General features: G+C 43.6%; 1 protein-coding gene across 1 annotated transcript; it reads left to right on the top strand.

The window, feature by feature from the left end:
* Positions 1-26,731: 26,731 nt before the first annotated feature.
* LOC121866331 lies at positions 26,732-53,748 on the top strand. The gene is made up of 4 exons (XM_042365952.1): positions 26,732-27,901; positions 43,001-43,077; positions 50,501-50,530; positions 53,528-53,748. Exons 1-4 carry the CDS (start codon positions 27,756-27,758, stop codon positions 53,746-53,748), a joined length of 474 nt encoding a protein of 157 aa, XP_042221886.1. The 5' UTR covers positions 26,732-27,755.
* Positions 53,749-72,089: the final 18,341 nt, after the last annotated feature.

Raw genomic sequence — 72,089 nt, 5'->3', positions numbered from 1 at the left:
TGGATTCTATTAATTTCCAACATCCATCTAAGTTATTGGTTATACTGTGTCATAACCAGTCATTACCTTGAGTAATAATAATATAGGATCACAGATACGGGCAGATAATTGCACTGACATTTACTTGTCAAGCCTATACAATGATTTACAATTTGCATGGATATATGAGTCACTCACGTTCACGCTGTAATAAAATTAATCTTCTAAAAGAGGGAATTTTCAACTTGGGAACACATGTGGTTACTCTACTGTGGGTATGACTTAACAGAGCCTTAATTGTTCAAGTGATACATTTACTGCCAGCCTGGATTGCTTTTGTTGCCTAAGGCTTCATCACAAGAACTTCTTTCCACGGGGAATAACAACAAAAAGATACTCTTGGGTTACCACACATAGTCTCGCGTCACTGACAGTCAATTTAGACGGTTGTCGCAGCCAGGAGAACTTGTAAGCGTGACTTGTTTAACCACATAGGTGCAATAGACCAGCCTGGATTGCTTTTGTTGCAACCAGGCTTCCACATGTGATATTTCCACGGGGATAACAAACCTAGGTTAACACACTTAGTCTCGTGTCGATCACGGTCACTGTAGATGGGTGTCGTGCGAAACTCTAAGCGTGAATTGATAAACCATTTACTGTAGGTTTGATAGGCCAGCCTGGATTGCTCTTGTTGCAACCAGGCATCCACACGTGATATTTCCACGGGGATAACAAACCTATGTCCCACTGCCTCAGGAGGGAGAAGGTGGACGTCTTAACTAACCCCTGGCCTAGGGGATACTACCTAAAATGAGGTTTTGGGACGTGAGGCGATGAACAGTACAACACTGTCTCACTGGCCTCCCCCTATCGGCTGGCTAACATACCACTAATGGAAAATATGTGTAGCAGTTATGGCTCGCCGGGTGCCTTATCTCTATTAAAACAAACTTTGGAGTTGGTTGACTAGCTCACATATCCACTAATGAAATAGTGATGACAGAATCACGGCTCGCCTGGTCCGTTAGCTACCGTAAACAAACATTTGGGATGGGTTGCTCAGGGTAGACCCAACGCAACCCATGACAATAACAATAACAAAAATAATAACAATAATAACTAATAAAGATAGTAATAATAATAATAATTATAACAATAGTAATAATAATAGTAACTAATAATAACAATAATAACAATAATAATAACAATAATAATAACAATAATAACAACAATAATAATAACAAAAGTAATAATAATAACAATAATAATAATAACAATAATAATAATAATAATAACAATAATAACTAATAAAGATGGTAATAATAATAATAATTATAACAATAGTAATAATAATAGTAACTAATAATAATAATAATAACTAACAATAATAATAACATTAGTAATAATAATAATAATAATAAAAGTAATAACAATAATAATATCAGTAATAATAATATCCCCTGGCCGGAAGAGTTCAGTTTTGGTTTGAACCTGATCCACCTTGTAGGTCATCAGTGTGTCGGGCCCCACCACCACCTTGTTACGTCACTGCTCACCTGGACCCCACGCCTGGTAATTTACCTTAACCAAGAGGATTGAGGCCCTATATGAGGTTTTGGACCCATTAGGGTTGTGGCCTCATTAAAATTTAGGGGATTTTAAGATTTGGGCCCATTAGAAATACGTCTCTCAATCTAGTGGTCGAGAAGATTTGGTTAGACTGAGATCTATTAGGTTAGTTTAAGCTAGGCTAGGTGAGGCTAGGCCAGGTTGGGTTAGGTTTGGTTAGATGATATTAATACTAAGGCCCAGTGTTTAATGGTTAGGTTAAAGTAACTTGGGACCCCACTCGCACCGGGGCCATGTGGCCAGCCAACTCTTGCTGTACGGTAGAAGAAGGTCTCGCCTTAAGGCCTTAGCTCCACCTTATTGATTTTGTTGCACTGTTGGATGAGGGAGTGTGCTCTTATTATGTGGTTTGCTGGTTCGTACCCTTGTGGTGGCTGAAGGTGTTTTGGTTTTATCTGAAGGTGAGGTTGCTGGTTCGAATCCCAGAGTAGTTATGATAGTAAAGTGTGTGTGTGTGTGTGTGTGGTTGCTCGGGTAGTGGGACATAAGTCGGCGTGTGATTAATAGTGTCGAGTGGCTATACATCACACCCACCACACTCCATCCACAACACAACACACAGTTCAAACGCTGCACTGCACAATATAACACACTCACAGTTCAAGCAGAAGCACAGCACAACACAACACACTGTTAAACACAGTGCTTACCATAACACACGAGGTTAAACACAGTACAACACACAGTTAAACATAGTACAACACAACACTAACACAATACACAGTTAAATACAGTGCAACACAACACAGTTAAGCATAATTTTAACACAACTTACTAACACAATACATTTAAATACAGTACTGTGCAACACTAACACAACACACAGTTAAACAATCCAGCACAACACACCACAACACACAGTTTAAACACACGAGTACCAACACACAGTTAAATACAGTACAACACAACACTAACACAATGCAGTTAAACACAGTACTGTACAACACTAACACCAACACACGGTTAAACACAGTACAACAACACAACTTACAGGATTAAACACAGTACAACTAACACAACACACAGTTAAACACAGTACAACACAACTTACAGTTAAACACAGTGCAACACAACACAACACACAGTTAAACAGTACAACACAACAGTGTGCTTACAGTGCAACACAACACAACACACAGTTAAACCACAGTACAACAACACAACATACAGTTAAACACAATTTTACAACACAACACACAGTTAAACACAGTGCAACACAACACACAGTTAAACACAGTGCAACACAACACACAGTTAAACACAGTGCAACAGCACCACAGTTAACAGTACAACCCAACACACAGTTAAACACAATTACAGCAAACTTTTAACACACAGTTAAACACAGTATAGCACAACACACAGTTAAACACAGTGCAACACAACACACAGATTAAACACAGTGCAACACAACACACAGTAAACACAGTGCAACACAACACAACACACAGTTAAGCAGTACAACAACACAACACACACAGTTAAACACAGTACAACACAACACACAGTTAAACACAGTACAAGCACAACTTCACACAGTTGAACACAGTGCAACACAAAGAACCAGCACAAGTTAAACACAGTACAACAACACAACACACAGTTAAACAACACAACACACACAGTTAAACACAGTACAGCACAACACACAGTTAAGCCAACACAACACACAGTTCAAACGCTGCACTGCACAATATAACACACTCACAGTTCAACGAAGCACAGCACAACACAACACACTGTTAAACACAGTACAACACACCATAACACACGGTTAAACACAGTACAACACACAGTTAAACCAAGTACAACACAACACTAACACAATACACAGTTAAATACAGTGCAACACAACACAGTTAAACATAGTACAACACAACACACACTAAACACAGTACAACAACACAACATACAGTACAGCACAACAACACAACACACAGTTAAACACAGTACAGCACAACACACAAGTTAAACAGTACAACAACACAACACAGTAAACACAGTACAGCACAAACACACAGTTAAAACACAGTACAAATCAACACAACATACAGTTAAACACAGTACAACAACACAACACACAGTTAAACACAGTACAACACAACACAGCAAACACAGTACAACAACACACACAGTTTAACACGGTACAGCACAACACACAGTTAAACAACACAACTACAGTTAAACACAGTACAACACAACATATAGTTAAACATAGTACTCAACACAACACACAGTTAAACGTAGTACAACACCACAACACACAGTTAAACACAGTACAACAACACAACACACAGTTAAACACAGTACAGCACAACACACAGTTAAACACAGTACAGCACAACACACAGTTAAACACAGTACAACAACACAACACACAGTTAAAACAGTACAACACAACACACAGTTAAACAATAGCAAAGAAAACACAACACACAGTTAAACACAGTACAGCAACACAACATGCAATTAAACAACACAGTTAAACACAGTACAGCAACACAACATACAGTTAAACAACACAACTTACAGTTAAAACACAGTACAGCAACACAACACACAGTTAAACACAGTACAACAACACAACACACAGTTAAACACAGTACAACAACACAACACACAGTTAAACACAGTACAACAAACACAACACACAGTTAAAAACACAACACACAAACACAGTACAACAACACAACACACAGTTAAACACAGTACAAACACAACACACAGTTAAACACAGTACAACAACACAACACACAGTTAAACACAGTACAACAACACAACACACAGTTAAACACAGTACAACACAACACACAGTTAAACACAGTACAGCACAACACACAGTTAAACACAGTATACTACAACACAACACAGTTTAACACGTACAGCACAACACACAGTTAAACAACACAACTACAGTTAAAACAGTACAACACAACACATAGTTAAACATAGTACTACAACACAACACCCAGTTAAACGTAGTACAACACCACAACACACAGTTAAACACAGTACAACAACACAACACAGTTAAACACGGTACAGCACAGCACACAGTTAAACAACACAACTTACAGTTAAACACAGTACAACACAACACATAGTTAAACATAGTACTACAACACAACACCCAGTTAAACGTAGTACAACACCACAACACACAGTTAAACACAGTACAACAACACAACACAGTTAAACACGGTACAGCACAAAACACAGTTAAAACAACACAACCTACAGTTAAACACAGTACAACACAACACATAGTAAAACAAGTACTACAACACAACACCCAGTTAAACGTAGTACAACACCACAACACACAGTTAAACACAGTACAACAACACAACACAGTTAAACACAGTACAACAACACAACACAGTTAAACACGGTACAGCACAGCACACAGTTAAACAACACAACTTACAGTTAAACACAGTACAACACAACACATAGTTAAACATAGTACTACAACACAACACCCAGTTAAACGTAGTACAACACCACAACACACAGTTAAACACAGTACAACAACACAACACACAGTTAAACACAGTACAGCACAACACACAGTTAAACACAGTACAGCACAACACACAGTTAAACACAGTACAACAACACAACACACAGTTAAACAGTACAACACAACACACAGTTAAACACAGTACAGCAACACAACACCCAGTTAAACACAGTACAGCAACACAACATACAGTTAAACAACACAACTTACAGTTAAACACAGTACAGCAACACAACATACAGTTAAACAACACAACTTACAGTTAAACACAGTACAACAACACAACACACAGTTAAACACAGTACAACAGCACAACACACAGTTAAACACAGTACAACAACACAAAACACAGTTAAACACAGTACAACAACACAACACACAGTTAAACACACTACAACAACACAACACACAGTTAAACACAGTACAACAACACAACACACAGTTAAACACAGTACAACAACACAACACAGTTAAACACAGTACAACAACACAACACACAGTTAAGCACAGTACAACAACACAACACACAGTTAAACACAGTACAACAACACAACACACAGTTAAACACAGTACAACAACACAAACACACAGTTAAACAACACCACACACAACACCCAGTTAAACACAGTACACAACACAACACCCAGTTAAACACAGTACAACACAACATACAGTTAAACAACACAACTTACAGTTAAACACAGTACAACAACACAAACACAGTTAAACACAGTACAACAACACAACACACAGTTAAACAACACAACACAACACACAGTTAAACACAGTACAGCAACACAACACCCAGTTAAACACAGTACAGCAACACAACACACAGTTAAACACAGTACAACAACACAACACACGGTTAAACACAGTACAACAACACAACACACAGTTAAACACAGTACAACACAACACAACACACAGTTTTACACAGTACAACAACACAACACACAGTTAAACACAGTACAACAACACAACACACAGTTAAACACAGTACAACAACACAACACACAGTTAAACACAGTACAACAACACAACACACAGTTAAACACAGTACAACAACACAACACACAGCAACAGTACAACAAACAACACACAGTTAAACACAGTACAGCAACACAACACACAGTTAAACACAGTACAGCAACACACAACAACACACAACACACACAGTTAAACACAGCAACAACACACCCAGTTAAACACAGTATGCAAATACAACATACAGTTAAAACACAGCACAACAACACAACACACAGTTAAACACAGTACAACAACACAACACCTAGTTAAAACATACAGTACAACAACACAACAACGTTAAACATACAGCAACAACACAAATACAGTTAAACACAGTACAACAACACACACACAAGTTAAACACAGTACAACAACACAAATACACAGTTAAACACAGTACAACACAACACATGTTAAACACAGTACAGCATAAATACACAGTTAAACACAGTGTACAACACAACACACAGTTAAACACAGTACAACAACATAACACACAGTTAAACACAGCACAACACACAGTTAAATACAGTACAGCATAAACACACAGTGCTAAACACAGTGCAACACAAATACACAAGTAAACATGTACAGCATACACACAGTTAAACACAGTACAGCACACACACAGCACAGTACAGACAACACAGTTAAATACAGCAACACAACACAAATACACACAGTTAAACACAGTACAAATAACACAAATATAAAGTAACACAGTACAACAACACAAATACACAGTAAATACAGTACAGCAACATAACACGAAGTTAAAACACAGTGCAAATACAACACAACACACAGTTAAACATGCATAGTAACACAACACACAGTTAAACACACAGTGCAACACAACACAACACACATCTAAACACAGTACAACAACACAACACACAGTTAAACACAGTACAACAACACAACACACAGTTAAACACAGTACAACAACACAACACACAGTTAAACACAGTACTGGCAACACAACACAGTTAAACACGGTACAGCACACACACAGTACAACAACACAACACACAGTTAAACACAGTACAACAACACAACACAGTTAAAACACAGTACTACAACACAAATACAGTTAAACACAGTACAAATACAACACACAGTTAAACACGGTACAGCACAACACATAAAGCAACACAGTACAACAAATACAACACACAGTTAAACACAGTACAACACAACACCTAAAGTTAAACGTAGTACAACAACACAACACACAGTTAAACACAGTACAACAACACAACACAGTTAAATAGTACAACACAACATACAGTTAACAGCATAACAACACAACACACAGTTAAACACAGTACAACAAATACAAATACAGTTAAACAGTACAACACAACACACAGTTAAACACAGTACAGCAACACAACACACAGTTTAAAGATGTGTATAACAACACAAATACAGTTAAACACAGTGCCAAATAACACAAATACACAGTTAAAATTGCACAACAACACAAATACAGTTAAAAACACAGTACAACACAACACACAGTTAAACACAGCATAACAAATACAACAATACAAAGTTAAACACAGTACAACAACAAATACACAGTTAAACACAGTACAACAACAGCATAACACACAGTTAAACAGTACAACACAACACACAGTTAAATGGCACAGTACATACAAATACATAGCACAGTACAACAAATACAAATACACAGTTAAACATAGTAATAAATAAATACAACACACAGTTAAACATGTACAACAACACAAATACACAGTTAAAATATAGTACAACAACACACACACAGTTAAACACAGTACAACAACACAACACACAGTTAAAACATGCAGTACAACAACACACACACAGTTAACACAGTACAACAAATACAACACATAGCAACACAGTACAACAACACAACACACAAAGTTAAACACAGTACAGCAACACAACACACAGTTAAACATTGTGCATAAACAACACAACACCCAGTTAAACACAGTACTACAACACAACACACTCTCTAAACACGTATACAGCATAAATACACAGTTAAACACAGTACAGCAAATACAACACACAGTTAAACACAGTATAAACACAAACACACACAGTTAAACACACAGTACAACAAATACAACACAGTTAAACACAGTACAGCAACACAACACACAGTTAAAACACAGTACAACAACACAACACCCAGTTAAACACAGTACTACAACACAACACAGTTAAAACACGGTACAGCACAACACACAGTTAGTTAAACACACAGTACAACAACACAACACCCAGTTAAAACATACAGTACAACAACACACACAGTTAAACAACAGTACAACACAACACACAGTTAAAACACAGTACAAATACAACACACAGTTAAAACACAGTACAACAACACAACACACAGTTAAACACAGTACAACAACACAACACACAGTTAAAACACAGTACAACAACACAACACACAGTTAAAACACAGTACAACAACACAACACACAGTTAAACACAGTACAACAACACAACACACAGTTAAACACAGTACAGCACAAATACATACAGTTAAAACATAGTGCAACATAACACAACACAGTTAAACACAGTACAACAACACAACACACAGCAAACACAGTACAACAACATAAATACACAGTTAAAACATACAGTACAGCAACACAACACGCAGTTAAACACAGTGCAACACAACACAAATACACAGTTAAACACAGTACAGCAACACAACACACAGTTAAACACAGTACAACAACACAACACACAGTTAAAACACAGTACAACAACACAACACACAGTTAAAATACAGTACAGCACAACACACAGTTAAGCATACAGTACAACAACACAACATAGCTAAACACGGTACAGCATATCACACAAAGTTAAACACAGTACAAACAACAACACAACACCCAGTTAAACACAGTACAACAACACAACATACAGTTAAACACAGCAGCATAAATACACAGTTAAACACAGTACAACAACACAACACAGTTAAACACGGTACAGCACAACGCACAGTTAAACACATAGTACAACAACAACACACAGTTAAACACAGTACAAGCCAACACAATACACAGTTAAACACAGTACAGTACAACACATACAGTTAAACAGTACAACAACACAACACAGTTAAAACACGGTACAGCATAAATACACAGTTAAACACAGTACAACAACACAACACACAGTTAAAACACACATAGTACAACAACACAACACACAGCAACACAGTATGCATAACACACAGTTAACACAGTACAACAATACAACATGTTCAACATGGGTACAGCATACAACACACAGTTAAATAAATAATAAACTTACAGTTAAACATAGCAACATAACATATATTAAACATAGTACTACAACACAACACCCAGTTAAACGTAGTACAACACTACAAATACAGTTAAAACACAGTACAACAACACAACACTACAGCAACACAGTACAGCACAACACACAGTTAAACACAGTACAGCACAACACACAGTTAAACACAGTACAACAACACAACACACAGTTAAACAGTACAAATACAAATACACAGTTAAACACAGTACAGCAACACAACACCCAGTTAAACACAGTACAGCAACACAACATACAGTTAAACAACACAACTTACAGTTAAACACAGTACAGCAAACACAAATATAGTTAAAACAACACAACTTACAGTTAAACACAGTACAGCAAATACAACACACAGTTAAACATCACAGTATAACAACACAACACACAGTTAAACACATAGTACAACAAATACAAATAATACAGTTAAACAGCAGTACAAATAAACATGTCACACAGCAACACAACACACAGTTAAACACAGTACAACAACACAACACACAGTTAAACAGGTACACAACACAACACACAGTTAAACACAGTACAACAACACAAATACACAGTTAAAACACAGTACAACACAACACACAAAGTTAAACACAGTACAGCACAACACACAGTTAAACACAGTACACTCAACACAACACACAGCTTAACAATGTGTACAGCATACAACACAGAAGTTAAACACATTAAACTTTACAGTTAAACACAGTACAACACAGCACATAGTTAAACATAGTACTACAACACAACAACGTGCTAAAATGTGTAGTACAACACTACAACACACAGTTAAACACAGTACAACAACAACACAACACAGTTAAACACGGTACAGCACAGCACACAAAGTTAACAACACAACTTGGCAGTTAAAATTACAGTACAACACAACACATAGTTAAACATAGTACTACAACACAACACTCCAGTTAAACGTAGTATGCCACACAACACACACAGTTAAACACAGCATAACAACACAACAGAAAGAAACACGGTACAGCATAAAAACACAGTTAAACAACACAACTACAGTTAAATTACAGTACAAATACAAACATATAGTTAAACATAGTACTACAACACAACACCGAAGTTAAACGTAGTACAACACTACAACACACAAAGTTAAACATAGTACAACAACACAAATACAGTTAAAACACAGCATAACAACACAACACAGTTAAACACGGTACAGCACAGCATACACAGTTAAACAACACAACTTACAGTTAAACACAGTACAACACAACACATAGTTAAACATAGTACTACAACACAACACCCAGTTAAACGTAGTACAACACTACAACACACAGTTAAACACAGTACAACAACACAAATACATAAAGTTAAACACAGTACAGCATAACACACAGTTAAACATGTGTGCCAGCACAAATACACAGTTAAACACAGTACAACAACACAACATACAGTTAAACAGTACAACACAACACATGTTAAACACAGTACAACAACACAACACCTGTGTTAAACACAGTACAGCAAACACAACATACAGTTAAACAACACAATCCATAGTTAAACACAGTACAGCAACACAACATACAGTTAAACAACACAACTTACAGTTAAACACAGCATAACAACACAACATTACAGTTAAACACAGTATAACAGCACAACATACAGTTAAACACAGTACAACAACACAACACACAATTAAACACAGTACAACAACACAACACACAGTTAAACACCCTACAACAACACAAATACACAGTTAAACATAAGTACAACAACAACACACACAGTTAAACACAGTACAACAACACAACACACAGTTAAAACACAGTACAACAACACAAATACACAAAGTTAAGCACAGTACAACAACACAACACACAGTTAAACACAGTACAACAAATACAATTACAAAGTTAAACACAGTACAACAACACAACACACAGTTAAACAACACGACACAACACCCAGTTAAACACAGTACAGCAACACAACACCAGTTAAATACAGTATACAACACAACATACAGTTAAAACAACACAACTTACAGTTAAACACAGTACAACAACACAACACACAGTTAAAACACAGATGCAACAACACAACACACAGTGCTGTCAAATACAAACACAACACAGCAAAGCAAACACAGTACAGCAACACAAATACCCAGTTAAACACAGTACAGCAACACAAATAAACACAGTACAACAACACAAATACACGGTTAAAACACAGTACAACAACACAAATACACAAAGCAAAACACAGTATAACATAAATACAAATACACAGTTAAACACAGTACAACAACACAACACACAGTTAAACACATAGTACAACAACATAAACACACAGTTAAATACAGTACAACAACATAACACATAAAGTTAAAATTACAGTACAACAACACAACACACAGTTAAATACAGTACAACACAACACATAAAGTTAAAACACAGTACAACAACACAACACACAGTTAAAACACAGTACAGCAAATACAACACACAGTTAAACACAGTACAGCAACACAACACACAGTTTAAACAACACAACTTATGGAAGTTAAAACACAGTACAACAACACAAATACACAGTTAAAGATATTACAACAACACAAATACACAGTTAAACACAGTACAGCAACACAACACACAGTTAAACAACACAACTTTAAACACAGTGCCAACATAACACAGTGCTTAAAATACACAGTACAACAACACAACATACAGTTAAACATACAGTATAAATAAATACACACCCATAAATACAACACAACTTACAGTTAAAACACAGTACAACAACACAACACACACTTAAACAAATACTAAACTTACAGTTAAAATACAAAGCACAGCAAATACAAACACACAGTTAAACACAATACAACAACACAACACCCAGTTAAACAACACAACTTCTACAGTTAAACACAGCAGCAGCAACACAACACAGTTAAACAAATACAAATTATGTTAAACACAGTACAACAACACAACACATAGTTAAATACAGTACACAACACAAATACATAGTTAGTATTGTGCATAACAACACAACACACAGTTAAACACAGTACAACAAATAAAATAATCTAAAGTTAAAACAACACAACACAACACCCAGTTAAACACAGTACAACAACACAACACAGTTAAAACACAGTACAACAACACAACACACAGTTAAACACAGTACAACAACACAACACACAGCTAAACACAGCAACAACACAACACACACAGTTAAAACACAGTACAACAAACACAACACACAGTTAAATAACACAACACCCTGTTAAATACAGTACAACAAATACAACACACAGTTAAACACAGTACAACACCCAGTTAAACAGTACAACAACACAACACTCCAGTTAAACACAGTACAACAACACAAATTTACAGTTAAACATACAGTATAAATAACACAACACATTACAGTTAAACACAGTACAACAACACAACTTACAGTTAAACATAGCATAACAACACAACACACAGTTAAACACAGTACAACAACATAACACACAGTTAAACACAGTACAACACAACACACAGTTAAAACACAGTACAACAACACAAATAATACACAGTTAAACAGTACAACAAATACAACACATAGCTAAATACAGTACAACAACACAAATACAGTTAAATTACAGTATAACAACACAAATACACAGCAAACACAGTACAACAACACAAACACACAGTTAAACACAGTACAACAACACAAATACACAGTTAAAACACAGTACAACAACACAACACACAGTTAAACACAGTATACAACAAATACAACATACAGTTAAACATGTAGTACAAATAACACACATACAGTTAAACATAGTACAACAACACAACACCTAAAGTAAACACAGTACAACAACACAAATACACAGTTAAATACAGTACAACAACACAAATACAGTTAAACATAGTACAACAACACAACACAGTTAAATACAGTAAACACAACACAAATACAGTTAAACACAGTACAACAACAACACAAATACACAGTTAAACACAGTACAGCAACACAACACACAGTTAAACACAGTACAACAACACAACACACAGTTAAACACAAGTACAACAACAACACAACACATACAGTTAAACACAGTACAACAACACAACACACAGTTAAACACAGTACAACAACACAACACACAGTTAAACATAGTATAACATAACACATAACACACAGTTAAACACAGTATAAATAAATACAAATACATATATAAACACAGTACAACAACACAACACATGTTAAACACAGTATAACAACACAACACACAGTTAAATACAGTACAACAACACAACACACAGTTAAAACACAGTACAACAACACAACACACAGTTAAACACATTAGCAGCAAATACAACACACAGTTAAACACAGTACAGCAACACAACATACAGTTAAACATAAGTATACCAACATAAATACAGTTAAACACAGTACAACAACACAACTTGAAAGCAAACCATGTACAACAAATACAACTTGGCGCAGTTAAAACACAGTACAAATAACACAACATATAAAGTTAAAACACAGGCAAACAAACACAACACACAAGTGTATTAGTACACAACAACACAGCACACAGTTAAAACACAGTATACAAATACAACACACAAAGCAAACACAGCAAACACAACACACAGAAGTATACAGTACAACAACACAACACACAGTTAAAACACAGTACAACAACACAACACACAGTTAAAAATATTGTACAAATAAATAAACAGAAAATACAGTACAAATAAATACACAGTTAAACATGCATAAATATAAATACAGTTAAAATTACAGTACAACAACACACACACAGCAAACACAGAACAAACACAACATACACAGTTAAATACAGTACAACAACACAACACACAGTTAAACACAGTACAACAACACAACACACAGTTAAACACAGTACAACAACACAACACACAGTTAAACACAGTACAACAACACAACACACAGTTAAACACAGTACAACAACACAACACCCAGTTAAACACAGTACAACAACACAACACCCAGTTAAACACAGTTAAACACAACACAACACACACACACACAAAGTTAAACACAACACAACACACACACACACACACACAGTTAAACACAACACAACACAGCACAACACAACATAGCTATTAAGTGTTTTATAGGGTTTTAGTTTAGCCTTTGAAGCTAAACTAATTTCTATTTCTGTGGGGCCTTTTATTTTGTTGTGTGTGATGGCCGCCAAACTATTTACTGTTCCACTTTTATTTTTATTTCTTTCATAATCGCCACACTGTTTACTCTTTTATAATCGCCATATTAACTAATATTTTGATGATCGCCAAATTAATTATTTTTTATGATTGCAAATTTATTCATTTTTTCTTTGATTATCGCCAAATTTATGTTTATTTATTTGTTTTATTCTTTTATGGTTGCCAAACTATTTAAATGTCTTTCTTCTCATTAAATTTTAATTAAATATATTGGACATGTGTGTTAATGGCCAATATTATTGCTCTCTCTCTCTCTCTCTCTCTCTCTCTCTCTCTCTCTCTCTCTCTCTCTCTCTCTCTCTCTCTCTCTCTCTCTCTCTCTCTCTCAACTAGTGGTTACGACACACTCACCACAGTACGAGGTTTACACTGACACCTTTATTAGTTCACGATACATCACTCTGACGTTTCGGTGACCCTTGTTATCGGGGGTAACAGGCCACGGGTGTACACACTAGGGGTTACACCGTGAGCAACTCTCTCCCTCTCTCTATCTGGTCCTGGTCGATCATGCCCCCTCTCACCTCCCCTTCCCCCTCCATTCTTTCTCTCCTAATTCCCCTCCTCCCCCTTTCTTCCTCCCTTATTTACTCTCTCCCTTCCTCCCCCCTTCATCCTCTCCTGCCTCCTTCCCCTTCTCCTCCCTTTCCCTTCCACCCTCCCTTCTCTCCCCATCATCACTACTGCCTCTCTTAATAACCTACTTTCTCTTTATTCATCTTCCTCCTCCTCCTCTTCTTTATTCGCTTTCTTCATCTTCTTGGTCTCCTTTGTCTCCTCCTCCTCCTCCTCGCTTTCTCTTGCATCTTCCTCCTTCTTCCTCTCCTCAATTTCTTCTGCTTCTACCTCTTATTCATCTTTCTCCCCTGTATCCTCGTCTTCCCTATTCTTTTCCTTGTTTTATCTTCTCGTCCTCTTGTTCATCGTTATCTTCCTTTCGTCCTCCACTTCATTATCGTCTTCCTCCTCCTCTTCATTACCATAATAATCCCCCCTCTTCCTTTTCTCTTCCTCTTGTCTCCTCTTCCTTCTCTTCTCCCTCTTCTATTTCATCTTCCTCTTCTTTCCCCTCCTCTATTTCATCTTCCTCTTCTTTCCCCTCCTCCCTCCATCCCCTTTCTCCTCTTAATCTCCCCTCTCTCTCTTTCTCTTCCCGCTGTATCTTCTCCCTTATCTCCTCTTCCTTCTCCTCTTCTCCTATCTTCTCCTCCTTCCACCCTTCTCCCTTATCTCCTCTTCCTTCCCTTCGTCTCCCGCTGCCAGAGTCCGCCAACAGAGATCCTTGTATCATGTGGAGGTCATTAATGTCTGAACTGCTTAATGACCTCCTGGTTGTTATTGTTCCGTGTTATCACCTCCTCTCTCTCTCTCATGCCTTCATTTATTGGTCTTCTCTTAGTTCCTTAATTATCTTTTTGGTGTTCCTTATTATCACTGTTTTGTTATTCCATGATTTATTCGTCTGCGTAAGACCTCTCGAGTGTCCGTAATATCGTCTTTTACACTCACGCACACACACACACACACACACACACACACACACACACACACAAGCGCACGCGCACACACACACGCACGCACACATACCCCACACACACACAAACACACACACACACACGCAAGCGCGCACACACACACACACACACACACACACACACACACACACACACACACACACACACACAAGCACATACACACACACACACACACACACACACACACACACACACACACACACACACACACACACACACACACACCCACCACTTTAACACGGACGAGGGAGCTATTTCATCTTCTTTCCTGTGTCAGTCCTCGGTAATATATAGTACATGAGGAAACTGAGGGGAAAATAGAATATATTTTCCAGTGTGACGAGGACTGAGGGGAAGATGACCTTTTTTATTCTGTGACGCGGGGTGCATTACCTGAGGGGACTTTTCCTGTTGAACCAGAAATAGAGAAATATTGTAACCGAGGGGAACCGGGAGCAGGTTTTTTCTTTGTAGACCTAAATAAACACAGGTGACCAGGGAAAATTTTGCCTTTTTTTTTTACCCTCTGCGTGACTGAAATAATGTAGTGCTTTACCTGAACTGTGGAGAAACCAGTTTGTCCGAGTTTTATAAGAGAAATATGATGCTCATGGGGAACTAAGGGGAAAAATATCCTTTTTCTTATCCTGTCTGGGGGAAAAAAATCATATTTCTCTTACCACAGAAATAGAATGTTTGAGGCGAACCAGGGGGGAAAATAGGACTTGTATGTGTTTTTACTACAGAAATAGAATTGCTGAGGGGAACCAAGGGGAAAAATTTTATTTTTATTGGCTACAAAAATAGTTCCTGCCGAATGAGGGGAAATACATTTTTTTTATTTGTTTGACTACAGAGACACAATATTAAAGGGGAACATATTTTGTTTTTATTATTGTCTTATTACTGAAATAAAATACCCGAGGGGATAATATAATACGCCTATTTCGGATTTTATAAAACGAGGAGGAGAGAGCATCTGGGCGACCTAGGCCTACCGATGAGGAGCCTAGGCCTACCGAGGGGAGCCCATACCGTGGGGACTATGTAACACATTCCCTCCCACTTTGCTATTGGAGGATATATGACAGCCTTTGCCGTTCACGAGGGGGAAAAATGTGGTGATATTTTCCCCTGAAGACCTGGGAATTATGGTCGTATTTTTCCCTTTCCAGTCGGAAAATATAGTGTTTACGTCTCATTGCTGGGGAAATATAGTGTTTTTCCCTCACTGTTGGGGAAATACCGTGTTTTCCTTATATAATTGGGAAATACACACTTTTCCCAAACGACTTTCCTCTCACTACCAGGGAAATAATGTTTTCCCGTTACTGCTGGGAAAAAATGGCGTTTCTCCCATCACTGCCAGGGTAATATAGTGTTTTTCCCTCCCGGGGGATTGTTGATGGTAGACATGAGAGCCTCGCTAAGCGGAGGATCACCTGCCGGAGGTAAACACACCCTGTTGACACACCTGTACACGTTTGTCAGGTGTGTCAACACATTAAGATATCTTTATGTTAATATATCTCATAACTCATCCGAAATTAACCTGTTAAGCTATAGTACAGTAGAGTCAGTGAACGTATCTAGTTAAGGTAGAGTCAGTGTTAGTGAACGTATCTAGTTAAGGTAGAGTCTCTGTGTTAAGTGAACGTATCCAGTTAAGGTAGAGTCTCAGTGTTAGTGAACGTATCCAGTTAAGGTAGAGTCTCTGTGTTAAGTGAACGTATCTAGTTAAGGTATAGTCTCTGTGTTAAGTGAACGTATCTAGTTAAGGTAGAGTCTCAGTGTTAGTGAACGTATCCAGTTTAGGTATAGTCTCCGGACTATTATAGGGTATTATGCGAGTAGGGTTAAAAACCGAGATAAGGAAAGCAAAGAGGAATAATGAGGTAAGGATAGCAAGAGAGGCGAAGACAAACCCCAAAGGATTCTACCAAATGTATCAAACTAAAACACGAGAAAAGATTGGACCAATACGGTCAGACTCCGGCGAGCTCACTGATAACGACGGAGAAATGAGCAATAATTTGAATAATTATTTTTCAACAGTTTTCACCACCGAAAATTTAAACATGATACCCGAGGCACCGACTCTATTCAGAGATAGTGAAGAAAACAAATTAAGTGAGATAGTAGTGACTAGTAACGATGTTAGTAAGCAAATAGACAAAATCCAAAGCCTAATAAGTCACCTGGTCCCGATGAGATATTTGCCAGAGTATTAAAGGTGTAAGGAAAAACATATGCACTTAGCAAAGTTGTTTAATATGTCCTTAAAACAGGTGTGTCCAGAATCCTGGAGGATAGCGAATGTAATACCGATTTTCAAGAAGGGATAGATCACTATCCTCTAACTACCCCAATCAGTCTAACATCAATGAAATTACTGGAAGCAATCATTTCAAACTCTATTCGAAATCACCTGGAGAAGCACCGATTGATCAATGATTCCCAGCATGGCTTCTAAGCGGACGTTCTTGCTAACTAATCTATTAACATTCTTTTCATCAGTTTCGAATCAGTGGACGAGGGGCACAATTATGATGTGGTATATCTCGACTTTAAAAAGCCTTCGACAGAGTCCGAAAGACTAATTAGAGGTAGAAGCTCATGGCATCAAAGGTGACATCCTTAAATGGATTAGGCGTGGTTACAGGACAGGAAACAGCGAGTGAGCATTAACGGCACTAAGTCCCATTGGAGCAACGTCACAAGTGGAGTTCCCCAAGGCTCAGTGCTTGGACCATTATTGTTTATTATATACTAAACGACATAGATATCGGCATAAACAGCAACATAAGTAAATTTGCTGATGACACTAAAATAAGACGTGTTATCAAATCTGACGAGGACTCGGCAAAACTACAGGAAGATCTAAACAAATTTTCCAATGGTCTGAAAAATGGCAGATGAAATTCAATATAGACAAACATAAAGTACTCAGTTTAGGAGATGTAAACAGAAACCAGATACCAGATGAACAACGATGCCATAGAGAAATCCGACTGCGAAGGATTTGAAAGGGTAATGATAAGTAGGAACCTTAAGCCAAGTAAACAATGTGTTTTGCTCGTAACAAGGCTAATAAAGTACTTGGGTTCTCACCAAAAGTATTAGTTACAAGACTAGCGAGGTCATCCTAAAACTGTATCTTGCTCTTGTGAGACCACACCGATTACGCAGTTCAGTTCTGGTCACCGTATTACAGAATGGATATAGAATCCTTGGAAGAATTCAGAGGAGAATGACAAGACTAATCCCGGGCATTAGGAACCTTGAGTATAGAGACAGGTTAAAGCATCTTAATTTGCACTCCTCGAGAGACGTAGAGCGAGGGGCGACCTGATAAGGTGTATAAGTGGAAGGCAGGGAGGACATTACAAAGGTACTCAAACTATCCAACCAGGAGCGAACTCGTAACAATGGTTTTAAATTAGACAAATTTAGATTTAGGCGTGAAATAGGTAAACACTGGTTTGGAAACAGAGTAGTGGATGAATGGAACAAGTTACCAAATATCATCATTAACTCGAATACATAGGTTGGATGCTCATATGAGCAATAGGGGTTGGGTGTAAACAGGACTGCAGTAGCCAATAGATAGCCAGGCAGTTTCCTCCATTCTTATGTTCTTATGTAAGTGAACGTATCTAATTAAGGTAGAGTCTCAGTGTAATTATCACATCATTCTTCACGTTAACAAAGCCCACTAACTGTTGCCGACGTAGGTATGATGTGATCTCATTTGCCCGTTGTCCAGGCAGTAATTGGCAGGCGTGAGGAGGCCAGGTGAAATGAGGTCAAGTGAAGTGAGGGTGCGAGATGAAGTGAGAGAAGGCGAGGTGAAGTTAGGCCAGGTGAGGTAAAATGAGGCCAGGTGAGGTAAAATGAGGCCAAGTGAGGTAAAATGAAGCCAAGTAAAGTGAGACGGCGAGGTGAAATGAGGCCAAGTGAAGTGAGGGATGGCGACGTGACGTGAGGCAAGGTGAGGTAAAATGAGACCAAGTGAAGTAAGGGATGACGAGGTGAGGTGAGGCAAGGTGAATGAAAATGGGTGAAGGTGAGGTAAGTTGAGGTGAAATTAGACGAAGTGAAGTAAGGGATGGCGAGGTGAGGCAAGGTGAAGGGAAATGAAGCCAAGTGAGGTAAGAGGGAAGTGATTTAATGTGTATTGAACGTTGCAATAAGGGGGTGGTATGGAATATTAGGTTCTGGTGCAACTGGTGGAGAAGGAGGAGGAGGAGGAACTGGGGGAAGAGGAAACAAGAGAAGGAGGAGCAGGAGGAACTGGGGAAGAGGAGAAGGAGGAACTGGGGAAGAGGAAAGAAGAGGAGGAACTGAGGGAAGAGGAAACAAGAGAAGGAGGAGCAGGAGGAACTGGGGAAGAGGAACAAGAGAAGGAGGAGCAGGAGGAACTGGGGAAGAGGAGAAGGAGGAACTGGGGGAAGAGGAAAGAGGAGGAGGAACTGAGGAAGAGGAAACAAGAGAAGGAGGAGCAGGAGGAACTGGGGGAGGAGGAGGAACTGGGGGAAGAGGAGAAGGAGGAACTGGGGAAGAGGGAGAAGGAGGAACTGGGGAAGAGGAGAAGGAGGAACTGGGGAAGAGGAAAGAGGAGGAGGAACTGAGGGAAGAGGAAACAAGAGAAGGAGGAGCAGGAGGAACTGGGGGAGGAGGAGGAACTGGGGGAAGAGGAGGAGGAGGAACTGGGGAAGAGGAGAAGGAGGAACTGGGAGGAGGAGGAACTGGGGAAGAGGAAACAAGAGAAGGAGGAGCAGGAGGAACTGGGGAGGAGGAGGAACTGGGGGAAGAGGAAAGAAGGAGGAGGAAACTGAAGAGGAAAGAGGAGGAACTGGGGAAGAGGAAAGAAGTGGAGGAGGAACTAGGGAAGAGGAAACAAGAGAAGGAAGAGGAGGAGGAGGAACTGGGGGAAGAGGAAAGAGGAGGAGAAGGAACTGGGGAGAAGGAGGAGGAGGAACTGGGGAAGAGGAAAGAAGTGGAGGAGGAACTAGGGAAGAGGAAAGAGGAGGAACTGGGGGAAGAGGAAACAAGAGGAGGAGGAGGAGGAACTGGGGAAGAGGAAAGAGGAGGAGGAGGAACTGGGGAAGAGGAAAAAAGTGGAGGAGGAACTGGGGAATAGGAAAGAAGAGAACTGGGAGAAGAGGAAAAGAAGGGAGGAGGAACTGGGATGAGGAAAAAGTGGAGGAGGACTGAAGAGGAGGAGGGGAACTGGGGAAGAGGAAAGAAGAGGAGGAGGAACTAGGGAAAAGGAAAGAAGTGGAGGGGAACTAGAGGAAGAGGAAAGAGGAGGAGAAGGAACTGGGGAAGAGAAAAGAAGAAAAGGAGGAGGCAGGTTATGGTTAATATATACTGTAGCTCACTAGGGTTTAGGAGAGAGAGAGAAGGAGAGAGAGAGAGAGAGAGAGAGAGAGAGAGAGAGAGAGAGAGAGAGAGAGAGAGAGATGAAAACTTAACGAAAGAAACTTTGCAATGAATGGATAATAATGATTGTTGAAGCCAGAAATAAAGTGCAGGCAGGCAGGAGGGGGGTCTCCGAGGTCGTAGTTCTCAGAGCGGTTTTGGGTCAGATGTCTGTGACTAACTACGTCACACGTCCCGCTGGAGACCGAGCGAGCGAGGGAGGGAGAGAGAGAGAGGGTGTGGGGAGGAGGGAGGGAGGGTGGAGAGTGGAGGAAGGGGAGGTGGAGAGTGAGGGGAGGGAGGGTGTGGAGAGTGAGGAGGGGGGTGGAGTGTGGGGAGTGAGGGAGGGGTGTGGGAGTGAGGAAGAAAGGTGGAGAGGAGGGAGGGAGGGTGTGGAGAGTGAGGGAGGGAGGGAGGGTGTGGAGAGTGAGGGAGGGAGGGAGGGTGGGAGAGTGAGGGGAGGGAGGGAGGGTGTGGAGAGGAGGGAGGGAAGGAGGGTGTGGAGAGGAGGGAGGGGAGGTGGAGGAGGAGGGAGGGAGGGTGGAGAGTGAGGGAGGAGGGAGGGTGTGGAGAGTGAGGGAGGGAGGGAGGGTGTGGAGAGTGAGGGAAGGAGGGAGGGTGTGGAGAGGGGAGGGAGGGAGGTGGAGAGGGGAGGGAGGGAGGGTGGGAGAATGGAGGAGGGAGGGAGGAGGGTCAGTTTAATATAGTAAGACCTTCAGTTATATTCACTAGGTAATGTGATTATTGTGAGGGTGATGGTAGAGGGGGGAGACTCTCTTTCTCTCCCCTTTAATCTCTTCATCTTACTTTAATCTCTCTCTCTCCTGGCCGTGATTCATAATGGCTCCCGCGCTATTTGTCCTGCCATGACAGTTGATGTGAAAATGGCCTCCATAATGGCGTCATAATTGTCCTGAGACTAATGTGATTACTTACATTCTCTTGATTGCCGCAGAAACCTCAGATGGTCTTCGTAATGACATCATAATTGCCGTATGACTGTTATGTGATTATTTTTATTTTAGTTTGTAGATTAATGCTGTAAATTTTTGAGAACCCAACCGCCGTCCTCCAGAGCTTGGTGACGTCATTACCTTGTCCCTCCAACAGAAAACGAGAGGATTAGAAAACGGAAATATAAACAGTGGTATGAGTCGTAGTTGTAAATATAATTGCGTTTGCTTGTTAATCTGCCTCGTTAACCAAATATCAAATACACCGAAGTAGTTAACCAGTTCACTAAAATTCCTCAATATTTGTTTTCTTTGTGTGTGTTAGTACAGGGTAAATGAACTCAACTCGTGTAACTGTTCTGCCGTGGTTGAGGTTGCGAGGGCAGGCAGGCAGGTAGTGGAGGCCCTCACGGCACGGGGGAATACTGTATATAACGTGTAAATGTTTTATATGACCCGGATGTCTGTGTCCGTGTGTGTGTTCCTGTGTGTGTTCCTGCGTGTGTATGTATGTTTTAGGACTGAGTTTTGTGTGTGTGTGTGCGTGCTGTGCTTGTGTAAATATATTGTGTGAACGCGTGTGTGTATTTGGAGAATGTGACTCGTGTGTGTGTGTGTGTGTGTGTGTGTATTGAACACGTACATCAGGTGTGTGTGTCCGTGTAGGTGTCACCATGGGACATACACAGGTGGAGGCAGGAGGGCGTGTGGTTAATGAAGAAGTCTCACGAGAGGTTACCTGTGTCGAACCTAAGCTTATTTGTTCGAGTCTAAGCTTACCTCTGTCGAGTCTAAGCTTACCTCTGTCGAGTCTAAGTTTATTTGTGTCGAGTCTAAGCTTATTTGTGACGAGTAAGCTTATTTGTGTCGAGTCTAAGCTTACTTGTGTCGAGTCTAAGCTTATTTGTGACGAGTCTAAGCGTACCTGTGTCGAGTCTAAGCTTACCTGTGTCGAGTCTAAGCTTTCCGATGTCGAGTCTAAGCTTACCTTGTTGAGTCCAACAACTTAGACTAAGTTATCTAAGGTAATTATTCTCGTTTATTATGCAGTACATAAGAGAATGTAGTGATGGATTCTTAAAGCTTCGTATGTTAAGCCTTCTCCCCTCCCTCCCTCCCTCCCTCCCTCCCTCCCTAGAGAGAGCCATAACTGGTAGGTATTGCGAAATAACACTGATGAAACTGCCCTTGTTATTGCCACAGTCCTTTTGTACACACCATTATTGTCCTTCCTTTATAACCCAACCTTCTTTATCTGTCCTTCCTTATTTCCTCTTTATCGTCTACAGGTGTTTGTAATCCCCTCATTCTCTTCCCTGTCATCATCTTATTACTGTTTTCTCCTTCGTATCGGTTTGTTATTATTCGTTGTTGACGTTGTTTATCTGTTTTTCTTTTATTCCTTTTTTATTGCATTGTGCTTCGTCTCCCTCGTTCTCTTATGACCAATTCTTATACTTTACTTTGTTGTCACAGTTACAACAACATTATTAAGGACAGCCAATGTTCAAACTGTCACAGCTTGGAGCAGTGAGTTGTGTGGGGCTCCAGGGTCGCGTACTTATAAACAACAGTATAGGAGTGTTGCCGGCACTGTACTAGACCACATTCACTGACCCAACTGTAAAATCAGGCGGCCGTTCCCCAAGGTGGGTGGTCTAGGGGTGTGGCACGGTAGTGTTGTAGTGGATAGTGTGGTAAAGGTTTAAATTTTGGTTGCAGTTGGACCAAGTTTAAAGTTACAAAGGAAGATTGATCCGGTGGTGCCAGCAGGTGTTGTGTTACTGTGTTCGACACGTATGCCACCGTTTATTTGTGCAGGTGGCATTCAGTCTTTCGTGTAGGCACCTTTATTGGGGGGTGGCACTCTCACCTGGCTCACGTGTCAGCTGTTAAGTTTTGTTATATTGAAGTGTTGATACTACTACTACTACTACTACTGCCTATTTTTCTCTACGTGGCCTCCAGCCTCCTCGGATAGCCACACCTTCGCCGCCATTTTATTGTCTTAAAATTTAATATCCTAATACAACAGTAGCTACACTAGCTGTGCCGCAGGTCTATGCGGCATTCAGTGATTTGCCTCATAGTCAATGTGTGCGACCGTTGTCGGCTTTGGGGCCGATGCTCTCGTTCCCCTGAGGCAAAGCAATGCAGACCTAAGCAGAGAGAAGGACAGTCGACATCTCAACCAGGCTGCTACAACAACTACTGCTACTATTATTACTATTACTGTATTATTAATATTAATAATACAATTATAATAATTAAGGTTAATTTGGATGGTTAAGGTTAGGGTAAGTGAAGTGAGGTTAGGTTAGTTGGGTAAGGGTAGATTAGGTTGAGTTAGGTTAGGTTGGTTGGGTACGGTTAGGTAAGGTTAGGTTGTTTTGGTTAAGTTGGTTGGGTAAAGTTGGTCAGGTTTTGTTTGCGGTAGGTTAGATTAGCGTTAAGTTAGGTTCGGTTAAGTTTTGTTAGTGGTAGGTTAGATTAGCGTTAAGGTAGGTTAGATTAGGTTAGGCAGGATAAATTTTGTAAGTGGTAGGTTAGATTAGCGTTAAATTGGTTAATCTTACGGTGAAATAATCTTGAGCTAAGCCCTGAACCAAAAAAACAAATACTGTTTTTTATGTAAGAAAAGTAATTTATATATATTTTAAACCTTTGTGAAATAATACAGTACAATAAGGGGGGCACGTGGTGTTATTTTCTTTCAGCTTCTCTAAAACAAAAGTGTTTGTATACTGTGTAGACGAGCTGTAGTGTTGTAGTGAAATATTATTATTATTATTATTTATTATTATTAATGTTATTGTTTTATTATTATTATTATATTATTATTATTATTATTATTATTATTGTGGTGTAGGTCAGAGAGTCACACGTTGTATGAAACACTACACTACACAGACGGGAAGACTGTGATGTGTCGCCTAATAGTCTGTCTCGCCACCACAACAAACCTCGCTTAATTTACCTCATATTACCCCACCCAATATTACTAGGGTAGGTCAGGTCAATTTAGGTCGAGGCAGGTCAGGTTAGGTTAATTTAAGTTAGAGTAAATCAGGTCAGGTTATGTCTGGTTATGTTTGGTTAGGTTAAGGTCACCATAGGCCAATTATGATTTAATTGAGGCTTATTTTAATGCTGCTACCATAATTGTCTAGTTGTACAGTACTGATGATTCTAAACAAAGGTGAATATGAGTATATATATATATGAGTGAGTATGATGTGAGGGATAGTGTGGTGAGTGTAGTGAGGTCAGTAGTGGTGTCGTATAGAGTGAAGCAAGGCCAGCTTTGTGTACCTCGCGTCCACCAGCATAGCAACAGCTGAACCACCACAACAAATACCCGTTGTTACCCCCCATAGGCTCAGGGTCCCTGGGCGGCATGGTAGTTGTAGGCAGTTAGTGTACACAAGGCGACAAGGTTAGGAGATATAAGAAAATAAGGAGTCTGCAATAGGCCGGTTGGCCTGTGCATGGCAGCTCCTGTCGAGAGTTACTACCACTCTCTATCATCCATGAATCTATCTACCCTCCTTTTGAAACTTTCCAGAGTTCCCGCACTTACTATAAAGTTGCTAAGCTTGTTCCACTCGTCCACCACCCTATTTATGAACCAGTTTCTTCCTATCTCCCTCCTAAACCTATCCAACTTGAATCCGTTGCTCCGAGTCCTATCCTGCTCGGATATTATATGCTGCAGTGTACTGAGGTAAACATGGCAGACTGGATTTTAATGAAAAAGAAACAAGGTTATGATGTGTGTCGCTGTCATCAACCTTATGGTGGGGGTGAGAAGGGTGAGTTTCCCGCGCCGTGTGGAGGGTTCATGACACTCATGTACAGTATACACGAGGCAGTGCGCAGTTGGATTTAGTTGACCCCGATAGTGTGTGAGGTTTGTGATTATAATAGTGTGGTTGATTTGTGTGAACTGTTGCCTAAGATAAGGGTGTTTGAGGTCCTGCCCAGTTGACTTTCCCTCTCTGATGTGTGTTTACAAAGTTGTGTAGATTGCGGTGAATGTTGCGCAAAACATCTTGAAGGTTCTGCCTTCATGATGCGCTGTACACCTGTGATGAGTCGACACCTGTGCTGGCCAGCCGGGAGGGGACGAGGTACGCCACACACCCTTTATAACGACTCTGTTGAGTAGTTGTAACTGCTTTATTTAGTTTTGTGTTACAAGAAAATGCAGTGTATGTTGTATGATGCATCGCGGTAAAGTCAGAAAACTGTGAACAAAACCCCAACACTGAGCAGGTGTCATGAAGTAGGTGGAGGTGAAGTGTTGTGGCGGGACACCTGCACCAACACCTGTAGCCTGGAGGAAACAACGACGTAGATAACGTGTGGACGTACGGCGGTCACCGAGGGGAGAGAGCCACACACCGCCGCAACTTCACCACACTAACTACAACCTCTGCTGGTTCCCTGGAGCCTTCAAATCCTTTGTTTATTTCCACGGAAAGTAAGTCTCGAGCCTCAAGACCGCCAGCCATTGTTGTGTCTACGTACAAGGAAATTTAAACACTCAACACACCTTTTTCACTCGCGTGCCTTCCTGAGGTGGTCCTGCAGGAAGGGTCTCAGCGTGAGGTCGGTCACAGACAAGAGGTACGCCTTGTGTCACTTGAAAGGCTTGTTGACGCTGGTGTGATCATCACCCCTGACGACCGTCTCAAGCAAGCTGAAGTGAGGCAATCGTCGCCACTACACCTCGGGAATTCAATCTGGCTCTCCTCCTCACGCTCTCAGCCCAGAGTAAACACGTCAGAAAGTTTACCGAGCTGAAATTGAACTCCACTCATCGAAAACACAATCGATCTGGGTCTTTGACAAGTTCCCCTCGAAGGACACGAGTTCATCACCAGACTGAGTTGGAATCAGTCCAGACCAGTGACGAGGACCTACGACAAGACGAACGTAGATCACTAAACTAAACAAGAGTTGAGGAGATTCGGTACGAATCTTGAAGAAGATGGCGACCCTGGTAGAAACCCCAAGAGGCATCAGCCCGGTGGGGCCTCAAGACATGGATGAAGTGAAGGTGGTGCCTCCGTCCTTCCACCAGCTGGCTGAAGACTGGAACAAGTACTTCGTGGAGGTGGGCGACTGGCTTGTCAGGTGAGAGGGGCTCCAGCGCTTTTAATATTTGTCTTGGTTCTCATATATGTGACAGTAACGGGACCAGATAATGGTGATAGCGAGGACTAATGTTTATTTTGTTAAAGAAGGTATTGTTGATGTCAGCAGTTATAACGTAGGGTGTTTGTTTAGACAAGTTTACAAGCCATAACAGGGCCTTAATGTTTTCTATAGGTTATAGTGAGGTAAATGAGAGACAATAATAGGTCTATCTGTAAGGATATCTCTTGCAGAAGTCTTGTTGAAATTTGCAATGTCTCGTAATTCGGTGTTGCCAATGCGTTCTAACTAACAAGAGCCCTGTTCACAAGACACACGGAGGCCACAAATCCCTAAAGTTATGTTTATAGAGAAGATAAAGGTGGTGGCCTTCTGTCTGCTGTTGGTTAAAGAAGGATATGATAGTAAAAGGTTTAACACGGTGCTGTGTATGAATCAGTGACAAGATAAGAGTTAACTACCGATACCTTATCAGGGTGGGAGACCAGCTGATAATATACGTATGCTTTAGAGTTAAAATTGTTGCATTATACAGCGAGGTGTTCGCCTTTACTGACACAAACAATATTTAAGCACATAAGCCTTAATATGACTTAAATGTTATTGGCTGCACTTTTCATTAAGTTAATATATTGCCTTCTATGACAGACAAGGGATTTGCGATTAATGAACACAGTATTAATTCGTGTTAGTATTACACATGTCATTATACCAAGGGAGAACTTAATATCGTGCGAGAGAAACACTAGATGTGAAGTGTAAGTGAAGGTAATGTACAGGAGACATTCCTGGGGAATACAATAACACGGTAACATACTATACTGTATCGTGTGCACGCCACGTGTCCTGGAAAAAAAAAGAGAAACATTACGACACGCAGTTCTATATTGTGTGAGAGTCGTGGAGGAAACTCGGGATTTAAATTAATATATTACGACTTCGCATTGTATAATGGATGAGTTGTGTGGATGGAAATCATTTGGAAGTAATTTAATATATTACATCAACAAATGTATTATATGTATTGTGTTTCTGTGACTAAAAACTCCTGGAAAACTATATTAACGACAAAGTCTTGTAAGGTGTGTCTAACATGTATAGCAGGATAACCATTATGGAATAGATAAAATATAGTGTTTATACGACCAAAAACTCCGGGGAAAAATATCACGAGAGGATCATGGATAATGGGCCTGGCATGTGTGGGAGGATATCCTGGGAAACAGATGGTTATATATAGCGTGTCGGAGGTAATCCTGGGGAGAAAAAAGGCTTCCCCAAGTGCAGTTGTGTTGACGTTAACGTTGTTCTTCCTCTCGTCTGTACTGAAAGTTAATTGTGTCGTAGTGTGTGTGTGTGTGTGTGCGCGTGTGTGTGTGCGTGTGTGTGTGTGTGTGTGCGTGCGTGTGTGCGTGTGTGTGCGTGTGTGCGCGTGCGTGTGTGTGTGTGTGTGTGTGTGTGTGTGTGTGTGTGTGTGTGTGTGTGTGTGTAAGTGTAATAATAATTAATAATTAACGGTTTATTGAAGTTCTGCAGCCCGAAGGCTGAAAATATACATTGGACATAAATGACTTATTACATACATTGGTGGATTAACAAAAGCCTATTAGAGAAAGGTAAAGGAACATACAGTGAACATACAGATTAATGTATGTTGAACAGCAAACTCGTAGTGTAGTAACCTCCCAGATGGTGTTAGGAGGGGCCTCACGTGTAGTAGTTCTCACAGATGGTTATGAGGGTCCTCACGTGGTGTAGTATTCCTCACAGATGGTGTTATGGGCCTCACGTGGTGTAGTAATTCCTCACAGATGGTGTTATGAGGGGCCTCACGGTGTAGTAATTCCCCACAGATGGTGTTATGAGGGGCTCACGTGGTGTAGTATTCCCCACAGGTGGTGTTATGAGGGGCCACGTGGTGTAGTAATCCTCACAGATGGTGTTATGCGGGCTCACGTGGTGTAGTAATTTCACAGATGGTGTTATGAGGGGCCTCACGTGGTGTTGTAATTCCTCACAGATGGTGTTATGAGGGGCCTCACGTGGTGTAGTGATTCCCTCACAGATGGTGTTATGAGGGGCCTCACGTGGTGTAGTAATTTCACAGATGGTGTTATGAGGGGCTCACGTGGTGTAGTAACCCTCACAGATGGTGTTATGCGGGGCTCACGTGGTGTAGTAATTCCTCACAGATGGTGTTATGAGGGCCTCACGTGGTGTAGTAATTCCTCACAGATGGTGTTATGAGGGGCCTCACGTGGTGTAGTAATTCCCTCACAGGTGGTGTTATGAGGGCCTCACGTGGTGTAGTAATTCCTCACAGATGGTGTTATGCGGGGCCTCACGTGGTGTGTATTCCCTCACAGATGGTGTTATGAGGGGCCTCACGTGGTGTTGTAATTCCTCACAGATGGTGTTATGAGGGGCCTCACGTGGTGTAGTGATTCCCTCACAGATGGTGTTATGAGGGCCTCACGTGGTGTAGTAATTCCCTCACAGATGGTGTTATGAGGGGCCTCACGTGGTGTAGTAATTCCCTCACAGATGGTGTTATGCAGGGCCTCACGTGGTGTAGTAATTCCCTCACAGATGGTGTATGTATGGCCTCTCGTGGTGTAGTAATTCCTCACAGATGGTGTTATGGGGGCCTCACGTGGTGTAGTAATTCCCTCACAGGTGGTGTTATGAGGGGCCTCACGTGGTGTAGTAATTCCTCACAGATGGTGTTATGAGGCCTCACGTGGTGTAGTAATTCCTCACAGATGGTGTTATGCGGGGCCTCACGTGGTGTAGTAATTCCCTCACAGATGGTGTTATGAGGGGCCTCACGTGGTGTTGTAATTCCCTCACAGATGGTGTTATGAGGGGCCTCGTGGTGTAGTAATTCCCTCACAGATGGTGTTATGCGGGGCCTCGTGGTGTAGTAGTTCCCTCACAGATGGTGTTACGGGGGCCTCATGGTGTAATTCCCTCACAGATGGTGTTATGCGGGGCCTCACGTGGTGTAGTGATTTCCCTCACAGATGGTGTTATGAGGGGCCTCGTGGTGTAGTAATTCCCTCACAGATGGTGTTATGGGGGCCTCGTGGTGTAGTAATTCCCTCACAGATGGTGTTTTGCGGGGCCTCACGTGGTGTAGTAATTTCCTCACAGATGGTGTTATGCGGGGCCTCAAGTGGTGTAGTAATTCCCTCACAGATGGTGTTATATGAGTGAGGTGTGGTCCCAGGCCTTCCTATCGTAGACGGATTAACACATCGCTGGTTGTGCGTGTGTGTGCGTGTGCGTGTGTGTGTGTGTGTGCGTGTGTGTGTGTGTGTGTGTGTGTGTGTGTGTGTGTGTGTGTGTGTGTGTGTGTGTGTGTGTGTGTGTGTGTGTGTGTGTGTGTAATTGATTGTGAAAGCAGATGTTAACTTGTATCTTCGTTCTTTGTTGAGGATGAACGGGTGTGTTTGTTGAGGATGAACGGGTGTGTTTGTTGAGGATGAACGGGTGTGTTTGTTGAGGATGACAGGGTGTGTTTGTTGAGGATGAACGGGTGTGTTTGTTCTTTGTTGAGGATGAACGGGTGTGTTTGTTGAGGATGAACGGGTGTGTTTGTTCTTTGTTGAGGATGAACGGGTGTGTTTGTTGAGGATGAACGGGTGTGTTTGTTGAGGATGAACGGGTGTGTTTGTTGAGGATGACGGGTGTGTTTGTTGAGGATGAACGGGTGTGTTTGTTGAGGATGAACGGGTGTGTTTGTTCTTTGTTGAGGATGAATGGGTGTGTTGTTGAGGATGAACGGGTGTGTTTGTTGAGGATGAACGGGTGTGTTTGTTGAGGATGAACGGGTGTGTCTGTTGAGGATGAACGGGTGTGTTTGTTGAGGATGAACGGGTGTGTTTGTTGAGGATGAACGGGTGTTTGTTGAGGATGAACGTGTGTTTTAATCCTCGGGGATGAAGGTAAACAAAGATGAGTCAGGTGATGAAGGTAAACAAAGACGAGTCAGGTGATGAAGGTAAACAAAGATGAGTCAGGTGATGAAGGTAAACAAAGATGAGTCAGGTGATGAAGGTAAACAAAGATGAGTCAGGTGATGAAGGTAAACAAAGATGAGTCAGGTGATGAAGGTAAACAAAGATGAGTCAGGTGATGAAGGTAAACAAAGACGAGTCAGGTGATGAAGGTAAACAAAGACGAGTCAGGGGATGAAGGTAAACAAAGACGAGTCAGGGGATGAAGGTAAACAAAGACGAGTCAGGTGATGAAGGTAAACAAAGACGAGTCAGGTGATGAAGGTAAACAAAGACGAGTCAGGTGATGAAGGTAAACAAAGACGAGTCAGGTGATGAAGGTAAACAAAGACGAGTCAGGTGATGAAGGTAAACAAAGACGAGTCAGGTGATGAAGGTAAACAAAGACGAGTCAGGTGATGAAGGTAAACAAAGACGAGTCAGGTGATGAAGGTAAACAAAGACGAGTCAGGTGATGAAGGTAAACAAAGACGAGTCAGGTGATGAAGGTAAACAAAGATGAGTCAGGTGATGAAGGTAAACAAAGACGAGTCAGGTGATGAAGGTAAACAAACATGGGTTATTTTCTCCATAAATGACATTAAGAGGACGAGTCTAGCTGCGGTACTGTAAATATCCTGGTAATTTGGTCGAGTATTTCAGCCTCCATCTTATATCGGGCATCATAGGTGAGTCTGTTGATGCGTTTTGCTTCTCCATCTCCAGAGAGGAAATTAAGGTGTGAACTTTTGAAAATTTGAGCACCGGGCCCATCCCTGTCCTCCCTGCGCTCCCTGACCCTCCCTGACTTTCCCTGCCCCTTCCTGACCCTCTTTGACTTTCCTCCCCCCCCCCTGTCCCCCCCTGACCTTCCCTGCCCTCCTTTCTCTTCCTGTCCCTCCCTGTAGTCCCTGGCCTCCCTCCTCTTCCTGCTGTTCCCCCTGTCCCTCCCTGACCTTCCCTGACCCTCCCTGCCTTCTCTGATCTTCCCTGCCCTCCCTTCTCTCCCTGTCCCTCCCTGGCCGACACAGATACGTACGTCAAATAAGGACAAATTTTATTAAGTCCGAGGCAGAATATACCCGTCTTAATGGGCCCAACCAGACGAAACTTTACCCGGTTTAAACATTAAGACTTGGCTTCTTTGTTCCTAGTTAAGATTGGGGTCTGTTAGCACTGGGGCCTGTTAGGACTGATGTCTGTTAGAACTTGGGCCTAATAATAATAATGAGGTCTATTAAGAAGGGCCTGTTAGGACTAGGGCCCAGTTGGTGAGTCACGGTAACACCGCCCAGCTTAAGTGCAAAACTTACTGCGTGATGCCAGAGAGATTTAGCACACCTGTTCGCCTGGTGTACACATGTCTCGTCCGCAGGTGCGTGCACTTTGACTACAGCTGCTGTCCGTGAATAATTTTTACATCATTCGTATGTCTTGTATGATTTTCAGTCCGGATGTGTTCACTTTGGTCCACAAACTCATTTCATTTGCTCAGATGTATCAGTTTTAACTAATTGACTCATATTATCTTTTGTAAACTCACTCATATGGTACAGTGTGTTAGCTGCTCATTGTTTTGTCTTCTCTCAATGATATTATCCACTCGTGTCCCTCAGCTGATATATCTGTGTTTACCTTTGTCACTGACGAAGGGTTGCCAACTGGTATTTTTCATTACTAAATTAACATAAATTTGGTTATGAAAAAACTGTTTGGTAATGAATATTAGTGATTTGGTATTCTGGTAATGAGGATGGCCTAACTTGGTAATAATGAAATCTGGTCTTATTTTAAACTTTTAATTTCTCTTTATTCTCTACTCGGTAGATTTATATCCTTGATTATATCCGGTACAAAGGCGACAGGGAACAGTAGTACATTGTTACAGACAAACATAATGGCCTTGGCCGAGGTGACTCACCTTCAGTTCACCTTGACGTGAGGTCCACCTGGCTGGTAGTGTTTACATTTTCATATTTTTGTGGCCAAATCGAGCGAATTTGACGGCGGTCCATCGAGGAAATTTTCAAAAATTAATCCTTTCTAGCCTGTTTCCAAGGCCATGTAATTCACAACATGACAAATTTATTCCATTATAGCCGATTTTGAGTATTATAAAGACCAGTTTAGAGGGATAGCGAACAGCAGATCTATAGATGGCTGGCTATAATATACTGCTGCTGGTGAAACACGTTAAGTTACTAACACCGACGGGATCAGCCAGCCACAGTGTGGCAACACTGTTCGTCAGCTGATATATCTGTGTTTACCTTCGTCAGCTGCTGTATCTGTGTTTACCTTCGTCAGCTGCTATATCTGTGTTTACCTTCGTCAGCTGCTATATCTGTGTTTACCTTCGTCAGCTGCTATATCTGTGTTTACCTTCGTCAGCTGATATATCTGTGTTTACCTTCGTCCTTCAGTATATCTGTGTTTACCTTCGTCAGCTGATATATCTGTGTTTACCTTCGTCAGCTGCTATATCTGTGTTACCTTCGTCAGCTGCTGTATCTGTGTTTACCTTCGTCGGCTGCTGTATCTGTGTTACCTTCGTGGCTACTTTATATCTGTATTTTACCTTCGTCAGCTGATATATCTGTATTTACCTTCGTCGGCTACTGTATCTGTGTTTACCTTCGTCAGCTGCTGTATCTGTGTTTACCTTCGTCAGCTGCTATATCTGTGTTTACCTTCGTCAGCTGATATATCTGTAGCTTACCTTCGTCAGCTGATATATCTGTGTTTACCTTCGTCAGCTGCTGTATCTGTGCTTACCTTCGTCAGCTGATATATCTGTGCTTACCTTCGTCAGCTGATATATCTGTGTTTACCTTCGCTGCTGTATCTGTGCTTACCTTCGTCAGCTGCTGTATCTGTGTTTACCTTCGTCAGCTGCCGTATCTGTGTTTACCTTCGTCAGCTGATATATCTGTGTTTACCTTCGTCAGCTGATATATCTGTGTTTACCTTCGTCAGCTGATATATCTGTGTTTACCTTCGTCAGCTGATATATCTGTGTTTACCTTCGTCAGCTGATATATCTGTGTTTACCTTCGTCAGCTGATATATCTGTGTTTACCTTCGTCAGCTGATATATCTGTGTTTACCTTCGTCAGCTGATATATCTGTGTTTACCTTCGTCAGCTGATATATCTGTGTTTACCTTCGTCAGCTGATATATCTGTGTTTACCTTCGTCAGCTGATATATCTGTGTTTACCTTCGTCAGCTGCTATATCTGTGTTTACCTTCGTCAGCTGCTGTATCTGTGTTTACCTTCGTCAGCTGCTATATCTGTGTTTACCTTCGTCAGCTGCTATATCTGTGTTTACCTTCGTCAGCTGATATATCTGTGTTTACCTTCGTCAGCTGATATATCTGTGTTTACCTTCGTCAGCTGATATATCTGTGTTTACCTTCGTCAGCTGCTGTATCTGTGTTTACCTTCGTCAGCTGCTATATCTGTGTTTACCTTCGTCAGCTGATATATCTGTGTTTACCTTCGTCAGCTGATATCTGTGTTTACCTTCGTCAGCTGATATATCTGTGTTTACCTTCGTCAGCTGATATATCTGTGTTTACCTTCGTCAGCTGATATATCTGTGTTTACCTTCGTCAGCTGCTATATCTGTGTTTACCTTCGTCAGCTGCTATATCTGTGTTTACCTTCGTCAGCTGATATATCTGTGTTTACCGTCAGCTGCTATATCTGTGTTTACCTTCGTCAGCTGATATATTCTGTACCTTCGTCAGCTTATATATCTGTGCCTTCGTCAGCTGATATATTCGTGTTTACCTTCGTCAGCTGCTATATCTGTGTTTACCTTCGTCAGCTGCTATATCTGTGTTTACCTTCGTCAGCTGCTATATCTGTGTTTACCTTCGTCAGCTGATATATCTGTTTTACCGTCAGCTGCTGTATCTGTGTTTACCTTCGTCAGCTGATATATCTGTGTTTACCTTCGTCAGCTGCTATATCTGTGTTTACCTTCGTCAGCTGCTGTATCTGTGTTTACCTTCGTCACTGCTATATCTGTGTTTACCTTCGTCAGCTGATATATCTGTGTTACCTTCGTCAGCTGCTGTATCTGTGTTTACCTTCGTCAGCTGATATATCTGTGTTTACCTTCGTCAGCTGATATATCTGTGTTTACCTTCGTCAGCTGCTGTATCTGTGTTTACCTTCGTCAGCTGCTGTATCTGTGTTTACCTTCGTCAGCTGATATATCTGTGTTTACCTTCGTCAGCTGATATATCTGGTTTACCTTCGTCAGCTGCTGTATCTGTGTTTACCTTCGTCAGCTGCTGTATCTGTGTTTACTTTCGTCAGCTGATATATCTGTGTTTACCTTCGTCAGCTGATATATCTGTGTTACCTTCGTCACTGCTATATCTGTGTTTACCTTCGCAGCTGTTATCTGTGTTTACCTTCGTCCTGATATATCTGTTTTCTTACCCTTCGTCAGCTGCTATATCTGTGTTTACCTTCGTGCTGATATATCTGTGTTTACGTCAGCTGCTGTATCTGTTTTACCTTCGTCAGCTGATATATCTGTTTTACCTTCGTCAGCTGATATATCTGTGTTTACCTTCGTCAGCTGATATATCTGTGTTTACCTTCGTCAGCTGATATATCTGTGTTTACCTTCGTCAGCTGATATATCTGTGTTTACCTTCGTCAGCTGATATATCTATGTTTACCTTCGTCAGCTGATATATCTATGTTTACCTTCGTCAGCTGATATATCTGTGTTTACCTTCGTCAGCTGATATATCTGTGTTTACCTTCGTCAGCTGATATATCTGTGTTTACCTTCGTCAGCTGATATATCTATGTTTACCTTCGTCAGCTGATATATCTGTGTTTACCTTCGTCAGCTGATATATCTGTGTTTACCTTCGTCAGCTGATATATCTGTGTTTACCTTCGTCAGCTGATATATCTGTGTTTACCTTCGTCAGCTGATATATCTGTGTTTACCTTCGTCAGCTGGGCATCACATTTTTTTTACACTTATCAGGTGAATTACTTGTGTTCATATCTACGTCCACAAGCTGACTTACCTGTAATTACCTGCTGAGTCTCATCAAACGAATCACCTTTGTTAATTAACTGTCTCACCTGTTGTTGCTCATAACCAGCTGAGCCGCACACCTGTGTACTCGTGTGTCAGGCGATGTTTACGGCCAGCAAGTCATCGATTTCCCCTGATCTCTTGTTTGGTTTTAGCGACTGATATGTTTACGGTCATCACTTGCTGTTTACTTGTTAATATTTTGTTTGTTAGGTGAGACTTGTGTTATCAGTTGCCGGTTTATTTTTTCTTGTGTTTATGATCTCCACTTGTTTATGTGTATGATCTCCACGTGTGTTCATCAGCTGATCTCCACTTGTTTATGTGTATGATCTCCACGTGTGTTCATCAGCTGATCTCCACGTGTTATGTTTATGATCTCCACGTGTGTTCATCAGCTGATCTCCACTTGTTTATGTGTATGATCTCCACGTGTGTTCATCAGCTGATCTCCACTTGTTTATGTGTATGATCTCCACGTGTGTTCATCAGCTGATCTCCACGTGTTATGTTTATGATCTCCACGTGTGTTCATCAGCTGATCTCCACGTGTTATGTTTATGATCTCCACGTGTGTTCATCAGCTGATCTCCACGTGTTATGTTTATGATCTCCACGCGTGTATGTTAATCAGCTTATCTCCACGCGTTTATGTTCATTAGCTGATAATCCTCGTCTTTACTGACATCACTAACTTATCGATGTGTTTACCTTTCATTTAGTAATCATCTGTGTTTACCTGTGAGTTTATATCTGTGTGTTTACAATCAGCAGGTGGTTACCCCTCTGTTTACCTTCATTCACTGAGCCTTCCGTGTTTACCTCGGGGAGGGGAGGTTGTGTACAAAAGGGTACGGTTTAAACACCATTATTGTAGAGGAGGGGAGGAAGTATGTAAAAGGGAGCAGCATTATTGTAGATGAAGGTGGAGGGAGTGTACTAAATGGAACAGCATGAACACCATTATTGTAGAGGAGGGGAGGAAGTATGTAAAAGGGAGCAGCATTATTGTAGATGAAGGGGGAGGGCGTGTACTAAATGGAACAGCATGAACACCATTATTGTAGAGGAGGGGAGGAAGTATGTAAAAGGGAGCAGCATTATTGTAGATGAAGGGGGAGGGCGTGTACTAAATGGAACAGCATAAACACCATTATTGTAGAGGAGGGGAGGAAGTATGTAAAAGGGAACAGCATAATGGTAGATGAGGGGGGAGGGAGTGTACTAAATGGAACAGCATAAAAACCATTACCATAGAGAGGGAGAGGAAGCGTGCTAAAGGGAACAGTGTAAAACAGCATTAGGATGGGAGGAAGAGTAGTAAAGGGAACAGCATAGCGGCAGAGGTGGAGGAAATATACTAAAGGGAAGAACGTAAACATCATCTTGTTGTCATACTGTACACATCATGAGGTACAGTGACTTGGCCCACCAGTACAGTGACTTGACCCACCAGTACAGTGACTTGGCCCACCAGTACAGTGACTTGGCCCACCAGTACAGTGACTTGGCCCACCACATTGAATAATAATGTTTGTTATGTTACATATTTTAATTGGAGATACAGTCCATGTCAGGAATTTAGTTTAATATTTGTAAGGTAAAAGTGCAAGTAAATGTGAAAGAGGCTCCCGTAGACCTGACAGCCAGTAGGGAAATTAACCGAATGCGAACCTAACCTAATACTATAACCTAACCTTACCTAACCGTCCCTCTCAGGTAGCATTAGGGTGTTTAATCATCAGATGAAATAAGCGGGGGAGACAATCTTTAAGGTGATTCGACATACTTTAGTTCAAGTACAGGAAAACTCATGTGGAAATATACATTATTTCTCCCTCTCGCGGGTTACAGCGCTAGTTCTCCGTCTCGCGGGTTACAGCGTTAGTTCTCCATCTCGCGGGTTACAGCGTTAGTTCTCCGTCTCGCGGGTTACAGCGTTAGTTCTCCCTCTCGCGGGGTACAACGTTAGTTCTCCCTCTCGCGGGGTACAACGTTAGTTCTCTGTCTCGCGGGATACAGCGTTAGTTCTCTGTCTCGCGGGATACAGCGTTAGTTCTCTGTCTCGCGGGATACAGCGTTAGTTCTCCGTCTCGCGGGGCACAGCATTATGTGAGGCGAGCTTTCCAATTTGTGGTCTACAGTTCGACCCTCTGTTTTTTCTCCAGAATTAATCCCCATTCTCTCCAGGCTGAAAATTGGCCCAGGGAGTGTTGCACCTAATGGCTCATTTAACCCAATAGCCTTTAAAGAAAAAAGTTGGGAAGCGAGAGTATGAGTGGCTCCTCTCTCAGGCCTTCACCTCCCTTTAGTTTTTACTACTAACTGTTGCTGAGGGAACTTATAGAAGGTGCTGTAGTCTCTCGGTGTGATGGTTACTGGGTGTACTTTATGTTAAGTTAGGTAGATTAGGTTCAATCTTACATCTTAGATTAGGTTAGTTTTGATTAGGTTAAGTTAGGTTCGGTTCGGTAAATTAGGTAGGTTACATTAGGTTAAGTTTGGTTAGATTAGTTTACAGGGGCTCGTCAGCTTTTGTGTAGTGTGGCAGTCCTGTGTTCTACATTCGACAGAATGAAACTCACATTAGTAAACATAATCTCGAATCAAATTAAAACAAATATCTCAAATATAATGATTTGTGGAATGTTTATATGACAGCTCCTGTAAACGCACTAGTGAAGGGGACTGTACACGCTACATCTTGTGTTAGGTACGAGGAATATTGATCTAAGAACGTTGGCGAGAGGACGCGGGTCACGGTGTGTTGGTGGTGTGAGGCGGCGGCTGGGTTACCTTACTGATAGTTGTTTTACCATGTGAGGGATGAATTTCTTTAAGTGAGGCTCAGTGCAAACAGTAACTAGTATTTGATGCCTCGTGTGTGTGTGTTTTAGTCTCAGCTGTTTACATGGAAGACGTCAGTATGTACCAGTGTTTATCGTCACACACCTTGCCGACCATCTGTACCTCCAGCTCGGTACATCTTGTGGGGAGACGAGCGGAGGGAGACCTTTCCTGGTGTGTTAAAGAGAGAAACTCGACCTATGTGTTGCGTTTTATCTTTCCCACATGTGAAGTTTTCCCACACTCCAATAGCTATATCCTACACCTCCTTTATTATCTCACATGAATATTTCCCGTGTTTCCTTGGATATCTCCCACGGTCATAAAATTCTCCCACGAGTTGAAAAGATAACTCCCACGATTTAGGCACATCTCCCACGCTATCATGGGCGTCTCTCACTCTCCCATGATTATCTCCCACGCTATCATGGGCGTCTCTCACTCTCCCGTGATTATCTCCCACGCTATCATGGGCGTCTCTCACTCTCCCATGATTATCTCCCACGCTATCATGGGCGTCTCTCACTCTCCCATGATTATCTCCCACGCTATCATGGGCGTCTCTCACTCTCCTGATTATCTCCCACGCTATCATGGACGTCTCTCACTCTCCCATGATTATCTCCCACGCTATCATGGGCGTCTCTCACTCTCCCATGATTATCTCCCACGCTATCATGGCCTCTATCTCCCATGATTATCTCCCACGCTATCATGGGCGTCTCACTCTCCCATGATTATCTCCCACCTATCATGGACGTCTCTCCTCTCCCATGATTATCTCCCACGCTATCATGGGCGTCTCTCACTCTCCATGATTATCTCCCCGCTATCATGGGCGTCTCTCACTCTCCATGATTATCTCCCACGCTATCATGGGCGTCTCTCACTCTCCATGATTATCTCCCACGCTATCATGGGCGTCTCTCCTCTCCCATGATTATCTCCCACGCTATCATGGGCGTCTCTCACTCTCCCATGATTATCTCCCACGCTATCATGGGCGTCTCCTCTCCCGATTATCTCCCACTATCATGGGCTTCTCACTCTCCCATGATTATCTCCCACGCTATCATGGGCGTCTCTCACTCTCCCATGATATCTCCCACGCTATCATGGGCGTCTCCACTCTCCATGATTATCTCCCACGCTATCATGGGCGTCTTTCACTCTCCATGATTATCTCCCACCTATCATGGGCGTCTCTCACTCTCCATGATTATCTCCCACGCTATCATGGGCGTCTCACTCTCCCATGATTATCTCCCACGCTATCATGGACGTCTCTCACTCTCCATGATTATCTCCCACGCTATCATGGGCGTCTTTCACTCTCCATGATTATCTCCCACATCATGGACGTCTCACTCTCCATGATTATCTCCCACGCTATCATGGACGTCTCTCCTCTCCATGATTATCCACGCTATCTGGCGTCTCTCCATGATTATCTCCCACGCTATCATGGGCGTCTCCTCTCCCATGATTATCTTCCCACGCTATCATGGGCGTCTCCTCTCCATGATTATCTCACGCTATCATGGGCGTCTCTCACTCCCAGTATCTCCACGCTATCATGGGCGTCTCTCACTCTCCCATTTATCCACCTCATGGGCGTCTCACTCTCCCATGATTATCTCCCACGCTATCATGGACGTCTGCTCTCACTCTCCCATGATTATCTCCCACCTATCATGGGCGTCTTCACTCTCCCATGATTATCTCCCACGCTATCATGGTCTCTCACTCTCCCATGATTATCTCCCACGCTATCATGGGCTCTCATCTCCCATGATTATCTCCCACGCTATCATGGGCGTCTCACTCTCCCATGATTATCTCACGCTATCATGGGCGTCTCTCACTCTCCCGATTATCTCCATCTGCTCTCCTCCATTATCTCCCACGCTATCACAGGCGTCTTCACTCTCCCCGATTATCTCCCACGCTATCATGGGCGTCTCTCACTCTCCCATGATTATCTCCCGCTATCATGGGCGTCTCACTCTCCCATGATTATCTCCCCTCCGGACGTCTCCCTCTCCCATTATCTCCACTATCATGGGCGTCTCACTCTCCCAGATTATCTCCCACGCTATCATGGGCGTCTCCTCTCCCATGATTCTCCCACGCTATCATGGGCGTCTCCTCTCCATGATTATCTCCCCTCATGGACGTCTCACTCTCCCGATTATCTCACGCTATCATGGGCGTCTCTCACTCTCCATGATTATCTCCCACGCTATCATGGACGTCTCACTCTCCCATGATTATCTCCACGCTATCATGGACGTCTCTCACTCTCCATGATTATCTCCACGCTATCATGGACGTCTCCTCTCCTTTCCCGCTATCATGGACGTCTCACTCTCCCGATTATCTCCCACGCTATCATGGGCGTCTCACTCTCCCATGATTATCTCCCACGCTATCATGGACGTCTCCTCTCCATGATTATCTCCCACCTATCATGACGTCTCACCCATGATTATCTCCCACGCTATCATGGGCGTCTCCTCTCCATGATTATCTCCCACGCTATCATGGATATCTCTTTCGGTCTTGGTCTTTCTTCCACGATCTAGACACATTTTTTTTCCCACGGCCTAAAGATTTCTCCCGGGTTAGATATATCTCGCCGGGGAGGACAGTGAAGGCGGGCATATAAACGAGGCGAGTTTAGTGTGTGGGGCTCAGAGCAGTGGGGGGGTAGGCGGAGAGGTCTGGGAATGAGGAGGGAAGAGGTTGAGGATTGAGGATGCGGAGGAGTGAGGATGGAGTTAAGGTCGAGTGCTAAAAACCTCACACTTAAGTCACTTCTCCATTGACTTAAACTTCAGCTTTGTGTGTTTATTGAGTGTTTGAGAGGCTAACAAGCCACCCAAGTGTATATAACAACCATTTAAGTGTATCTACAAACCGCTTAATGGAATCAAATTTGGTTTAAGTGTACTTACCTTTTACTTAGGGGCATCTATAACCCACTCAAATGTATCTAACGACCACTTAACTTAAAAAATATCATATTTGGTGTAAGTGTATATGCTTGTAAACCACTTAAGTGTATCTGCCAACATCATGTGTTGTACAAGTATATGTATCACTCACTTAAGTATATGTATCAGCCATTTAAGTAACACATGTCATCTCCCCCCACAGTGCCACGGAGGGCGCCGACAGTAACCCCCCCAGTGAAGGAGAGGAAGAACCCGAGGCCAAGGCTGGATTCGCCTCAGGTGAGTCACTCAACGTCTACAAGTGTGTCTGTTCCTGCCTGGACCTGGGGGAGGAAAGGGGAGGGGGAGGAATAAGAAGAGAAAGGGGGAGGAGAGGAAGAGGGAAGGGAATTGAGGAGGGATGAGGCAGGAGGATGAAGGAATATATATATATATATATATATATATATATATATATATATATATATATATATATATATATATATATATATATATATATGTATATATATTGGGGGAGGGGGGGTATTAGCCCACCCAGGCACAGGTCACTGACCCACATCGGAGCCTTGGACGCGAAAATGTGATAATAATAAATACAATTTATAATACAAAATAAAAAAAGTAATAACAATAATAATAATAGTAAATACATACAAAAATGAAAATAAAACATCAAGAATGAGAAACAATATATGTATGTTGTGTTGTCAATAGTAAGAGAAACAATTGAGTCCCTCCAATTGTGTGTAAATGAGGCAGAAAGTCAGATCATCAACCTGGTGGTGGTGAAGGTTCATATGTACGTATGTGTATTCTATTTTTCACCTCAAAACATTTATTAGAGGAAAGCTATAAACTAATTCTGCAGGTCTGGTGTGAACGAGAGCTATAAGCTAAAGAGGGGAAAGTGAATAAAAAATACTGGAATATAAGAGGGGAGGGAGAGAGGGGAGAGAGTTTTAATGCTAAGTGTGCAGGAGGGAACACTGTACAGGGTTGGGTGTAATTAAGAGGTGATCTAGTGTGGTGTAATATGTACAAGCTGCTACTAAGTGTGTACTGTACTCATGTCAGCTGTTGTGTGGTGTACTGTACTCATGTCAGCTGTTGTGTGGTGTACTGTACTATGTCAGCTGTTGTGTGGGTACTGTACTCTAGTCAGTTGTTGTGTGGTGTACTGTACTTGTTAGCTGTTGTGTGGTGTACTGTACTATGTCAGCTGTTGTGTGTGTACTGTACTATGTCAGCTGTTGTGTGGTGTACTGTACTCATGTCAGCTGTTGTGTGGTGTACTGTACTTGTTAGCTGTTGTGTGGTGTACTGTACTCTTGTTAGTTGTTGTGTGGTGTACTGTACTTGTTAGCTGTTGTGTGGTACTGTACTCTGTTAGCTGTTGTGTGGTGTACTGTACTTGTCAGCTGTTGTGTGGTGTACTGTACTCTTGTCAGCTGTTGTGTGGTGAATTGTACTTCTGTCAGCTGTTGTGTGGTGTACTGTACTCATGTCAGCTGTTGTGTGGTGTACTGTACTCTTGTCAGCTGTTGTGTGGTGTACTGTACTCTTGTTAGCTGTTGTGTGGTGTACTGTACCTTGTTATTGTTGGTGTACTGTACTTTGTTAGCTGTTGTGTGGTGTACTGTACTCATGTCAGCTGTTGTGTGGTGTACTGTACCTTGTCAGCTGTTGTGTGGTGTAATTGTACCATGTCAGCTGTTGTGTACTGTACTCGTAGCTGTTGTGGTGTACTGTAATTTTGTTATTGTGTGGTGTACTTACTCTTGTTACTGTTGTGTGGTGTACTGTACCTTGTTAGCTGTTGTGTGTGTACTGTACTCTTTGTAGCTGTAGTGGTGTACTGTACTTGTTAGCTGTTGTGTGGTGTACTGTACTCTGTCAGCTGTTGTGTGGTGTACTGTACTCTTATCAGCTGTGTGGTGTACTGTACTTGTTAGCTGTTGTGTGGTGTACTGTACCTTGTCAGCTGTTGTGTGGTGTACTGTACCTTGTTAGCTGTTGTGTGTGTACTGTACTTGTCAGCTGTTGTGTGGTGTACTGTACTCTGTTACTGTTGTGTGTGTACGTACTCTTGTTAGCTGTTGTGTGTACTGTACCTTGTTAGCTGTGTGGTGTACTGTACTCGTTAATGTTGTGTGGTGTACTGTACCTGTTAGCTGTTGTGTGGTGTACTGTACCTTGTCATTGTTGTGGGTATAATTGTACTCTTGTCAGCTTGTTGTGTGGTACTGTACCTTGTCAGCTGTTGTGTGGTGTACTGTACTGCAGTTGTGTGGTGTACTGTACTTGTCATTGTTGTGTGGTGTACTGTACCTTGTCAGCTGTTGTGTGGTGATGACCTTGTCAGCTGTGTGTGTACTGTACTGTAGCTACCGCGGACTGCACTTGTCATTGTTGTGTGGTACTGTACCTGTCATGTTGGTGGTGTACGTACCTGTCAATGCAGGGTACTGTACTTTTGTCAGCTGTTGTGTGGTGTACTGTACTTTGTCACTGTTGTGTGGTGTACTGTACTCTTGTCAGCTGTTGTGTGTACTGCAATTTGTCAGCTGTTGTGTGGTACTGTACTCGTCAGCGTGGTGTACTGTACTTTGTTAGCTGTTTGGACCGTACTCTGTCACTGTACTTTACAGCGTTGTGTGGTGTACTGTACCTTGTCATGTGTGTGTGTACTGTACTCTTGTCAGCTGTTGTGGTGTACGACTTTGTCACTGTTGTGTGGTGTACTGTACTCTTGTCAGCTGTTGTGTGGTGTACTGCACTGTCTGTGTGGAAAACTTGTCAGCGTTGGTGGTGTACGTACTTGTCACTGTTGTGTGGTGTACTGTACTTTGTCACTGTTGTGTGGTGTACTGTACCCTTGTCAGCTGTTGTGTGGTGTACTGTACTCTTTGTCAGCTGTTGTGTGGTGTACTGTACTTTAGTCAGCTGTTGTGGTGGTACTATGTCAGCTGAGTGGTGTACTGTACCTTGTAGCTGTGTGGTGTACTGTACCTGTCAGTTGTTGTGAATATCTGCTGTTGTGTGTGTACTGTACTCTTATCAGCTGTTGTGTGGTGTACTGCATTTTATCAGCTGTTGTGTGGTGTACTGTACTCTTATCAGCTATTGTGTGGTGTACTGTACTTATCAGCTGTTGTAAAGGCCTTTTAGCTGTTGTACTGTATCCTTGTCACTGTTGTGTGGTGTACTGTACTCTTGTCAGCTGTTGTGTGGTACTATACTCTTGTCAGCTGTTGTGGTGTACTGTACCTTGTAGTCTACCTTATCAGCTGTGGTACTATATCATTGTGTGTGTACTGCTACCTTTTGGTACTCATCCTATTGTGTGGTGTACAAATTTATCAGCTGTTGTGTGGGTGTACTGTACCTTGTTAGCTGTTGGGTGTACTTACTCGTTGTGTGTTTGTGTTAGCTGTTGTGGTGTACTGTACTCTTGTTAGCTGTTGTGTGGTGTACTGTACTTATCAGCTGTTGTGTGGTGTACTGTACTTTTATCAGCTATTGTGTGGTGTACTGCACTCTTATCAGCTGTTGTGTGGTGTACTGTACTCTTGTCAGCTGTTGTACTGTACTTGTCAGCTGTTGTGTGGTGTACTGTACCTTTGTCAGCTGTTGTGTGGTGTACTGTACTCTTGTCGCTGTTGTGTGGTGTACTGTACTTTTTAACTTTTCTGTGTGTACTCTTGTTAGCTGTTGTGTGGTATACTGGTACCATGTCAGCTGTTGTGTGGTACTGCACTTGTCAGCTGTTGTAGTACTGCAATTTGTCAGCTGTTGTGTGGTGTACTGCTTTGTTAGCTGTTGTGTATACTGTACCATAGCTGACAATACTTGGTCTTACCACAGGTGTTATGTGGTTGTGACAGCAGGTGTGTGTTATGACGTAGCCTCATAATGTGTAAGGTTAGGTTAGGTTAGGTTGGTTTATGTCAGGTTGTTAGGTTGTAAGGTTAGGTTAGGTTGTCAGGTTATGTTTTCTTATTATCTTAGCGTACCTTAAAATAGGATAGGTTTGGCTAGGTCAAATCAAGTCAGGTCAAGTAGGTTGTATAGTTAGGTCAGGCCACGATAATATAGGTTAGGTCAGGTCAGTTTCAGGAAGGTTGTATAGTTAGGTTAGGCCACGTTAATATAGGTTAGGTTGGTTAGGTTCAGTTAGGTTAGGCTGTTATAAGTCACATTAGGTTAGGTCAGGTCACATTAGGTCGTATAGTTAGGTCAAGCTACGTTAATATAGTTTAGGTTAGGATAAGTCGTATAGTTAGGTCAGCCACGTTAATATAGGTTAGGTCAGGCCAGGTCGTATAGTTAGGTCAGGCCACGTTAATATAGGTTAGGTTAGGTCAGGTCGTATAGTTAGGTCAGGCCACGTTAATATACAGTAGGTTAGGTCAGTTCAGTTAGGTTAGGTTGTTATAAATCATATTAGGTCAAGTTTGGAACACTTGTTTTGTTGTGACACATTAATGAAACAGACAGTAGAAATTAGTCCAGATGTGTGACTGTTTGGGTGGTGTAGTTGTGTGTGTGTGTGTGTATATAATGACAAAAAAAAAAAAAAGAGAGAGAGAGAGTACACCAGGTAGTTATTTGAAGAGGAAGAAAGAAATGGAGACAAAAAGAATAAAGACCAAGAAGAACACATTAATAAATCAGAGAGAGAGAGAGAGAGAGAGAGAAGAAGATGATTGTGTTTCCTTATAGCGACTTTGATGACGGCAGAGCTGAAGGAGGGGAGATTGGATAAAGGAAACGAGGGAAGACAGATGGGGAGGGAGAGGGGGTCATATACAGGGGCGAGGGGAGAAGCACCGTTGATGACCTTAATGAACAAGACACACTGAATATTGTCGCCGCCAGGAGGGTGGTGGTGGTGATGGTTCTACTGAGTGTTAGTACAGTTGTTATAGTTAGTACACTTGTTATAGTTAGTACACTTATTATAGTTAGTACACTTATTATTACACTTCATATATTCATTACCGTTGGCACAGTTATTACGTTTTGTTACAATTAATACTTATTTTGTTGTTTTTTGTTAAATTGTTCTTGTTAATGTTGTAATTTTGTTAGTATTTTGGATAATGTTATTTTTGTTCTTATTGTTATATATTCTCATGTTGTTTATGTTGCTGTTATTGATGTGCTTTGTGTTCTCTTTATTGTTCCTCTTGTTATTGTTTGTTCTTTTGTCTGAACATTCTGGGCAGGAGAGTGGTTGAGGAGTCCCACTGAGCTGTTGGCATAATGTGTGAGGGAAGGAGAGCTAGAGTGTGTGTACTTCCGACAACTGCTTGAGGCCAGGGGGGGCGGTGGTGCTTGAAAGAGAGAAGGGGGAACTGCTTAAAGGAGAGAGAGGGAGGAGATGGGAGAGTGAAGGGCGCGTGGATAAGTTCTTGGAGGAGAGAGAGGGAGGAGATGGGAGAGAAGGGCGCGTGGATAAGTTCTGGAGGAGAGAGAGGGAGAGATGGAGAGTGAAGGGCGCGTGGATAAGTTCTTGGAGGAGAGGGGAGGAGATGGGAGAGTGAAGGGCGTGGATAAGTTCTTGGAGGAGAGAGAGGGAGGAGATGAGAGTGAAGGGCGTGGATAAGTTCTTGGAGGAGAGAGGGGAGAGATGGGAGAGTGAAGGGCGCGTGGATAAGTTCTGGAGGAGAGAGGGAGGAGGGAGAGTGAAGGGCGCGTGGATAAGTTCTTGAGGAGAGAGAGGGAGGATGGGAGAGTGAAGGGCGCGTGGATAAGTTCTTGGAGGAGAGAGAGGAGGAGATGGGAGAGTGAAGGGCGCGTGGATAAGTTCTTGGAGGAGAGAGGAGGAGATGGGAGAGTGAAGGGCGCGTGGATAAGTTCTTGGAGGAGAGAGAGGAGGAGATGGAGAGTGAAGGGCGCGTGGATAAGTTCTTGGAGGAGAGAGGAGGAGATGGGAGAGAAGGGCGTGGAAGTTCTGGAGAGAGGGAGGAGATGGGAGAGTGAAGGGCGCGTGGATAAGTTCTTGGAGGAGAGAGGGGGAGGAGATGGGAGAGTGAAGGGCGCGTGGATAAGTTCTTGGAGGAGAGAGGGGGAGAGATGAGAGTGAAGGGGCGGTGGATAAGTTCTTGGAGGAGAGAGAGGGAGGAGATGGAGAGTGAAGGGCGCGTGGATAAGTTCTTGGAGGAGAGAGGGAGGAGAGATGGAGAGAAGGGGCGTGGATAAGTTCTTGGAGGAGAAAGAGGGAGGAGATGGGAGAGTGAAGGGCGCGGATAAGTTCTTGAGGAGAGAGAGGGAGAGATGGGGAGAGGGCGCGTGGATAAGTTCTTGGAGGAGAGAGAGGGAGGAGATGGGAGAGTGAAGGGCGTGGATAAGTTCTTGGAGGAGGAGAGAGGGAGGAGAAGAGTGAAGGGCGCGGATAAGTTCTAGGAGAGAGAGGGAGGAGATGGGAGAGTGAAGGGCGCGGATAAGTTCTTGGAGGAGAGAGGGGAGGAGATGGAGAGTGAAGGGCACGTGAGTTCTTGGAGGAGAGAGGGGGAGGAGATGGGAGAGTGAAGGGCGCGTGGATAAGTTCTTGGAGGAGAGAGGGAGGAGATGGGAGGTGAAGGGCGCGTGGATAAGTTCTTGGAGGAGAGAGAGGGGGAGGAGATGGGAGAGTGAAGGGCGCGTGGATAAGTTCTTGGAGGAGAGAGGGAGGAGATGAGGTGAAGGGCGCGTGGATAAGTTCTTGGAGGAGAGAGGGAGGAGATGGGAGAGTGAAGGGCGCGTGGATAAGTTCTTGGAGGAGAGAGGGAGGAGATGGGAGGTGAGGCGTGGATAAGTTCTTGGAGGAGAAGAGGGAGGAGATGGGAGAGTGAAGGGCGCGTGGATAAGTTCTTGGAGGAGAGAGAGAGGGAGGAGATGGGAGAGTGAAGGGCGCGTGGATAAGTTCTTGGAGGAGAGAGAGAGGGAGGAGATGGGAGAGTGAAGGGCGCGTGGATAAGTTCTTGGGAGGAGAGAGGGAGGAGATGGGAGAGTGAAGGGCGCGTGGATAAGTTCTTGGAGGAGAGAGAGGGAGGAGATGGGAAGGGGGGTTAAAGGAAGGAAGGGGTCAGCTTGTGTGTGTTTTTATTATTAGTCATTTGATCATTACAATGGTTTAGTATGAAGAAGGAGACAGTACAGTTAATAGCTCCTGTGTGGTTCAGTTTATATCTTATTATTTTAACAGTATATACATATTATTGTTATTATTTGCTATTTTAATACAGTCTTTATTTTAAGTAGTAAAATATAGCTTTTTTACCTATTGTGTTCACTTTATTTTAGAAAGCTAATTGAGTGCTTACAGCCTTACTGTTGCTTTCACTGTCTTTATTTTTATAAGTTGAAAACCTTTATTTATTTAAGTAATATAAAACAGCTACTGTACTTTATTTTGAACAGTATAATTCCCTATAATTTCTTACTGTATAGTGATTTATTATCCTTTTTTTGTAAATTTATTCACAAAAGTAAATAATTAATTAGTTCATTTTATTGTTTTTAGTATTATTATTTCTTACAGTACAGTATTATGTTGTTTGGTGGCCTCATGAAGTAGAATACCTTCCTTTATTTAAGTATTTTATTACACTTATCAGTCTTATCATTTATTAGTGTTTCTCTCTTATCAGTTGACTTATCACACAGGCACATCTTTAGTGTTTGATTGGTTTACTTATTATTGTTTCTCACTTCACAGCCATGAACGACGCGACCAAAGCCTGGGAAGGTACAGTATAGTGTCTGAGCCAACTACTGGTGGTGGTGGTGGTGGTATGGTGTGTGAGGCAACTACAGTGGTGGTGGTGGTGGTATGGTGTGTGTGAGGCAGCTACAGGTGTGTAGGTAGGTATGGTGTGTAAGGCAACTACAGGGTGGTGGTGGTATGGTGTGTGTGAGGTAACTACTGGGGTGGTGGTGGTGGTATGGTGTGTGAGGCAACTGCAGGTGGTGGTGGTATGGTGTGTGAGGCAACTACAGGTGGTGGTGGGCGGTGTGTGAGGCAACTACAGGTGGTGGTGGTGGTGGCGGTGTGTGGAGGCAAATCTACAGGTGGTGTGGTGGTGGTACAGGTGTGTGAGGCAACTACTGGTGGTGATGATGGGTATGGTGTGGAGGAACAGTGTGGTGGTGGTGGTATGGTGTGTGAGGCAACTACTGGTGGTGGTAGTGCTGGGAAGGTATGGTGTGTGTGCCAACTACTGGTGGTGGTCGTAGTGGTGGTGGTGATAGTAGTTGTTATTGTGATGCTTGTGTGTTTGTTATTGGTAGTGGTTATTGTGGTGATGGTTGTTGGTAGTGGTTGTTGGTTGTGGTTATTGGTAGTGGTTATTGTGGTGATGGTTGTTGGTAGTGGTTATTGTGGTGATGGTTGTTGGTAGTGGTTATTGTGGTGATGGTTGGTGGTAGTGGTTATTGTGGTGATGGTTGTTGGTAGTGGTTATTGTGGTGATGGTTGGTGGTAGTGGTTATTGTGGTGATGGTTGGTGGTAGTGGTTATTGTGGTGATGGTTGGTGGTAGTGATGAATATGGTGGTGTTAATCAAAGGCCTTTTCTAAATATGTTCACTTAACACTGGAGGTGAAACAACCTGAAAAAAGCCTAAAAAATGGTTAGTTTGTTAAATTGTGTTATTGAGTGAAGGTAAATAGTTAATGTCATGTTAATATTGTTTGTATGTTAGTTGTGTGTTGGTGTAATGTTAATATATATCTCTTGAGACTCACGACCCCGATATACTGTACCGTGCTTCCTCAGTTGTCTTGGGGCGCGTATATCGGGTACACCTTGAGTGGGTGTACCCTAACCTAACCTAAAATAGCCAAGCTTAACCTAACCTAACCTAGCCAAGCTTAACCTAACCTAACCTAACCTAACCTAATCCCAGTTGAGTAAACCCCCAGCTCAAAACACGAGGTATTTAACTAACTAACTGGTACTTAACTTATCACCTAATTACAGAATATAGTTTGTCTAACTTAACTTCCTGAACTGGTGGTAATTTCCCCTCAGGTACTAGCCAATCAGAGAACTGGTTGACCTAATTACATTTGACAACACGAGGTAACTAGGTCTTAACATACTAGGTAATTATCGAGGATTGCTAGCCCAATTTAACCTCTTGGACTAACCAATCAGGGAGAAGCTGGTGATAATTTCCCCCTCAGGTACCAGCCAACCAGAGAGGTGCTTGACGTGATCCCAGCTAACGGGGGACTAGCTGGTTGGTGGCTGTGGTAGTAATTATGGGCCCGGGGGAAGCCAGGAGCCGCGCCGGAGTGTAATTTCCTGTAATTAATGACAGTGGGTGGCTGTGGTGGCACCTCTAGCGGCTGTGTGATGTTGGTAGTGTTGGTAATGGTGGTAGTGTTGGTAGTAGTTGCAGTGGTGGTAATAGTTATGCTGTCAGTAATCGTGGTGGTGATGGATTTTGAGAGAGAGAGAGAGAGAGAGAGTTGTTCCTTTCTCATTCACATCCACAGACCAACTCTCGTTGTGGTTAGGTTAGGTTAGGTTAGGCTCACTCTGTTAATGTCCGTGTTAGTTTTATGTTTGTAATTTATATCTGTTGTTGTTGTTTGTGTTGTCTTTGCCTTTTTATTTCTAATGATACTTCTACTACTGTTGATGATGTAAATAATAATAATAATAATAATAATAATAATAATAATAATATTATTACAACAGGAATCTACTACACATTTCTCCTTCCTCCTTCTCTACCCCTCCTCCTCCTCCTCCTCCTCCCTCCTCCTCCCCTCCTCCTCCTCCTCCTCCTCCCTCCTCCTCTCCCCTCCTCCTCCTCCTCCCCCTCCTCCCTCCTCCTCCTCCTCCTCCCTCCCCTCCCTCCTCCTCCTCCTCCCTCCCTCCCTCCTCCCTCCTCCCTCCCTCCTCCCTCCTCCTCCTCCTCCTCCTCCTCCTCCTCCTCCTCCTCCCTCCTCCCTCCTCCTCCTCCCTCCTCCCTCCTCCTCCTCCCCTCCTCCCTCCTCCTCCTCCTCCTCCTCCCCCTCCCCTCCTCCTCCTCCTCCCTCCTCCTCCTCCTCCTCCTCCCCTCCTCCTCCTCCTCCTCCTCCCTCCCTCCTCCTCCCCTCCCCCTGGTAGTGGAAGTCATTCATCAAACTGTTCAACACTTCGTCACCAGCTGTTGTTATCATCAAGGTCGTGATAATGTTGAGTAGCGTACCAGATGGTGTGTGTGTGTGTGTGTGTGTGTGTGTGTGTGTGTGTGTGTGTGTGTGTGTGTGTGTGTGTGTGTAGTAGTCTTCACCAAGGATGTGCCCAATGTATACATACAGCCAAACAAACAAACAAAATCGTTTCTCTCACCGAATATTGCAGAATACAGTATTGCAAGGTGAGGCATATATTGCACAGCTATGCAATTGGTGAGAGTTTTGTGAATAAAACCAAATATTACACGAGCCTCCCTACACGATATCGGGGAATGGGCTATCGGAAATGGATAACTAGTGACTGTAAGCCGATTAGAAAATGTTTGAATGTGTTAGTTGTAATGATGATAGCGGGACCTGTGTTTATTGAGGATATACACGTTGTTAACCTAACGTGTGTGTGTGTGTGTGTGAGAGAGAGAGAGAGAGAGAGAGAGAGAGAGAGAGAGAGAGAGAGAGAGAGAGAGAGAGAGAGCGCGCGAGCTGGTGTGTGTGTGTCTCCAGTAATCACTATAGGAATAAGTCTCCCCAATACTGTTGGTCTCCACGGCAGCGTTGAGCGACTATGGCAAGATACTGGAGCACAAGGTCACTGTTGGCTGGTCAGAGGTCACCAGTGGCTCACCAGGTAACGATTGTCTTGCCGAAGCTCCCTCCCTCGGTTCGCACCCAACTAACAATCATCTCCGCTTCCAATCATTTGTTTGTTTTTTGTTACTAATCACCACCCACTTTGCGTTCTCTCTGGCGGGTGTGTTTTCTGAATTGAATTGAATTGAATTGAAACATTTTATTTAACCAGAAAAAACAGATACAGAGTGGATAATAATAACAATATTAACATGGCTGAGCCAGTTGAGAACCTGAGCTCTCTTTGAGGCACCTGGTGTATACTATACATTTATCTCAAGGACGTATTATGTAACATTTAGTATCATCTGGAATAGTACAATAGCATGATGGTAATAAGAACATCTCATAATGTTACCACGGTTATCACTTCAATATTTATTTATTTCATTATTTATTATTTTTATTTTTTATTTATTTATTTATACATACATATACACATACATATACATAGAAACACACACACACACACACACACACACACACATATATATATATATATATATATATATATATATATATATATATATATATATATATATATATATATATAATCAAATCACTGTGGGTGCATGATCCCAGGTATATGCTGATAACCACAAGGAAGGGAAGAAAACACGCAGGATTTCCCAAACTTTCGTGTAATTCCTCTTCGGTGAATTACACGAAAGTGTAATATATATATATATATATATATATATATATATATATATATATATATATATATATATATAAATATATATAATATATATAATATATATATATATATATATATATATATATATATATATATATATATATATATATATATATATATATATATTTAAATTACAGTGGAATTGAAAAACAAAAGTATAATGGGGGAGCAGTACAACCTGGGTTGTACAGTAATAAGGTTAAACAAGAGGACACAGCTGTCAGGATTATGTCTAGTTAGCAAGTAAATGTTGCAAGAAATATTAATACTTCGACAATAGATATTTTTTTAGAGATGATTTAAAGGAAGGGAGCGTAGTCTTTGCTCGGATGTGTGGGGGTAAGTTGTTCCACATCTTCATACCATGATATTTTATGGAGGTCTGGGACTGAGAGGAGCGCATGGGGGGTGGTCTTAGTAGCTCTGGGTGCCTTGAGTTTTTTCTCTGATTATTCCGGAACTGGAAATAATTATTGTCAAGCAAGTGATTGATAGATTTGTAAACAAAGAGGGCACAGCAGTAAGTGTTAATATCCTCGAATTTAAAAAATTTCAATATAGCAAATTTTTCGTTTGTGTGATCTGTTTTTTTTTTCAAGTAGGTCATTTTTCGTACAACTCTCTCTTGTGCAGTAACCAGAGATTGTGTTTTTGAAGAGCCAGAGGCCCCCCATAGTGTGTGACAGTGTATCAGGTGTTGGTAAACAAGTTCATGATAGATTTCTTTCATTGCTGTGAGAGTGAGTGACTGTCGAGTGTGATACATGATACCGCACTGTTTATTGATTTTACTGTGAATGGCTTGTATGTGGTTTCTCCAGTTAAGTTTCTCATCAACAATAATTCCGAGGAATTTAGTATTTTGTTCGCGTTTGAGGACTATATTACCAAGGTCGTGTAGTGGGTTTTCTCAAGGTTTAAGGTCAGTTTATTACGTATTACCCAGGTCCCGACTTTAGTTAATTCAGTGTTCATAGTTCTCGTCAAGAAATGGAGGTCTGAGTTGCTGGCATAGAGATTACTATCGTTTGCAAATTAGTTGTATTTTATGACTGAGCTGGCGTGGACTATGTCGTTTATGTACAACAAAAACAGTACTGGACCGAGAATGGAACCTTGGGGGACTCCATACAAGATTGGCGAGGAGTCAGATTGGTGGTTATTATAGCAGACATACTGCATCCTGTTGGACAGATATGAGGTAAACCAATTGTGGGACAGGCCCCTAACGCCGTAATGTTCAAGCTTTGAAAGGAGGATGGTATGGTCGACAGTATCGAAGGCTTTAGAGAGGTCCAAAAATATACCGACTGTGAACTGACTGTCATCAAAGGAATTTACGATGTCATTAGTAAAGGATAGCAGAGCACGTATATATGATTTCCAATCATATATGACACGATTTTTATAGTGATGTTCCTTCCAATCATTGAACACAGTCACCATACAAAGATGCCCTCCAATCACTGAACAGTCACCATACAAAGATACCTTCCAATCACTGAACAGTCACCATACAAAGATACCCTCCAATCACTGAACAGTCACCATACAAAGATACCCTCCAATCACTGAACAGTCACCATACAAAGATACCTCCAATATGACAGTCACCATACAAAAGATACCTTCCAATCACTGAACAGTCACCATACAAAGATACCTTCCAATCACTGAACAGTCACCATACAAAGATACCCTCCAATCACTGAACAGTCACCATACAAAGATACCCTCCAATCACTGAACAGTCACCATAGAAGATACCTTCCAATCACTGAACAGTCACCATACAAAGATACCTTCCAATCACTGAACAGTCACCATACAAAGATACCTTCCAATCACTGAACAGTCACCATACAAAGATGCCCTCCAATCACTGAACAGTCACCATACAAAGATACCTTCCAATCACTGAACAGTCACCATACAAAGATACCTTCCAATCACTGAACAGTCACCATACAAAGATACCTTCCAATCACTGAACAGTCACCATACAAGATACCTTCCAATCACTGAACAGTCACCATACATAGATACCTTCCAATCACTGGACAGTCACCATACAAAGATACCTTCCAATCAATGAACAGTCACCATACAAAGATACCTTCCAATCACTGAACAGTCACCATACAAAGATATCACTGAACAGTCACCATACAAAGATACCTTCAATCAATGAACAGTCACCATACAAAGATACCTTCCAATCAATGAACAGTCACCATACAAGATACCTTCCAATCACTGAACAGTCACCATACAAAGATACCTTCCAATCACTGAACAGTCACCATACAAAGATACCTTCCAATCACTGAACAGTCACCATACAAAGATACCTTCCAATCACTGAACAGTCACCATACATAGATACCTTCCAATCACTGAACAGTCACCATACATAGATACCTTCCAATCACTGAACAGTCACCATACATAGATACCTTCCAATCACTGAACAGTCACCATACAAAGATACCTTCCAATCACTGAACAGTCACCATACAAAGATACCTTCCAATCACTGAACAGTCACCATACATAGATACCTTCCAATAATTCAGGATCTGATTTTCATGAAAATATATGCCGTCCAATTCTTGATTACACGATTACCACATACAGCCGAGCCCTCCAATCACCATAAACGAGAACAGAAACTTTTCAATAATCTTTTTTTTCTTCAGTCGACCAGTCTTTAGTAATGGTGTATCTCTTCCTGTCCTGTCTGCCTCTTCCTTTTTAGTGTGTGTGTGTGTGTGTGTGTGTGTGTGTGTGTGTGTGTGTGTGTGTAATAATAATAATAATAATTAACGGTTTATTGTAAAAGTTCTGCAGCCCGAAGGCTGAAAATATACATTGGACATAAATGACTTATTACATGCTTTGGTGGTTTAACAAAAGCCTTCATTAGAGAAAGATAAAGGAACATACAGTGAACATACAGATTAATGTAGGTGTTGAACAGCAAACACGTAGTGTAGTAACTCCTTCCCAGATGGTGTTATGAGGGACCTCACGTGGTGTAGTAACACCTTCCCAGATGGTGTTATGAGGGACCTGACGTGGTGTAGTAATTCCCTCACAGATGGTGTTATAAGGGGCATTACGTGGTGTAGTAATTCCCTCACAGATGGTGTTATGAGGGACCTCACGTGGTGTAGTAATTCCCTCACAGATGGTGTTATGGGGGATCTGACGTGGTGTAGTAATTCCGTCACAGATGGTGTTATGAGGGACCTGACGTGGTGTAGTAATTCCCTCACAGATGGTGTTATGAGGGACCTCACGTGGTGTAGTAATTCCGTCACAGATGGTGTTATTTTGGGCCTGACGTGGTGTAGTAATTCCCTCACAGTTGGTGTTAAATGATTGAGGTGTGGTCCCAGGCCTTCCTCTCGTAGACGGATTAACACATCGCTGGTTGTTGTTGGGTCTCACGGGCCGTTATCACTGGGTACATGGGACCTCATTGTGTGAAGTTTAACTTAGGTACGACTCGGCTGTTACTCTTGAGTTGTTCTCACTGACTTAAGCACTGTTCACCACTGTTCACCTCTGTTCAACATGGTTCCATTCCTTTCCTAAATGAAATTGTAACTTCTGGCGAGAACTTGTTGATATTCCGGTGGAGAGGAGGGTTCAGGGGAGGGAGTTGGTATGGGCCAACTTAACAGTTGACCTGGCTGCTCCCACAGGAGCTCCAGGTACGTCTTGACCCTTCGGTGGTCAAAGATGTAGTGTGTGTGTGTGTGAAGGTTTATTGCGACATTTCATACTAACACGAATGTAAACTAGAGCCACAACAGTCGTATTAATAGCTGGTGTTAGGGCTTCTCGGTACCAGATTCACAATGTTTCTTACGTCCATTTTCCTCGTAACTGGAGATGTAAGAAAGCATCAAACTGGCTGACTTAAGCTTCAACCCAAAGGTGGATTTTCAAAGCTTCTTACGTCGGATTTTCCTCTTGAATGGAGACGTAAGAGCGCTCCATGTTGACTTGATTTCAGCTAAAACACAAGACATCAAAATTGGCGTCGATATTAAACTGGGACTAGCTGTTGTATCTACGTTCACTTAGTACCTGTGAGATACTACCTTTAGGGTTAGGTTAGGTTAGGAGGTTAAGTTAGGGTAGGTTAGATACGTCCACTTAACACCAGTTAGGAGAAAAAATAATAAACACACACACACACACACACACACACACACACGCACGCACACACACACACACACACACACACACAGGCTGGCACTGGTTTGTCTTTGTCTGATAAGTGTCAAGTGCCTGAGGTGTCTTAGGAATGTCAGGCGTGTCTTAATTGCTTGCTTGTTTGTATAGTGGTGTGTGTGTGTGTGTGTGTGTGTGTGTTAATCATCAGTCTGTATACATATTGTCCTCCGTGTTATTAACAATTACAGAACTAATCACCCGGGTTATAATAATAAGTCAAATCACCTGTCACTATGAGCTAATTTCCATCTATTTTTTTTATGTGGTGTAATTATCGGGGTATTAAAAGTTCTAAACTCCTAATTACTAGATATTATTACTGTTATGAATTACAGCTATCACAGTAAGTACCTTAATTAACATAGTGTGTTTTATTGCTGTGTTAAGTGTTAATTATATTGTTGAAGTGGCAAAGAGGACGTGGGCGGGGAGGGGGATATTATGTTTACTATTTAATAATTTTTTGGTTCTCTTCCTCTTTTCATCCTCCATATCCCCCCTCCTCCTCCATATCCCCCCTCCTCCTCCATATCCCCCCTCCTCCATATCCCTCTCCTCCTCCTCCATATCCCCTCCTCCTATCCTCCTCCTGGCCGTCGTGAGTAAAGCTGCTGTATATTGGAAGACAAAGTGACAGTGAAAAATGTTGATACTATTAAGGAGGTGGAGATGACGATCTCTCTCTCTAGACGAGGGAATATGTGAGAGAGAGAGAGACGTGCTGAAGCCTAAGAAGGTCTGCCACACCTTGGATGATTGGGTGTTGTTTGTGGGTCAAATAACGGAGTCACCTCTCCTGCATCAACACCACCTCTTAACCCAACCTAACGGACCTTAACATACTATAATTTAACCTAACGTAAGTCAACCTAACCCAACTTAATCTAACCTAACCCAACTTAACCTAACTAACCAAACTCAACTTATCCCGACCCGACTCCAACTTGTTATTAATACTGTATATTAGACTTTATGAAAGTTTGCATTATTTATTAACGATATATTATATACTTGAATTATCGTAAATTTTAAATGTATAGCTTAAGTGTATCTTAGCGGACCCATGGAAGCTATATTAGAGAGTTTTAGCTCACGTTCACGGCATAATTCTCGCGCTGTTCCAAGATTGAATATTCAGTCTCGCGTGCTTGTTTATACTGTGTTATGGTGTGGGGGCAGTGGTTTTTGGGTGGTAGAGTGAGGGGCGGCTGTGTGTTGGGGTGTATGGGTGCGGTGAGTTGGGGGCGTGGTTGGTGTCTGTGGTAAGGGTGGTATGTGGCATGGGTGAGGGTGTTGTGTGTGTGTGGGAGTGTTGGGTGGAGGAGGAGTGACAAGTGTGTAGGAGGATGAGTGTGGGGATGTAGTGTGTTATGCGGATGATTTGAGTTCGCTGGAAGACAAGAGAACAAATGCCAGTATTTTGCTGACACCAACTGTAGGAGCATCGAGGCTACCATTATCCATGAACAACTACTGGACTGGCTTAAGCCGCGTGGACGACAGTAGACTCGCTACGTTACATCGTCACCTAACGGATAGTAAACGTAATGCCGGCGGTCAACTGAAAAGGTATAAGGATAGTCTTAAGACAAACCTGAAAGCATCGACCTCACCTGGGAGACGATTACTCCACATCGTAACGCTTGGAGGAGCACCACACGAGAAGGTGCCAATGCTTTCGAGTTATCCCACTGCATACCCAAGCAGACAAGCGCCAACGCCGGAAAGACACTGTTGCCACCCCTCCTGCACTAGATGTAGCCCTCCACATGTGCAACATATGTGAACAACCCTGCCGGTCCCTTATCGACCTCTTTAGTCACCCCAAAACTCACTAATGAAGGTGACATCCCTAGTAACTCATATCATTGTATCATAGAAGGATCATTATCATACTCGATTCCGAGTGACAGCAAAGTAGTAGAGAGGTAGTAGTAGTAGGATGAGAAAGTAAATGCAGATTAGGGCAATAGGTGGGAGGATGACGGAAGAGCGAGAGAGTAATGACCTTCCTGTAGGAGACACAATGACCTTCTGTAGGAGAGACGGGTAATGACCTTCCTGTAGGAGACACGGTAACGACCTTCCTGTGTAGAGACACGGGGTAATGACCTCCTGTAGGAGACGCAATGACCTCCTGTAGGAGACACGGGGTAATGACCTTCCTAGGAGACACGGGGTAATGACCTTCCTGTAGGAGACGCGGGTAATGACCTTCCTGTAGGAGAGACGGGTAATGACCTTCCTGTAGGAGACACGGGTAATGACCTTCCTGTAGGAGAGACACGGGTAATGACCTTCCTGTAGGAGACACGGGTAATGACCTTCCTGTAGGAGACGCAATGACCTCCTGTAGGAGAACGGGGACCTTCTGTAGGAGACACGTAATGACCTTCCTGTGGAGACGGATGACCTCTGGAGAACGGGTAATGACCTGAGAGACGCGGGTAATGACCTTCCTGTAGAGACACGGGGTATGACCTTCGTAGGAGACGCGGGTAATGACCTTCCTGTAGAGACACGGGATGACCTTCCAGGAGACACGGGGTAATGACCTTCCTGTGGAGACACGGGTAATGACCTTCCTGTAGGAGACACGGGTAATGACCTTCTGAGGAGAGACGTAATGACCTTCCTGTGGAGACGCGGTAATGACCTTCCTGTAGGAGACACGGGGTATGACTCTGTAGGAGACACAATGACCTTCCTGTAGGAGAGACGGGGTAATGACCTTCCTGTAGGAGACACGGGTAATGACCTCCTGTAGGAGACGCGGGTATGACCTTCCTGTAGGAGACACGGGTAATGACCTTCCTGTAGGAGACACGGGGTAATGACCTTCCTGTAGAGACACGGGGTAATGACCTTCCTGTAGGAGACGGGGTAATGACCTTCCTGTAGAGAGAGACGGGTATGACCTTCCTGTAGGAGACGGGGAACGACCTCCTGTAGGAGCACGGGTAATGACCTTCCTGTAGGAGAACGGGGTAATGACCTTCCTGTAGGAGAGACGGGTAATGACCTTCCTGTAGGAGAGACACGGGGTAATGACCTTCTGTAGGAGAGACGGGGTAATGACCTTCCCAGGAGAGACACGGGTATGACCTTCCTGTAGGAGACACGTAATGACCTTCCTGTAGGAGAGAGACGGGGTAATGACCTTCCTGTAGGAGACACGGGTAATGACCTCTGTAGAGACACGAATGACCCTGTAGGAGACACGGGTATGACCTTCCCAGGAGAGACGGGGTAATGACCTTCCTGTAGAGACACGTAATGACCTTCCTGTAGGAGACACGGGGTATGACCTTCCTGGGAGGCACGGGATGACCTGTAGGAGAGACGGGTATGACCTTCCTGTAGGAGACACGGGTAATGACCTTCCTGTAGGAGACACGGGTAATGACCTTCCTGTAGAGACACGGGTAATGACCTTCCTGTAGAGACACGGGGTAATGACCTTCCTGTAGGAGACACGGGTAATGACCTTCCAGAAGACACGTAAACCTTCCGTAGGAGACACGGGTAATGACCTTCCTGTGGAGACGAGGGTAATGACCTTCCTGTAGAGACACGGGTAATGACCTTCCTGTAGGAGACACGTAATGACCTTCCTGTAGGAGACACGGGGTAATGACCTTCTGTAGGAGAGGGAACGGGAATGACCTTCCTGTGAAGACACGTAATGACCTTCCTGTAGAGACACGGGTAGACCTTCCTGTAGAGACACGATGACCTTCCTGTAGGAGACACGGGTATGACCTTCCTGTAGGAGACACGGGGTATGACCTTCCGTAGGAGACACGGGGTAAGACCTTCCTGTAGAGACACGGGGTAATGACCTTCCTGTAGGAGACGCAATGACTCCTGTAGGAGACACGGGTATGACCTTCCTGTAGAGACGCGGTAATGACCTCCTGTAGGAGACACGGGTAATGACCTTCCTGTAGGAGACACGGGGTAATGACCTTCCTGTAGGAGACACTGGGTAATGACCTTCCTGTGAGGAGACACGGGGTAATGACCTTCCTAGAGACACGGGTATGACCTCCTGTAGGAGACACGGGTAATGACCTTCCTGTGAGGAGACGCGTAATGACCTTCCTGTAGGAGACACGGGTAATGACCTTCCTGTAGGAGACACGTATGACCTTCAGGAGACACGTAATGACCTCTGAGACACGGGGTAATGACCTTCCTGTAGAGACGCGGTAATGACCTTCCTGTAGGAGACACGGTAATGACCTTCCAGAGGGTAATACCTACAGTCAGGAGACCGGGGTAAACCTCCGGGACCTTCCGGCCTGTAGGAGACAGCGTAAACCAGACACGGTAATGACCTTCCTGTAGGAGACGCGGGGTAATGACCCTGTAGGAGACACGGGGTAATGACCTTCCTGTAGGAGACGCGGGGTAATGACCTTCCTGTAGGAGACACGGGGTATGACCTTCCTGTAGGAGACGCGGGTAATGACCTTCCTGTAGGAGACACGGGGTAATGACCTTCCTGTAGGAGACGCGGGTAATGACCTTCCTGTAGGAGACACGGGGATGACCTTCCTGTAGGAGACGCGGGAATGACCTTCCTGTAGGAGACACGGGGGTAATGACCTCTGTAGGAGACGGGGTAATGACCTTCTGTAGGAGACACGGGGTAATGACCTTCCTGTAGGAGACACGGGGTAATGACCTTCTGTAGGAGACGCGGGTAATGACTCTTGACAGGAGACACGGGGTAATGACCTTCAGGAGAGACAGGGTAATGACCTTCCTGTAGGAGACACATAATGACCTTCCTGAGGAGACGCGGGTAATGACCTTCTGTAGGAGACACGGGTAATGACCTTCCTGTAGGAGACACGGGGTAATGACCTTCCTGTAGAGACACGGGTAATGACCTGTAGGAGACGCGGAATGACCTTCCTGTAGGAGACACGGGGTAATGACCTTCCTGTAGGAGACACGGGGTAATGACCTTCCTGTAGGAGACACGGGGTAATGACCTTCCTGTAGGAGACGCGGGTAATGACCTTCCTGTAGGAGAGACACGGGTAATGACCTTCCTGTAGGAGACACGGTTAATACCTCTGTAGGAGACGCGGTAATGACCTTCTGTAGGACAACGGGTAATGACCTTCCTGTAGGAGACACGGGGTAATGACCTTCCTGTAGAGACGGTTTAATGACTCCTGTAGGAGCACGGGTAATGACCTTCTGTAGGAGACACGGGTTAATGACCTTCCTAGAGGAGACACTGGTGACCTTCCTCTAGGAGAGACACGGGTAATGAGACCTCTAGGAGACACGGGGTAATGACCTTCCTAGGAGACGCGGGGTAATGACCTTCTCTAGGAGACACGGGGTAATGACCTCCTGTAGGAGACGTGACAATGACCTTCCGGGAGACGCGGGTAATGACCTTCCTGTAGGAGACACGGGTAATGACCTTCCTGTAGGAGACACGGGTAATGACCTTCCTGTAGGAGACACGGGTAATGACCTGTAGGAGACGCGGGGTAATGACCTTCCTGTAGGAGACACGGGGTAATGACCTTCCTGTAGGAGACGCGGGTATGACCTCTGTAGAGACACGGGTAATGACTTCCTGTAGGAGACGCGGGTAATGACCTTCCTGTAGGGACAAGGGGTATGACCTTCCTGTAGGAGACACGGGGTAATGACCTTCCTGTAGGAGACACGGGCCTTCTGTAGGAGACGCGGGGTATGACCTTCCTGTAGGGACACGGGGTAATGACCTTCCTGTAGGAGACATTTTAATGACCTTCCTGTAGGAGACGCGGGAATGACCTTCCTGTAGGAGACACGGGGTAATGACCCTGTAGGAGACGCGGGAATGACCTTCCTGTAGGAGACACGGTTTAATGACCTTCCTGTAGGAGACACGGGGTAATGACCTTTCTGTAGGAGACACGGGTTAATGACCTTCCTGTAGGAGACACTGGGTAATGACCTTCCTCTAGGAGACACGGGGTAATGACCTTCCTAGAGACACGGGGTAATGACCTTCTGTAGGAGACGCGGGGTAATGACCTTCTCTAGAGACACGGGGTAATGACCTTCCTGTAGGAGACGCGGGATAATGACCTTCCTAGGAGACGCGGGGTAATGACCTTCCAGAGACACGGGGTAATGACCTCTGTAGGAGACACGGGTAATGACCTTCCTGTAGGAGACACGGGTTAATGACCTTCCTGTAGGAGACGCGGGTATGACCTTCCTGTAGGAGACACGGGGTTGACCTTCCTGTAGGAGACACGGGTAATGACCTTCCTGTAGGAGACGAAGCACACTTCTGTAGGAGACGGGGTAATGACCTTCCTGTAGGAGACGCGGTTAGACCTTCCTGTAGGAGACACACGGGGTAATGACCTTCCTGTAGGAGACGCGGTTAATGACCTTCCTAGGAGACGCGGGGTAATGACCTTCCTGTAGGAGACACGGGGTAAGACCTTCCTGTAGGAGAACACGGGGTAATGACCCCTGTAGGAGACACGGTTAATGACCTTCCTGTAGGAGACGGGGGTAATGACCTTCCTAGGAGACGCGGCCGTGACCTGACCGAGCCGTTCCTGGCACGGATCTGAGAACCTGCCTGTGGCTATTGATTTAGTCGGAATACAGATGCAGTGGTTATCTGTGTGTGTGTGTGTGTGTGTGTGTGTGTGTGTGTGTGAAAGAGAGAGAGAGTTCGTGAAAGTGTGAGTGAGAGTTCGTGAAAGTGTGAGTGAGAGTGTAAGGCCATATGAAAGTGGCAATATGTGTGTGAGAGTCCGTGTGAGCTGGATATGTATGTGAGAATGAGAGGCTATCTGTGAGAGAGAGAGAAAGAGAGAGAGAGACTCCATCCGCACGACACTGGCAGACTGCGTGTCAGGAGTCAGGGTGGCGTGATTGGATTACGGATTGGGTTCACCGCATGCTGATTAATTAGTAGCGGGGATTCGGCATTACAGATTTGGGCTGGAATAATGCTCAAGGATTGGGGGGGGGCAATGATTGGGTACCGTCAGTTATGGATTAGGGTTAGTGATGGGATACTAACGGTTTGGGATTAGGTACCTCAGATTAGGGCCAGTGATTGGGGGTACTGCTAGTTAAGGATTGGGTGCCACAGATTAGAGAGATTTGGTAGAAAGGTAAGCATTAGGTACCATTTCAGATTAGATGCCAATAATTGTCTACCAAAGATTAGATTCGGGGATTACGTTACCTCACATTAGGATTGGGGATTAAGATTAGGGATTAGGTTACCTCATATTAAGATTAGGGATTAGGTTTACTTTAGGATTAGGGATTAAATTACCTCATTTTAAGTCCACGGATTAGTTTACCTCATATTTGATTCAGGGATTAGTTACCTCTTATTAGGATTGGGGATTAAGAGAGAGATCAGGCGCCAGGGATTCCTTTGATCCTAATCAGATGAAAACGTTCACCCATGCAAGATTATGTATGGGGGTGGGGGATTATAGGGGCAAGGGGCGATTACTGAGGTGTGGGGAGATTATGAGGGCATGGGGAAATTATGAGGGTGTGTGTGGGGAGATTATGGGGCGTAGAGTGATTATTGAGGTGTGGGGCGATTATGAGGGTGTGTGAGATTATAAAGGGAGGGGCGATTGCTGAGGTGTGGGGAGATTATGAGGGCATGGGGAATATGAGGGTGTGTGTGGGGAGATTATGGGGCGTAGAGTGATTATTGAGGTGTGGGGCGATTATGAGGGTGTATGGGTAGATTATGAGGGGTGTGTGGGGAGATTATGAGGGTGTGTGTGGGGAGATTATGAGGCATGGGAAATTATGAGGGGTGTGTGTGGGGAGATTATGGGGTAAGGGCGATTACTGAGGTGTGGGGAGATTGAGAGATGGGGGAGATTATGAGGGTGTGGGGGGTGTGTGTGGGGAGATTATGGGGTTGTGGCCAGATTATAGGGTGCTGGGAAATAATTTGGGTGTGGGGGGATATTCTAGGATTTGGGTGTGTGTGTGTGGGGAGGTTAAGGTGGGTGGGTATAAGGGCAGATATGGGGTATGGGTAGTTTATTTGGTTTAGGGAGCTCAGAGGTCTTGGGAGATTATGGGTGTGGGGAGACTATGAGGTGTGTGGGGAGACTATGAGGTGTGTGGGGATATAGGTGGGGAGATTATGGGGGGTGTGTGGGGAGATTATGGGTGTGTGGGGAGACTATGAGGTGGTGGGAATATTATGGGGTGGGGGAGACTATGAGGTGTGTGGGGATATTATGGGGTGTGTGGGGAGACTATGAGGTGTGTGATATTATGGGGTGTTTGGGGACAGGGGTGTGGGAGATTATGAGGTGTGTGTGGGGAGACTATGAGGTGTGTGGGGATAAGAGGTATGTGGAGATTATGGGGTGTGTGGGGAGACTGGTGAGGTGGGGATATTATGGGGGTGTGTGGGGAGACTATGGAGGTGTGTGGGGATATTATGGGGTGTGGGGAGGTTAGTGGGTGTGTGGGGATAAGAGGTATGTGGAGATATGGGGTGGGGAGACTAGAGGTGTGTGTGGGGATATTATGGGTGGGGGATATTGTGGGGAGATTATAGGGGTGTGTGGGGAGACTATGAGGTGTGTGGGGGATATGTGGGTGTGGAGATTATGGGGTGTGTGGGGATAAGAGGTATGTGGGAGATTGATGGGGGTGGGGAGACTATGAGGTGTGGGATATGGGGTGTGTGTGGGGAGATTATGGGGTGTGTGGGGAGACTACAGGAGGTGTGGGGATATTATGGGGTGTGGGGAGACTATGAGGTGTGGGGGATATGGGGGTGTGTGGGGAGACTATGAGGTGTGGGGGATATTATGGGGTGTGTGGGGAGGTAGGTGTGTGGGGGATAAGAGGTATGTGGGAGATTATGGGGAGTGGGGGAGACTATGTGAGGTGTGGGGGATACAGTGGGGGTGTGTGGGGATATTATGGGTGGGGAGACTATGAGGTGTGTGGGGAGACTATGAGGTGTGTGGGGATATAGGTGTGGGGAGATTATGGGGGGGAGACTATGAGGTGTGTGGGGAGACTATGAGGTGTGTGTGCGGATATTATGAGGTGTGTGTGGGGAGGCTATGAGGTGTGTGTGTGGGGATATTATGGGTGTGTGGGGAGGCTATGAGGTGTGTGGGGATATTATGGGGTGTGTGGGGGAGATTATGAGGTGTGGGGATATATGAGGTGTGTGGGGAGGCTATTGAGGGGTGTGGGGATATTATGGGGTGTGTGGGGGATATGGGGTGTGTGGGGAGACTATGAGGTGTGTGGGAGATTTGAGTGTGTGGGGAGACTATGAGGTGCGGGGGATATTATGGGGTGTGGGGAGATTATGGGGTGTGTGGGGGATAAGAGGTATGGGGGAGATTATGGGGTGTGGGGAGACTATGAGGTGGTGGGGAGATTATGGGGGGTGTGTGGGGAGATTATGGGGGTGTGGGGAGACTATGAGGTGTGTGGGGATATTATGGGGTGTGTGGGAGACTATGAGGTGGGGGATATTATGGGGTGTGGAGACTATGAGGTGTGGGGATATTATGGGGTGTGGGGAGGTTAGTGGGGGTGGGGATAAGAGGTATGGGACAGGGTGTGTGGGGAGACTATGAGGTGTGTGGGGGATATAGTGGGGTGGGGATATTATGGGGGTGTGTGGGGAGACTCTGAGGTTGTGGGGGAGACTATGAGGTGTGTGGGGGATATTATGGGGTGTGGGGAGATTATGGGGTGTGTGGGGAGACTATGAGGTGTGGGGGGAGACTATGAGGTGTGTGTGGATATTATGAGGTGTGGGGGAGGCTATGAGGTGTGGGGGATATAATGGGTGTGTGGGGAGGTGAGGTGTGTGGGGGATATATGGGGTGTGGGGGAGATTGAGGTGTGGGGATATTATGAGGTGTGTGGGGAGGCTATGAGGTGTGTGTGGGGATATTATGGGTGTGTGGGGGATATGGGGTGTGGGGAGACTATGAGGGGGGTGTGTGGGAGATTATGAGGTGTGTGTGGGGAGACTATGAGGGTGGGGGATATATGGGGTGTGTGGGGATTATGAGGTGTGTGGGGATATGAGGTGTGTGGGGAGGCTATGAGGTGTGTGGGGATATTATGGGGTGGGGCGATTATGGGGTGTGTGGGGAGACTATGAGGTGTGTGGGGATATTATGGGTGTGGGGAGGCTATGGAGGTGTGTGGGGATATTATGGGGTGTGTGGGGAGACTATGAGGTGTGTGGGGGACAGGGGGTGTGTGGGGAGACTATGAGGTGTGTGTGGGGAGATTAGGTGTGTGTGGGGAGATTATGGGGTGTGTGTGGGGAGACTATGAGGTGTGTGGGGATATTATGGGGTGTGGGGAGACTATGAGGTGTGTGGGGATATAGGGTGTGGGGAGACTATGAGGTGGGGATATTATGGGGTGTGTGTGGGGGAGCAGGGTGTGTGGGGATAAGAGGTATGGGAGACAGGGGTGGGGAGACTATGGAGGTGTGATACAGGGTGTGGGGATATTATGGGGTGTGGGGAGACTCTGAGGTTGTGGGGAGACTATGAGGTGTGTGGGGATATTATGGGTGTGGGAGATTATGGGGTGTGTGGGGAGACTGAGGTGTGGGAGACTATGAGGTGTGTGTGTGGGATATTATGAGGTGTGTGGGGAGGCTATGAGGTGTGTGTGTGGGGATATAATGGGGTGTGGTGTGGGGAGGCTATGGGAGGTGTGTGGGGGGATACAGGGGGTGTGGGGGAGATTGGAGGTGTGTGGGGGATATTAGTGAGGTGTGTGGGGAGGCTATGAGGTGTGTGGGGATATTATGGGTGTGTGGGGGATATGGGGTGTGGGGAGACTATGAGGTGTGTGGGAGATTATGAGGTGTGGGGGAGACTATGAGGTGGATATTATGGGGTGGGGGAGATGAGGTGTGTGGGGATAAGGGAGGTGTGGGGAGGCTATGAGGTGGGGGATATTATGGGTGGGGCGATTATGGGTGTGGGGAGACTATGAGGTGGGGATATGGGGTGTGTGGGGAGGCTATGAGGTGTGTGGGGATGACAGGGGTGTGGGGAGACTATGAGGTGTGTGGGGATATTATGGGGTGTGTGGGGGACTATGAGGTGTGTGTGGGGATATGAGGTGTGGGGAGACCATGAGGTGTGTGGGATGGTGGGGATTATGGGGTGTGGGGAGACGAGGTGGGGATATTATGGGTGGGAGGCTAGTGAGGTGGGGATATGGGTGTGTGGGAGACTATGAGGTGTGTGGGGAGATTATGGGGTGTGTGGGGAGACTATGAGGTGTGTGTGGGGAGATTATGGGGTGTGGGGGATATGTGTGTGGGGGGGGGGGGATATAGGTGTGTGGGGAGACATGGGGTGTGTGGGGATAGTGTGTGGGAGATTATGTGGGGTGTGGGGAGACTATGAGGTGTGGGGATATTATGGGGTGTGTGGGGACTAGGAAAGTGTGTGGGGAGATTATGGGTGTGGGGAGATTATGGGGTGTGTGGGGAGATTATAGTGTGAGAGGGTGTAGAAGAGTTGTGTGTGGGAGACTATGAGGGTGTGTGGGGAGATTATGGGGTGTGGGGGAGATTATGTGGGGTAGGGGAGATTATGGGGTGTGTGGGGGGAGATTGTGTGGGGTGTAGGGAGATTATGGGTGGGGAAGGTTGGAGATTATGGGTGTGTGGAGAGAGTATGGGGGTTTGTGGGAAGTTTATGGGGTGTGTGAGATTATGGGGTGTGGGGGTATTATGTGTAGGAAGATTGTGGTATGGGGAGATTATGGGGAAACGTAGGATATTGTGGGTGTGGGGAGATTGGGGTGTGTGGAGATATTGTAAGTGGAGATTAGTGTGTGATGGGTGTGTGGGAAGTTCATGGGGTGTGTGGAGATTATGGGGTGAGTTTGTGATGTGGGGATATTATGGGGTGTGGGATTTTAAGGGTATTGGGGAGATTATGATATAGAGATGAATAATTATAGAATAATCGAAGGCGTCAGCGAGCGCCAAGTCAGTGGGCTCTTTCTTCTCAACAGCGTTCAGCAAGGCCGGGGCCAGCGTGAAGGAGGCGGGCTCTAAGATCAAGGAGAGCGTCGAGAAGAACGTGAGTACACTGCTACACTCTTGGTGATCATTAAAAATACACAACAGAATTATGGCTGCGTCTTCATTGTTCTTTTGTTGGAATTAAGAGTACTTGTGGGGCCTGAGTCCCCTCAAGTACATTTTGAGACCGAAAATTGTTACGTAACTTTGTAAATCTCTTCCTAGTATGAACGGGGATATTATCGGAGCCCCATCCTAGGTTAAGAAAATATTGGCCTGGATACATTTTATTCTGTAGGATGAACAAAGACTTACATGAAAGGCGTCTCAGTAACCGTATTTCATTATAAAGAAAGGGAAGGCTGTTCTCCCAGGATCAAGGGATGGGATGGGACGCTGCTGCCTGGAAAAATATGTTTCTGCCAGATTCGGTTAGTCTGCCAGTCAGTCGATAAGTCATTAATTTTGTTAGTCAGTAAGTCAAACAGTAATTCAATACGTCGGTCAGTCAGTCAGTTTGTCAGTCAAAGAGTCGTTCATTCATCCACTCAGTAATTCAGCATTGGTCAGTTAATCAGTCAGTCACGAAAATCATTGATGAAGACAGTTAGAAAGTCAGTCATAAAGGAAACCGGTCAGTAAGTCGTTTGACAACACCAGTACAGTACTACACGTGTTATCAAAGAGGGATCCGAGAGGGTCGGACGAGGGAACCACTGGCCAAGCTCCCAAAACCCCCTGGTGAACCCTCGGGGGAGCAATAGCAGGTGACGCAGTGCAGCGATTCTGATAGATTTGTAATATAATTATTCCTCGTAAATAAAGATGTAAGAATGTAGGTAACTGGTCGACTTGAGCCAAAACACCGAAATAACGTCCAAATGATATTATCTTGTATTAAGCGAACGTACAGAAATGATCCAGGTGGCGCCACACCATATTGGGCTTCCTGTACGATAACCCTATTTGTGTGTTCCTCTTCTTCCATCGTGTTAAGGATTATATGCCTATTATTTTATGGTGTTGGGTTATATTATGAAAGATCTGAGGTGTAGTAATAAAATAATCATTGGGTTGGGTATGACTGTTTTATTTTATTTGATGTGCTGTGTGTGTGTGTGTGTGTGTGTGTGTGTGTGTGTGTGTGTGGTGTGTGTGTGTGTGTATACGTCTGGCAGGTCTGTAGGGGGTGTTCACGGCGAGGGTAAATCCTTTTGCACTGCACACAAAAGAAGGAGGGACCGAGGGTTGTATCAGTGAGTCAGTAAGGGAAGGAAGTAATGGAGCTGAATAACATCGAACGTGTCCTTTATATATTTATATATTTTTCTCGTAGGATGAAGAGTGTCAGGTCCACACACGCCCCTTGTACTTCTGTTTTTCCTGGGGTAAACAAATGACTTTATCAGAGGGACCGGCACGCCATTACTCTTTACTGGTGACTCTGTGCCTGGGTGAGGGGGTGTGCGG

Source organism: Homarus americanus, unplaced genomic scaffold (assembly GCF_018991925.1).
Source record: "Homarus americanus isolate GMGI-L3 unplaced genomic scaffold, GMGI_Hamer_2.0 scaffold58074, whole genome shotgun sequence".
Classification (NCBI taxonomy): domain Eukaryota; kingdom Metazoa; phylum Arthropoda; class Malacostraca; order Decapoda; family Nephropidae; genus Homarus; species Homarus americanus.
The sequence above is the reverse complement of the archived record's forward strand: the minus strand, read 5'-3'. Positions and strand labels throughout refer to the sequence as shown.

Excerpts from the sequence above, each read along its gene's own strand:
- LOC121866331 (XM_042365952.1), top strand. The coding sequence starts at position 27,756 with ATGGCGACCCTGGTAGAAACCCCAAGAGGCATCAGCCCGGTGGGGCCT. Across the intron at positions 27,902-43,000 it reads GTGGGCGACTGGCTTGTCAG|TGCCACGGAGGGCGCCGACA; the intron begins GTGAGAGGGGCT and ends CTCCCCCCACAG. Across the intron at positions 50,531-53,527 it reads CGCGACCAAAGCCTGGGAAG|CGTTGAGCGACTATGGCAAG; the intron begins GTACAGTATAGT and ends TCTCCACGGCAG.